General features: G+C 54.9%; 2 protein-coding genes across 2 annotated transcripts; one reads left to right on the forward strand and one right to left on the reverse strand.

Annotated features, from left to right (window-relative positions):
* The first annotated feature begins 6,173 nt into the window (after positions 1 to 6,173).
* Positions 6,174 to 18,163, forward strand: MYDGF (myeloid derived growth factor). Its single transcript, XM_036115966.2, has 6 exons — positions 6,174 to 6,400; positions 7,477 to 7,527; positions 13,403 to 13,464; positions 14,909 to 14,990; positions 16,298 to 16,370; positions 17,684 to 18,163. Exons 1-6 carry the CDS (start codon positions 6,227 to 6,229, stop codon positions 17,761 to 17,763), a joined length of 522 nt encoding a protein of 173 aa, XP_035971859.1. The 5' UTR covers positions 6,174 to 6,226; the 3' UTR covers positions 17,764 to 18,163.
* Positions 18,164 to 19,750: 1,587 nt separating this feature from the next.
* On the reverse strand, positions 19,751 to 34,270 carry TNFAIP8L1 (TNF alpha induced protein 8 like 1). Its single transcript, XM_036115968.2, has 2 exons — positions 34,154 to 34,270; positions 19,751 to 22,086 (listed from the first exon to the last, which is right to left on the reverse strand). The coding sequence occupies exon 2, from the start codon at positions 22,079 to 22,081 to the stop codon at positions 21,521 to 21,523; it is 561 nt and encodes a 186-aa protein (XP_035971861.1). The 5' UTR covers positions 22,082 to 22,086; positions 34,154 to 34,270; the 3' UTR covers positions 19,751 to 21,520.
* Between the last annotated feature and the right edge of the window lie 17,874 nt (positions 34,271 to 52,144).

A 52,144-nucleotide genomic window follows, 5' to 3' on the forward strand; every position in this document is an offset into this window, starting at 1 on the left:
CCTTCACCCTCCCCATACTTGGGGAAGTCCCACTTTTATTTTTAATGGCTTAACAAGTAAAACGGTAGTGCAAAAGGATACATAGAGAAAAGACGCCTTCCCTCCAGAGATGCGATCACTTCCCAGTCTCTCTTTTTTTTTTTAATTTTATTATGTTATGTTAGTCACCATACAATACATCATTAATTTTTTTTTTTTTAAGATCTTATTTATTTGACAGAGAGAGACACAGCGAGAGAGGGAACACAAGCAGGTGGAGCAGGAGAGGGAGAAGCAGGCTCCCCACCAAGCAGGGAGCCCATTGTGGGCCTCGATCCCAGGACCCCGGGATCATGACCTGAGCCGAAGGCAGACACTTAATGACTGAGCCACCCAGGCGCCCCCTACATCATTAGTTTTTGATGTGGTGATCCACGATCCGATCCATTGTTTTCGTATAACACCCAGTGCTCCATGCAGTACGTGCCCTCCTTAATACCCATCACCGGGCTAACCAATCCCTCCTCCCCTCTAAAACCCTCAGTTTGTTTCTCAGAGTCCATAGTCTCTCATGGTTCATCTCTCCCTCTGATTTTCCCCCCCTTCATTTTTCCCTTCCTTCTCCTAATGTCCTCCATGTTATTCCTTATGTTCCACAAATAAGTGAAACCATATAATTGACTTTCTCTGCTTGACTTATTTCACTTAGCCTAATCTCCTCCAGTCCAGTTGGGTATTCATCTTTTCTGATGGCTGAGTAATATTCCATTGTAAATATGAACCACATCTTCTTTATCCATTCATCTGTTGAAGGGCATCTCAGCTCTTTCCACAGTTTGGCTATTACGAACATTGCCGCTATGAACATTGGGGTGCATATGGCCCTTCTTTTCACTACATCTGTGTCTTTGGGGTAAATACCCAGGAGTACAATTGCTGGGTCATAGGGTAGCTCTATTTTTAATTTTTTGAGGAACCTCCACATTGTTTTCCAGAGTGGCTGTACCAACTTGCATTCCCAGCAACAGTGTAAGAGGGTTCCCCTTTCTCCACAACCTCTCCAACATTTGTTTCTTTCCCTGTCCATTTTTGCCATTCTAACTTGTGTAAGGTGGTATCTCAATGTGGTTTTGATTTGAATTTCCCTGACGGCTAATGATGATGAACATTTTTTCATGTGTCTGTCAGCCATTTATATGTCTTCTTCAGAGAAGTGTCTGTTCATGTCTTCTGCCCATTTTTTGACTTGATTATTTGTTTTTTGGGTGTTGAGTTTGAGAAGTTCTTTATAGATCTTGGATACCAGCCCTTTATCTGTAGTGTCATTTGCAAATATCTTCTCCCATTCTGTGGCCAGTCTCTATCTTTAACACCTGAATTCTATTCCTCCCTCTGAATGTGCCAGAATTTATTTTGCCAGGCACCTATCAAGGGATAACCAGTTTTTCTGGGCTTTTTTGTTTAAATCAGTATAAACCAGGGGTCAGTGGACTTACTCTGTAAAAGGCCAGAGAGTAAATATTTTAGGCATTGTGGGCCAGACAGCCTTGGGTGCAACTACTCCACTCTGCCCTCCTAGTTCAAAAGCAGCCACGGATGATATGTAAAAGAGTGTTTGGCTGGATGCCAATAAAACTTTATTTACAAAACCAAGCAGCCCGCCAGATTTAGCCCACGGGCTGTAATTGACCAACCGCCAGTGTAAGTGATAACTGCAACAAATAGTCTTGCACATATTTTGGGCATATGTTTGAGTTTATAGGGTAAGTTCCTAGAATTATCAAAAGGCATACTCGTTTTTAGTTTCACGGAGTATTGCCAGATTGCCTTCCAACGAGAACCACCTCCATGTAAACTGCTTCAAGAAAGGTGAAGTGTGCCTGTTTCCCCATTCCTCCACTAGTACTACCTGCTATCAAGTATTTTTATGTTTCCCAATCTTAGGGGTGAAACACGGCATCCCGCTGTAAGTTGAACTCACATTTCTTTTAGGTGTGGGAATGTTTTCATGTTTTAAGACACTTGTTGACTAGTAATCATTGGCCCACCTTTCTTTTGATCTATGGACCTCACTGATTTGTGGACTTTCTTTACATTTGAAGGAAATCAGTCCCTTGTCATCCATATTGCAAACTGAACGATGTTCTCAATCTCAAGGTGTTTTATGGGTACGAAGCTTAGTCAATGAATGTTTAAAATCCCAGTCTTGAGAATAAGATGTCTTTCACTTAAACCTCTGTGAAATAAAGTGGAGGAAGGGACTGGTCACAAGTCACAGAAGGACAGAAACTGATGGCAGAGGGCACTGGGCTTGCTCCAGGAGCCTTGGCAGCTGGAAACCTGCATTTGTCTCCAAGCAGGAACTCATCCTCAGAACCTTCTACCCCTGTCTCACTCAGTCAGTACTCAGATTATCATGAAACAGCATCCATTGGCCTAACTTCAGTCAGTCACATTCCTACCCGACAATGAGGCCCGGAAATAGAAGTGGGGTGCCAACAGAAAGGAGGGTGGATGATCGGCAGCTACAAAAGGACAAGTGTCTGTTGGCAGAAGGTCAAGGTCTCAGAGGTGGCAGGTAGAGGCATTTGTCTCTTCCAGGCTGTTATGTGGGCCACTTTTCTCCACCACTGGTGGGGAATCCGATCCGTCAGTGGGGGGTCCCCAGCACTGTTTGAGGCTGCCTGTGCATATGCCTGCTGGCTTTCCTGTTGGAAAAGCTCATCTCTTCCCTAATTGGCAAGAACCCATATCCGATGGACATAAAAGCCTGTGTCATATTGGATGCAGAGATTTCCTGGTTTGTCATTGGTCCATCAAACATGTTTATGATATTTCAACACAAACAAACAAAAACTATGAACACATAGGAAATTGCAAAACTAGTACAGATCCCATGGACCCTTCACCCAGCTTACACCTTACCTAACCATAGTACATTGTCAACATCAGGAAACTGACCTGAGTGCAATGCAATTAACAAGACTCTATACCTTATATGGATTTTATCAGCCTTTACATGTGCTCCTGGGTGAGTGTGTCTATTTCATTTTGTCGCCTGCACAGATTCCTGTAACCAACACTACAGTCATAATACAGAACTGTTTATTCTCAAGAAAGGAGTTCCTCCGTGCAATCCTGTTATATCCACACCCATCCCACGTATGGTGTCCTGAACAGAGAGAGTTGTCCATTGATATTTGTGTCACCAAATGGTTTCCTTAAGGACTGCTAGATTTCATGTCATGATTAAAAAGCAAGATCTTTGGAATGAGGGTTTTTTGTTGTTGTTGTTGTTGCTGTTGTTGTTGTTTTACTTTTAATCTCTCCAGTATGATTTTTTTTAAGCAAGAAGGAAAAACAAAAGAGGTTTGGGCTCAGTCTTTCTGAAAAGAAAACATGCACACACAAACCTCCCTGTCTTCAGTGGGAGACTCAAACAGCTCACAATTGAAATATCCCGTTAGCAACAGCGCTTGGCCACTAATTGAATCCTTCAGAGTGATGGACTGAAGGTCAAACGCAGCAGGTGAGATAATGGGAAAGACATCAACAGGACCATGCTGTGTGAAACACGGAATAAGACTGTGATCATCCAGTTTATGGAGCCAATTTCTAATGGGCCCAGAGCAGGCAGTTGCAAGGAGAAAGAAATTTCTTAATGTGAGCAGATATCCCAACTTAAGACAGGCTGCCCATACTAGAGGGGCATCAATTTTGGAGTTAGGGTTATCTGTGGAGCTGTCAGCCTGCTGGAGGATCCTCCTGACCTCCCTGAAATTGACCTTCATCCTCAGTATCTGAGGGGGTTAGAGTGATTTGAGGCCCTGACAGGTTTTTTGATAGAGCCCAGCTTAAGGGTTACCTATGCCATTTTCTTTCTGGATTCTATTCTTTCAAGTCAGGAGGGACTAGGAAAACAAGCTTAATTCTGGACACTCCAGACCTCGCCATTGGTGTTTTCTTGAAAATTTAAGCAATTTGTGACAAAAAAAAGGGGTGGGGGTGGGGGGAAAGCTTGTGTTAAGAATTCTTATTTGTAGAAATTTCACCTGCATTTCCTCAGTTAACTTTCCTGACTACGCCCTGAGGTAGGGATTATTTTCTTTTTAGTTTATTTTTAAATAATTTTAGGCTGACAGAAAAGCTGCAGAAATAGTACAGAGTTCCTGGAGACCCTTCACCCAGCTTCCCCTAATGTTCACATCACCATGTAACCATGGTTGAATCGGGATAATGAAGCCAGGAAATTAGCATCAACACAGTCCTATTATCTAATAGGTAGAGGTCATTTTTTCTCGTCCAGGATTGTTACTGACTGAACATGTCCTTCCAAAATTCGGATGTTGAAAGCTAACGCCCACGGTGATGGGAAGTATGGGGAGGCGGGGCCTTTGGGAGGGTATTAGGTCATGAGGGTGAACCTCCCATGAACCGGATGAATGCCCTTAGGAGAGAGGCCCCGGAGGGCTCCCTGCCCCTTCCGCCCTGCGAGGACAGTGGGAATATGAGCACAGGGCCGCCTGTGGCCCAGGAGGCGGGCCTCATCAGACACCAAGCGTGCCTCACCTTGCTCTTGAACTTCCAGCCTCCAGAACTGTGAGAAATAAACGTGTGTTTGTTTATAAGCGGCGGGGTCTGCGGTATTCTTGTTACAACACGCTGAACTAGGACAAGGAGCCCATCCGGGATCCCACATTGTGTTTTGTTGCCTTGGCCGCCTCCTCCTGTGACGGATGGTGCCTCAGCCTTTGTCTTTCACGATGTCTGTGAAGAGGACTGCCCTGTTACCTGGTGGGACGTCCCTCAGCTTGGGATTTTGTAGGATATTTGTTTATAATAATTAGATTGAAGTCATGGACTTGGGGCAGGAAGTCGACAGGCGCCACTGAAAATGTCCTTCCCGGTTGTTGACGTCTCATCGGTGACATTAACTTTGATCATTGGGCTAAAGAGGGTGTCTTCACTCTAAAAGCACTATTTTTCCCTTTATAACTAGTAAGTATCTTGGGGGGAAATACTTTGAGACTAGGGAAATATCCTGTTGTTCATCATACTCCCCCGTCTCCCGGCCAATTTTTAGATCTGTTAACCTTAAAAAATAAAACTGCCAGTTATTTTACCAGTAAAAATAGGTCTATTCAGGAGTAGCAGAGAACTGCAACCCAGGACAAGCAAGCTACCGCAACAACCAGAGGCAAATCTGCAGAACAAGGGAGAGAACTACTCTTACAGAAGAAAGAGCAAGTTGCAACGGACGGTTATAAACGAAAGTCCACTGTCTCAGTTCCAGGTGTGGCGGCTTCTCATTGGCTTGGCTGTGGAGGTCTCTCGTTGGCTGGGCTTTGACTTTCTCTCATTGGCTGGGTTGTGGCTGTCTCTCATTGGCTGGACTGTGGCTCTCTCATTCGCTGAGCTGCAGCTGTGTCCCATTGGCTGGGCTGTGGCTATCTCTCATTGGCTGGGTGGTGGCTGTCTCTCATTGGCTGTGCTGTGCCTATCTCTCATTGGCTGAGCTGTAGCTGTGTCTCATTGACTGGGCTGTGGCTACCTCTCATTGGCTGGGCTGTGGCTGTGCCTTAATGGCTGGGCTGTAGCGTTGTCTCACTGACTGGGCTGTGGCTGTCTTTCATTAGCTGGCTGTAATTATCGTTCATTGGCTGGGCTGTGGCTATCTCTCATTGGCTGGGCTGTGGCTGTCTCTCATTGGCTGGGCTGTTGCCAGGGCAGGGGAAAACTTCCTTCCTCCTGCTAGGGCCGTGAAGTAGTGGCTAACATACTATGGACTGCAAGGTGCTGGACTTCCTATTGGGTCTGCAATTACCAGAAGTCATAGGGCGCAGAGCTTTACCTGCCGGCCTCTCCACTCCATTCTAAAAACGAGGGTTCCCCTTATTAATTTTCAGATCCATCCAGGGATCTTAGCTGCAACAACTGAGGTATTTGCCCAATGGTTATCGTCCATTTCCCTCATTCCAGACGGAATTTACTACACTTACTAACTGGAAGAGCGGTAGGGTCAGTCACAGGGTTAGGAATTGCAGCACGGACGGACTCCAGGGCCACTCACCCCAGGGACTCACCCCGTAAGTCCAAGCCCCGCCCCAACATGGCGGCCCCAGGCGGGAGGAGGCGGGGCGCGTCGGGTCACGTGGCCGCGCCACGGCCGACGTGGCCTCTAGCGGACGCCCCACGTGTCCCTCGCCGCGTCCCGTCGCCGCCCCAGCCCTGCGGACCCGATCCCAAGATGGCGGCGCCCAGCGAAAGGCGGAACGGCGGAGGTGCGAGCCTGTGGGCTGTGTTGCTGCTGGCGGCCGTGGCGTTGAGGCCGGCGGAGGCGGTGTCCGAGCCCACGACTGTGGCGTTTGACGTGCGACCTGGCGGCGTCGTGCACTCCTTTTCCCAGAACGTGGGCCCGGGGGTACGTATCGCCGCCGCCCCGGGGGCTGGAGCGGTGGCGCCGTTGGGGGCGGGTCCTGAGAAGGGGGCGCGGACGGTCGGGGGCGGGGACTGAGTTAGGAAGGGACTCTGGGGGGTGCGGTCATCACTGAGGTGCGACTGAACTTACGGGAGCTCGGCGTCCTGGGGTCTGGGGACTTGGAGGGTTGGGTCGCCAGCCTCAGTCCCTGTTTCCTCTCACATGCCCAGCGTGCCCACGCAGCCCTCACTCCCAGACCAGGCGAGTCCCCGGCCATCGGAGGGCTGAGCCGCCCCAGAGGTGGGGAGAGAGGAGGCTGAGGGGTATTTCGCCTCCAGGCCCTGTAGAAGGTCAGCTCCGCTGCAGCTCTGACGAGGGAGGAGGTGGACAGACTTTGCTCTTTTTCTCCGTTGCACGAGGCCCTCCCTCTCTTTCATTGAGGTGTGAGGCAAGGTCCTCCTCACCTGGAGGTCAGCAAGCCGGGGTCCAGCCCAGCCCTGTCCCCAGCTTGTTGGAGAAGTCCTTCCCCTCCCATCTTTGATTTCCGTGTCTGTAACGGATGTCGATAGCTGCCATTTATTGAGTACTTCCTTATAGCCAGATGTTGTGCCAAATGCTTGATTTGCTAGGACCATTTCACAGATGAGGAAAACAGGCTCAGAAAAAGCTTTCACTTGTCTGAAGCCCACGGCAGAGCGGAGATGGGTCTTCTGGTGTTCATGTCCTGCTTCCAAAGTCCGTGTGCCTAGATGGGTGGGTGCTTGGAGGGTGTGGGACCTCCCCCTTCCCCCTTCCTGTTCTTCACCCCCAGAAGCCACCTGAGTTGTTTGTCCTGACTCAGGAGCTCATTAGCAGGGGGGCAGGTAGGGGAGTTCTAGGTCGGTAGACACTGGGAGACCTTGTGAGGCTGGCTTCCAGGGACATCAGTCAGGAATCTTGCTCTGCTTCCTTCCCCTTAGTGCAGATGCTCAAAAGCTGGATCTTCTTGATTTTGGATCTCAGAGGACATCCTGAGACCCTCCACCGTAAGCAATAAGGATCACCTCCTAACAAGCTTTTTTCCACCTTCCATTCTCCAGGACAAATACACTTGTGCATTCACCTACGCTTCTCAAGGAGGGACCAACGAGGTGAGTTGTTCAAAATTCCACATAGTTTTGTATGGCAGTATCCACTGTCATGGAGAGATGCTCTCCAGGGAGCAGTGGAGTTGGGTCATACCTTAATTAACTTAAACTTATTGAACTGTTCTTGTCTCACCAATAAAAGATAATGCTCAAGGTAACTAGTGATGGTAGATTCCCCCCCTATAATTCCACAGAGTGAGCAAACGTCTGGATGGAAAGAGGCACGTGAGATAAGGACGTGCCGCACCTGTGAGCCTCTCTTAGGAGTATTTTATTTGCCTTCTGTGCTGCATGACAAATCATGACAAACTTAGCAGCTTAAAACAACACCCATTTATTATCTCACAATTCTGGAGGTCAGAAGCGCAGCTCAGGTGGGTATTTCATAAAGCCCAAATCAAGTTGTCAACTGGCAGGGCTCTTATCTACAGGCTCATTCAAGTTGTCGGTAGAATTCAGTTCCTTGCCGTGTAGGACTGAGGTCCCCATTTCTCGGTGGCTGTTTTCTCCAGCAGCTGGTGCAGAGAGGAAATAAGAGATCTGAAGCATAAGAAGAACATGACTCACCATTGCTGGCTGTGAGGGGGGCACAGGGCAAGGAGCGCAGGTGGCTTCTCGGAGCTGAGGGCAGCCCCTGGCTTGTGGCAAGGTTTCTGTTTTACCACCACAAGAACTGAATGGAAGAGGACTCTGAACCTCAGATGGGTGCAGTCTGCTGACACCTTGAGTCCAGTCTGAGATTCTGAGCAGAGGGCCTGCCGTGGCCAGTTTCTGCCTCGGGGACTGAGAGCTTATCAGTGGGCAGTGCAGTTAAGCTGCTAAATTTGTGGTCATTTATCATGCAGGGTGGTGACTTGAATGCCCCCCCTCCAAAGATATGTTCACATCCTAATTCCTGGAACCTGTGAATGTAACCTTATTTAGAAGAAAATATTTGCAGATGTAAGTTCAGGATTTTGCAATGAAGAGATCATCCTGGGTTATCCAGGTGGGCCCTAAATCCAGTGACAGCTCCTCTTAGAAGAGACACTCAGGAGAGATTTGATGGAAGAGGAGAAGACACACAGAGGAAAAGGCCATGTGAAGATGGAGGCAAAGATGGAGGGGTGTGGCCACAAGCCAAGGGGCATCTGGAGCCACTGGAAACCAGAAGAGGCAGGAAGGTTGCTGCCCCGCAGCCTTCGGAGGGAGCCCAGCCCGGGGACACCTTGATTTCGACTTTTGGCCTCAAGAACCGGCAGAGAAGAAATGGTAGTGGTTGTAAGGTAGCAAGTTTGGGGTGGTTGGTTATGGCGGCCGCGGGCAGCAATGCCCACAGCAGCAGACTAGCAGTGACGCACCGTTACAAAGTGCTCCGAGGATAAAGGACTGGCGTGGAGTGCTTTCTGCATACCGCTGCTTGGTTTTATTGGGAGGGAGAGCTGCAAGTTTTCGGGAAGATGCACAGATTTTCTGCTCAACGTGGTTAGAAAGAATAAAAGAAAAATGAAAAGGAAGAATTTATCATCACTATAAAAATCAGTAAAAACCGTCTTTTTTTTTTTTTTTTTTTTTTTTAGATTTTATCCATTTATTAGAGAGAGAGCATGAGCAGGGGGAGGGGCAGAGGGAGAAGCAAACCCCCTCATCTTCATTGACCTGACTGAAGATCTTTTTATCCCTAATTGTGCTTTCCTCCCCGACAACCAGTCTTTAGGAAATACTGCTCTTGCTCCAGAATATGTGTGATACTGTGTCACCTAACAGTGTAGAGTCGTAGAGAGGGAGGCTGCTTGGGAGCCTCTCACGTGCCTGACCCTCCCGGCAGGCCGGTTCTCAGCCCCTCTCTCCTCCCACTTGGGACAGCGCGTTGAAATGGGCAAGAGCAGATCTCTCTCCACCCTTGGCACCTCTAACGTCCGGGATTCGGGGCCGGGTCGTTCTCTGAGGGAGCTGTCCCAGGCACTGGGGCCTCGAGCAGCCTTCCGGGCCCCACCCACTCAGTGCCAGGAGCACCCCAGTCCCCAGTCGTGACTTCCAAAAACACCTCCAGACACTGCCCAGTGTTCCCTGAAGGACGGAATTATCCCTCGTTAGAAACCACTGGGCAAGAGTGATTTTTGTTATTCTAGATATGTCTTCTTTGTAAGTAAATGATTCCCAGTGACAGTATTTTAACAAAATGTAGCAAACAAACGGTAACCCCCGCCACCAGGACAGCAGGCGTCCTGCCATTGTCCACCCCTTCTTGCCACAGCTCCAGGCCTCGCTGCTTCTCCAGCTAGTCCTTCCACTATGGGATGAAGCCAAGTGGTGGAACGTTCCTCGTAATGGTGAGCCAAAGCCCATGAGTCCAGCCTACCCCCAGGCACTCAGAGCCAGTCCCAACGCACCCTCTTCCACGTGGCAGCCTTTTGGATGTGTGTAGAAAATTGATTTACGGGACAATGAACCGAAGTAGCACCTCTACTGTGGTGGTTATCGGGTGCCCCACGCTGTGCTAAGCCACACACACATCTCATTTCTTCCTCTCCACAACCCCAGGACGCCAAACTGCTCTGGTGTTACCCCATTTCACACTCGAGGACACAGAGGCCCGGGCTTGCCCAGCTGGGAAGTGACCAAGGTGCGTGGGGCACAGACCCCTAACCACTGCTCTGTGCTCCTGACCCAGTGTCACCAGCAGCTTGGAAGAGAGCACATGCACCCTGTCCCCCCCGCCCCCCAACTAAACTTAAACTCTTAGAGGTGGACAGCCTGCTGCCGCGTCGGGTAAGGGAGAGCCAAGTTCATGCACACTGGCTGGGGCAACCGGAGGCTGGAGCCTTGTCTTGGAATAGGCTGAATTCGTTTGTTTTGGAAGAGAGGGTTCATCTTGAAGAAATCACTTTTAAGCAGAGCAGACGTGTGGTGGCACGGCCTTGTCCCAGCAGCAGCCGTCTAGCGCAGTGACGAGACCACAGGGAGCCGAGCGCTGGGGCGGGTGGTGCTGCGTGAGCCGGACGGGGCACCCCCAGCCCGTGGGCTCTTTGGCGGCTGTCCTGTGGCCACCTCACAAGCGAGTGGCAGGCCAGATTCTCAGCAAATGGGATGGTTTGATGTTCTGTGGCTTCCGCCTGGTGACGTGCAGGGAGACATCGCAGCGATGCCCCCCGGAGCAGCTGGAACGGAAGTCCGAGAGGCCCCAGGGGCATCCCTGCAGGGGTGTCGTCAGAGAGAAGAAACCCAGTTCCTGGTCGGCACCCAGGAGGGCCCGTGGCGGCGGGCGCACCCAGCTCGGAGCCAGGGCCTCTGACGCACTTGCTCCTTCGATAATGGTTTGTTTCTGCCGAGGGTCACCTAAGAGGCCCGTGCTGGCTGGGGACAGTAGGCAGAGGGTGATTCATAATCTCTCAGTGCTCACCAGGAGGCCATGCTCGGTGCGGATGCAAACCAGCCATTCCTCACAAAGTTAAATGTACGCTCACCATATAACCCTGCACTTCACTGCGAGGTGTCATCCCACTAGGAATGAAAAGTCACCCACACAGAAATGTGTACGTGACCCTTTACAGCAGTGGGATTCACAGTGGCCAACAAGTAGAAACAACTTTGGTGCCCATCAGTGGGTGAACGGATACACATAATGTGTCCCCCACTCGGGAGCGTCCCTCAGCCGCAAACAGGAGCCAGGTGCCCACACGCGCTGCCCCAGGGATGGACCCTGAGCCCACGACACTCGGAGGGAACCAGACACAGAAGGCCACACGGGCTGTGAGTCCACGTGGGTGACACGCACAGAACAGGCTCATCCGTGGACGGGAAGGGGGCTCGCAGAAATGGGGGCTGGGGAGAGGGGAAGGGATGGGGCTTCTTTATGGGGTGATGGAATGTTCTGGAACTAGATCATGGTGATGGTTGCAGACCTCTGCATATGCTAGAAAACACAGAATCGTACACCATGTGAGGGTGTAGTATGTAGATACTTCTCAGTCAAGCTGTTGGATAAATGAACCGTGGACACGGGCGGCAGCGTGGATGACTCTCCAGTGCCCCACGCTAAGTGAAACCACACAAGACTGCATTCTGCCTGATTCCACCCTGGTGACCGTTTTACAAAGGCCCAACTCGGAGATGGGGTCAGCAGTTACCAGGAATTTGCAGGAAGGGGTTAACTGCAGAGGGAAGGGGCCGGGGGATCCAGGGACATAGATCTGGTCTGTATCTTGATTGGATGGTGGACACGGAGCTAGAAGCATTTGTCAGAGCTCCGAGAACTGTCACCAAAATGGGCACATTTCCCCATCTGTGATTTATATCTTATCAAAAACTAATCGCGGCTACCAGTTACGTGTCATCTGTCACACCTGGCCAGTCCTGTGCTGAGTTCCCCAGGTGTTCAGGCTGTCCCCAGAACACACACACACACGAATGTCTACTGCCCAGACCTGAGGCTTACCATCTGCCTATTGCGCCCTGCAGCCACGAGACCGCAGTCAAGCTCACATAACCAGAAGGCCACTCAGAGGGATGTTGATCCTCTTACTAAGAAACTCTCGGTTTTAAGTTTGTTTGCATTCATAATTTTTTTAAAAAGATTTTATTCATTTGTGTGAGAGAGAGCACAAGCAGGGGGAGCGGCAGGCAGAGGGAGAAGCAGGCTCCCCGCTGAGCAAGGAGCCCGATGTGGGACTCGATCCCAGGACCCTGGGACCATGACCTGAGCCCAACCGACTGAGCCACCCAGGCGTCCCTGCATTCATAATGTTTTAAACAGTGTTTAAACATTTGCCTCATCTTCAAGAGCCTTGTCAGAGCCGTGGGAAACCTCTCAGATATATTTCATAGCATAAAACGTTTCCAGGTGCTCACAGGCCTTGGAGCCACGGACAGGTGTTTTTAGATAGGGAGGGAGAAGAGTCTGCCAAGTCCGCAGGTGTGGCCCGCAGCCGTCCCTTTGACGAGCTGGTCACTGGTCCCCACATTCCTGCTGCAGGCAGATGGCATCTGGGCGACCGCTTACTCCCGTCGTGATTAACCTAAAAATGGCCTTGTTTTTGTTCGTGAAGAAGCTCTGGTGTTCAACCAGGAGTACCAGTACTGGGAGGATATTATTACTCCGGGGGAGGGGACTGTAAACTCGCATCTTACTAGCAAAACATACAGACGCCTTAAGGCACCCAGAACCCGGTGGCTGTCCGTGTCCATCTGCCAGGTTTGCAGAGGCCATGAAAATGAGAAGAAGCTGCTAGCGGTGTGTCCGGGAGTCGTTTAAAAGTTTTAATCTTCAGGGGCGCCGGGGTCACTCAGTTGGCTGAGTGTCTGACTCTTAATTTTTTTCATTGATTTTTTACAAAGCTAACATGTTCACATCCTTGCAAAAGAAGAACGCATAAAAAGCGTGGGTCCCACCCACGTCCTCCGTGTAACCACGAGTATTACGGTCTCGCGTCTGCTCCGAGGCCTTGATGCCGAGCCAACAAGCAAGAATATATGGTCTCCTTTTATTTTAGTGTTTCTTTTTCTTGATAGGCTTTATTTTTTAGAGCCGTTTTAGGTTCACAGCAGAAGTGAGCACAAGGCACAGATTTTGATACACCCGCCCCCCCACGGCCTCCCCCCATCATTGACGGTCGCCACCGAGAGCGGGACGCTCGTGACTGTCGCCGAGCCCACATGGCTGCATCACGGCCTCTCCAAGCCCATAGCTGACCGTCTGGCTCAGTCTTAGTGCTGCGCTGAGGGTGGGGATGGACGTATGAGGACACGTGCCCACCACCGTGGTCTCGCCTGGTGGAGTGTCCCTGCCCCCGGGCCAGGCTCCAGCCCGGAGGCCCTGGGAAGGTTCGCTCCCTTTGCAGAACTGGAGGGCATCCAGTTGCAGTCCTGGGCTGACCTGTATCTTCCCCTCTCTCCCCAGAAGTGGCAGATGAGCCTGGGAACCAGCGAGGACCACCAGCACTTCACCTGCACCATCTGGAGGTGAGCCTGGGGTCCCGGTGGGGGGAATCTCCCTTGCAGGAATGCGCTGAGGCTGCTGGGGGGGGTGTGCCCGCGGGGCCTCCAGGCAGCAGGGACCAGCACCCCTGAGGAGCGTGGGCTGGGGGTGATGGTCACCCACGTGCAGGTGGGAGGGAGGGTGTGGCGCTGTGCTGGGGGCTGCTGGGGTTGGGAGGGCTCCCCAGGGAAGCGCATTGACACTGGGGCCCAGAGGGGGTGGGGGGCAGGGTCTGGGCTCCCCCGCATCGTTCCCCTCCATCTCCCCACCCTGCAGTGTGGCATGAGTGAGCGCTGGGCCTGAGAAGGGACAGAGGGAAGGGGGTGCTCAACTCAGTGGGGGAGGGCGCTGGAGAGTATCACATCCTAGCCCTGCTCCCCTGGGCTCTGCGGCCTGGATCTCATTCTTCCAGCGTTGGTCGTGGGTCTGGCATGGTGCAGGCACCTCGGGGGATGCACAGAAGTGCAAGCCGTGGTCCCACCCTCGCAGGGGATCGGCAGAGGGGGACGGAGCACTTGGAGGGCCATGGCAGCGACATTGAATCAAAGGATCCCCGTGTTCTCATCCTACTTGCAGGCAGCACCCCCCAGGCTTCTGCCTGATGCTCTGTAAACAGCAGGTGCTTACTAGGCAGTGTTGGGGGACATTCTGACCCGCTCTGTGGACCGGCCCCTGTCGGCAGCAGGCAGAGGAGCCCCAGGGGCCGCCCTGATGACTGGGCACGTGAGCATCAGCACCCTAGGTGGGCGCAGCGCCAGGCCACAGAGGCCTGCGGCCATGCTCAGCCCCAGAGCCGCCCTGACTGCGGGGCCACCCGTTTAGCAAGAGGTCCTGCCTGAACGGGCTGTTCTCCCAGTTTCACACATTGACTGACCAGGCCCTGCGCAGCCGCTGGGGCTTAGAGAGTCCAGGAGGCTCCCTGGACCTCCCCCGCCTCCCTCCTGACGTGCCCCCAGCAGGACTCTCCTGGCCCCCCTGCTGCCTCTCCACCCCCGCCCCCATCCCTGTCTGCTCTCTGCACGCGGCCACACAGGGCTCTTCACCCCGCACACACTGTCACCCCCTTGCTGCCACCAGCCCTCTCTCAGCTCCCCTCCGCTCTGGTCATGCTGACCTGGTGGTTCTTTAAATGCCCCCATTTGCACTCTCCACGGGACCTCTGCCCTCTGCTCTCTCCCTCCTCTGCCTAGTTAATTCCTGTACTTCTCAGCCCCTGGGATGTTGCCTTTCCCTGGTTCCTGGTACAATACCTGGAATGTCTTTGGCACTTCATGAAAAAGTGTTCAGTCCCTGTCCTAGAACAGCTTGCACCCAGAAGGAGAAACAGACTTGTCAATAAATGAGCCAAAAGAATGTTCTAGTACAGAGGAAAGAATAAACGATGTTGAGGAGGCCAGGGCTGACTCCCTTGCCTGCCCTCCTTTGCAGGCCCCAGGGCAAGTCCTACCTATACTTCACGCAGTTCAAGGCAGAGGTGCGGGGTGCCGAGATCGAGTACGGCATGGCCTACGTGAGTACGGCGTGGACTGCACCTCCCAGACGGGAGGGAGGGAGGGTGTGGCGCTGTGCTGGGGGCTGCTGGGGTTGGAAGGGCTCCCCAGGGAAGCGCAGTGACACTGGGGCCCAGAGGGAGTGGGGGGCAGGGTCCGGGCTCCCCCCGCATCGTCCCCTTCCGCCAGCAGGGGTGGGGAGGCGGTTGAAGTGAGGAGACAGACACAAGTCCTTAGAGGGTGATTTTGTAACATGGGAGGACATGGGGCGCCACGCAGACTCTGGACCAGGAGGTGCCAGGGAGGTGGCACTGGGCTCAGAGCCGGACCCTGCTGACCCCTAGAGACCCAGCGGGCGGAGGAGGAAATGGACACCCGGCCTCCCTCTCTTATCACCTGCCATCTCCCGCCGGTGCGCCCCGCTGGCAAGGCCCACAGGAAGCCAGAGGGGAGGGGCCCAGGACACTAGCGGGGACAGCGAGGGCAGGCGTGGGCCCAGAGGTGCAGGCAGCGTGCTCACTGGTGTGGGGCAGGCCCCGTGTCCGGTGGCTCCCGTGACCTGTGGTTCATGGCCCGGGCAGCGCCTTCTGCCACGCCGCTGACCCCCACGGCCCGCAGCAGGGGCTGGCCGCACTGCGGAGCCCTGCCCCCCACCCCCGCTTCTGCGTTTGGGTCACACACGGTTTGAAAACCACCGTATCAGTCCAAGCAGCAGAACCAGCAGGGACGGGCATTAAGAGATTTAGTGCCAGGAACTGGCTCTGCTCCCAGGGGCCTTCCCGCTGATGGAGTCAGGCCCACCCAGGGTCACTGAGGATGATCTCCTTAAAGTCAGCTCCTGGCCGACTTTTATCACATCTGCAAAGTACCTTCCCGCAGCGAGCTCCTGACTGCGGGCTTGCGGAGCGTGCCCACTCCCAGCCATCTCACCTCTGCCGCCACGCCGCTGGTCCCGCTGCTCTCTGCGCGCCTGTCTTACTAGAAAACTCATATTTAGCCGATTTGAAAGAGACACAATTCTGATTTTTAAAAATTGCATTCAAGAGACTGCCCTGCTTCTGGCATTTCCGTATGTTCACCGAAGGGGAAAATACCTTCCTTGGGGATTGGCAGCAAAGGCATGAAATTTTAAGCCAGTTCACAGTCTCCTAAGTGGATTAACCACTGCTTCTGCTGGATTCTCTTAGTGCTTAGAAGAGCAGCGCCCGCACGTGCCCCTCTGGTCAAAGTGTGTGGCTTTAGCCCGAGCTGGGCTCTTGGGAGCAGGAAGAGCAGGCTGAATCGCATACTTTCCCGATTAGGGATGTTTCCACTTGTTCTCTTTCAGTCGAAAGCTGCGTTTGAAAGAGAAAGCGACGTCCCCCTGAAAAGCGACGAATTTGAAGTGACCAAAACAGCAGGTATGTAAGGACGGCTTGTGGAGATGGACCCCAGGTTCTCAGGCACAGAAGGTGGGGGGAGAGGGGGACAGCACCCCCATCAGAGGGACAGGTTATGGCCCAGCGTCTGCAAGCTGTTTCTGTAAAGGGCCCCTGGCAAATACTTTCGGCTTTGTGGGGCAGACAGCCTCTGCCAAGACGACTCCACCTGGGAGAGCAAAGGCCGTGAGCCACAGGGCACTGAACGGGCATGGCCGTGTCCTAATAAAACTTGATTTTATGAACACAGAAATGTGAATTACATATCACAAAATGTCATCTTTTTGATTTTGGCTAAAGCTATCTAAAATGTAAAAACCACCCTTAGCTCATGGCACAGGCCAAGCAAGCCCTGCTAGGGACCTGAGGGCATGAAAATCTACTGAGGCTCTTGGGGACGTTCAGTGGGATTGCTCCCTAGAAGGGGGGGCCTGTGACTTCCACAGAGCTTGGCTGTCCTGGGTTCTGTGACTAGGAACAGCCTCAATGCTTGGGCAGCGGGGTTACTAACCCCTAAGGTCTGGGGGGGGCCCCTGGTGTCCTGAGCCATGTTCAGCCCTGCAGGGCAGATGTGAGCAGAAAGAGGGGTGGGAAGCTCCAGAGTTGGGGCTCTGTGCGTGAGAGCAAGGGGGGGGGCGAATGATGATGACGATGGACACAGGAGTGGAGCCGTGTTGCAGGGAGTCCTGAAGGTCCTGAGGGACACAAGAGGTGAGGTGAAGGATCCTTGCAGTTGTGGGCATCACCAGGCATGGGAGAGGGGTGGGGGTGCAGTGAGCGGGGCTTTCAGGAGGAGGGGCCTTGGGTCTGGAAGGAGCCCTGCCTCACCTGCAGGTCCTCAAGGGTGTGGGGGCTGTTGCGAGTAGAGGTCCAGGACGAGATGGGGCGGCCAGCAGAACCTTGACCTCAGGGCACACAGAGAGGGGCAGGGCTGAGCCTCTGGGGAATATCAGGTGAAGGCCGCGATCCCAGGTCCTGCCGGAAAGCCGCCATTGGGCCTCAGACAAGTTTGCCAGCGCAAGCAGGAGGTGACGCAGCCCGCCCCCTGCCTCCCATCCATCCTCACCATGGCAGAAATGACCACTGCTCTTCTCACCCTGAATGTTCCCTGAGGCCTCCTGCTGCCCTCAGGACTGGCCCACCAACCTCTCCTTTCTTTGGTCCCTTACCCATAAGACTTTCAGGGCTGGGGGTCTTTCCCTGTCGAGTCCACTTCGGGGACTGCCCCCCTGCCCCGCCCAGGACCCAGCGCTCTGGAGTGGCGAGGGCCCGACCATGTGCTTCTTCTCTCACAGTGTCCCACAGGCCCGGGGCGTTCAAGGCCGAGCTGTCCAAGCTGGTGATTGTGGCCAAGGCCTCCCACAGTGAGCTGTGACCAGGAGCCCCATCGGGGGGCGGCTTTTCCTCATCTCCGCTGAAGGAGCTGGGCCCTGGGACTGCTGGTGCATTACTGGTTTTCTAGGGGGGACTGTTGGCTGATGTCCTCTGAACATGGAGCAGGGGTCTGAGACCCGCTGCCCATCTTTCTTACCAAAAGAGGCACTGGGGCACACGAAGGGGGGCTCCCGGGGGAATCACGGCTTTTCTGAAGCCAGTGCGTGTCTCCCTGTGGATCAGGCTGGGCTTCGGATCACTCCCAGGGAGAGTGATCCTGCTGCCCTGAGCCCGAGCCAACTGTTTTCTTACAGTTTTCCCAGGGGACCTTCTTCCAGACTAACTGGGAAGAAATGAAATGTTCTTTTCATATTTAAATAAATAAGACGGTTGAAAAGCAACCACTTTGGCAACTGGCGCTGGTGCCAGCCTGTCCGGGCACTCAGGGCTGGGGGGCGGCAGCAGGGTCTGGCTGCCCGCACCCGCCCACCCTGCTGGAGTCCAGCCACCTGTCACCACAGGCACTGGGAATCTCCAGGCACGAGTCCTCTGCAGGCACAGAAGGGCCAGGTCCCAAGGGGGTCGGCCGTGAACCTGGATCCCTGAGCTCGTGGGGCAGGGCCGGCCACACCCTGCAGGTGACCCCCCGCGGTGGGGGAGTGCTCAGGGCGGACCTCTTCCGCACCTGGCTGCTTGGCTTCACTTCTCTTTTTGAAGCCGGATTGCATGTGGTGACTTAAAACAACAGCAACCACAAACACCCATAGGCAAACAAAACTCCCAAATGCCCCAGCCACTCAGAAGGTCTTGGTCTCCCAGCAGTGGGGCCTGGGAGTCTGACCCCAGCTTGCCCTTCAGCCTGCCCTCCGACCGGGCTCTCTTGTGAGCAAAGGAGGGGAAAAGAAACTGGGCTGTGCATCAGAATCCTTGCTTATCAGAATCACCGTGTGGGATTGATGGAGGACTCCTCCCCTTTCACTTGCCTGGCCTCCCTCGTGTCAGCCCGAGGATGTGGGCACGGTGGTGACCCCACTTGCCAGAGAAGAAGCAGGTGGGTTCCTGCCCCAGATGGCACACCTGTAGGAAGTGGAGTGGGACTCTCCCCCTGTCCACACCCGCGGTGTGTATAGACCAGCGTGGGAGCGTGAAGAACAGCTGTTCTCAGAGCACACAGCAGTTGCAGGGCCCCCCGTGGCCCCGGAGATACTCGCGGGGAAGGACCCCGCCATCCCTCACTGTCCAGCACACACATTCCACACTGCTCATGAGAGTTCTCAAGGCCACATGCATCCCCAGGGGGTTCACCCTACTCAAGAACAGATGCGCTTTGAGCTCTGGTGAGCACGGGGACCCCAGGGAAGGCCAGGAGGCTTTGCTGCTCCGGCTTTGGATTCAGTGGATGGAAAAACCAAGTGGGTCGTCACAGCAGCCCGGAGACGGATGGCCGCCCAGGGTCCCCTGCAGAAACAAGGCAGCTGGAAATGCAGGAGTGCCATGGCACCCGGGGCCACCGCGGGTCACGTGGGCCTGACCCCAGCAGGAGGGACGGATGCGTCCACGACCAGCCTGGAATCACAACTTCCAAATCTTGTGGGGTCATCAAGGATGCAGAGCCGGTGTCTGCTGTGTCCTGGGACAGGGCAGGACATCCGGATGCAAACTAGTCGCCCTTGTCCCCACCAGCCATTTGCAGGCGTCTTTCTAGATATTTTGGGTAAACTCGAAAAGGAACCCACCCTGGCCCTGGGGTCTTTGGTCATGATGAGGAGCTGAGCCGAACCCTTGTTTGGGTGCACACAGGCCGAGCTCTGCAGGCCTGCATGTCCATCCTCCCGGCGCCCGGGGGAGCGGAACTTGAACCTGTCAGCGAGGACCGGCCCGCGGGCGTGTGATGTTACACGCAAGCTCAGTTTGAAAGGCAGGAGCCCCGGGAGGGCAAGAGAAAACTGTCAGCCAGCGCCAGCGATTTAATCACTAGTCCCACATGATGCAAATGGAAGATGTGTGCTTTTATTGAAATAGTTCTGTGGTGCTCTTTGGTTTTTCTAATTAAATCTCAAATTATGAAGAGTCAAGACAGGCTGGACAGCCCAGCAGGGCACCAGTACAAAGCCTTATGCACATTGATGAATTCAGTGTGCAAAGCCGAGGACAAAGGCTTTCTTTCCTCTGGGGCTTCTCGGGTGCTCAGAATGCAGATTGTTCTTGAATGTGAAGATCTGTCTCCTGACGGAAGATGGGAGGGCAGGTTTGCCTTAGCGGGGTGGGGCAGAGGTGGGCAGAGGGGCTGGCTCTCGGGCAGGAGAACCTTGGCTTTCTCAGGGAAGCAGAAACCCAACCAGAGGAAGGCCGTCCTGCATCTGGGGCAGCAGTGCCCTGTCAGCCAGTGCAGCAGGCCAGGGGGAGGCGAAAGGGCGTGGTGGGGACTGCGGCGGGCCGGAGGGGCAACGTCGGTGCAGCGACAGCGGCGGCCAGCGCAGGCTCAGGCCAGTTTCCAAGGAAGCCTCCACGTCTAGGTGGGTACGTGCAGTTTCCTTGACTAACGCCAGGTGTCTCAGTGGCTGGGGCCGACCACACCCGTCTTCTCGCCTACAAAGGCCTGCAGGCCTCCGGTTTGAAAGCTTTGCCCCACAGACCTGGTCCTGCACAAGTAGTCGTGAGACCTCGTCCCCCCTCCCCCGCCCCGCAGGTGCCCCGAACAGCCTTCCCAGCCCTGCCTCGGCCCACCTGCCGCAGCGTTACGCATGCCCCTTCTGACAAACGAGCGCCGCAACTACACTCCCACGCCCCACCTGTCCATCTGCGCCCTGAGCTGAGAGTCCCTGCATCCTCTGGGTGTCGCCAAAGCCAGAATTTGTTGAGCGTTGCTTTCCGTGGTCTTGTCAAAACAGTTGGTCTACCGAACACGTGAGATGATCATCTTCAAATGGGCATGCCTCTCAGCTGGCTTTACCTTGGAGCCCCGGGTCGGGGACACCCTCCGACCCCTCCCACGTGGGAGTCGGCTGCGATTCCAGCCCCATCGAGACATCCTACCTAGAGCAGCCACCCTACCTAGAGCAGCCACCCGGCGCACCTGCCCTGGGGCTGCCGGAACTGAGTGCCCCCGGCCGGGCGGAGGCAGCAACAGGAATGTGTTCCCTCTTAGTTCTGGAGGCCAGAAGCCTGTGATCAGGGTGTCAGCTGGGCTGTTCCAGTGTCCGCCCCCATCTTCACACACGTCCGAATGTCCCCTTCCTACAAGGACCAGGGGCCCAGCCCTACTCCAGCCTGACCTCATCTTAACTAATTACATCTGCAACGACCCTCTTTCCCAAGAAGGTCACATTCAGAGGTCCTGGGGGCTAGGACTTCAAAGAATTTGGGGAGATGCAGCTCACCCTGTAACACTCCCTTTCTTCCAGTTCACCACGACCCTGTCGCAAGGAACAGGCAACATTGTTCACATCATTAAGTGGCGAGCTCCAGCTTCCAGAGGCATCCGGTGGCTGGAGGGGTGGTGCGGTCAGGTCAGGCCGGCCTGGGCAGAGAGCAGTCTCGGGGTGCTTGGGGAGGCCGCGGGCCGGCAGGCTGAGCTCTTGTCCTCTGGAGATGGGGCGGATGGAGAGGCAACAAGAGTCCTTAAAACCGCTGCTTCGCACGGATTAGCATCCTCTCCGAGGGGACGGGCCCCTGTCCTGGGGATTTGGCCAGAATTGGACGGGAGAAAAGAGGTTCTGGAGCCGCCCCCGCCCCCGCAGCAAACCCAGGCCCAGAGGTCATATGCTGTCGTCGTCCAGCATCCTGGTGAGGCCCTCGCAGATGTGGCGCAGGTGCGAGCGGTAGGGCTCGGCGGGGCCGTAGAGCGCCGCCAGGAAGTCGCAGTCGGCCAAGTGGCCGAAGACGTGGTTGATGCGGCCGTGGGATTTGGCGGTCAGGTGCGCGCCCACGGCCTGGTGCAGCAGGTCCCGGCACTCGTGCAGGGCGGCGGCCAGCACGCGCCGGTCGAAGGTGAAGTCCACCTGGTGGAAGCTGACCGCGGTCATGGCCAGGCGGCGCGCCCTCTGGCGGAAGCGCTGCAGCAGGGCCAGCTCCTCGCCGCCCAGCTGGCCGCCGCGGAGCAGGACGCCCAGCTTCACGGCCACCTTGACCAGGTTCTTGAGCACCTTCTGGGCCTCCTTGCGGCTGCGTGTGAACTCCTTGGTGGCGCGGTACAGCTCGTCCAGCACCTCGCTGCTCGTGTCGTCGATGAACACGGCCACGGTGGCCTTGGACGCCATCTTGCTCAGGAGCTTCTTCTGGGCCTGCAGGGCCAGGCTCTTGGTGCTGAAGGCGTCCATCGGCCCTGCCGGGTGGAAAGGCACAGGCGTCAGTCCCCACAGCCCCTTGTGTTTGCTGCCACGTCGTCCCAATCCGTGAAATGGGCGCGTGCCAGTGGCCCAGCCCCAGGGGAGCCTCACCGACAGGAGCCTGCTGTTCCACAAACTTGCCGGGAAGCACCTACTGGGTGCGGGGTGGAGGCGTGTCCAGGACACATGGCCCATGCTACGCTCAGAAGCTACAAGATGCCATCGCGTGGGCACCCCAGAGGGGCAGGGGTGTGGGCAGGCCTGGAGGGAGGGACAGGCGAGGAGGTGGGCAGAGGGCCAAGTCCCAGGCCGACAGATCTTCACACTCCGCGGCCTAGAGGAGGGACGCTCTGAGGAGCCAGAGCACAGACACAAAGGGCAGGACACCTACGTAGGAAGGCTTGTGAAAAAAAATCAGTCACACTGAAAAGATGGGGACCAAAGGGACCCTAAGGGATCTAAGGGAGTTCATTTCTAAAAAAAGAAAGAGGGGCGCCTGGGTGGCTCAGTTGGTTAGGCGTCTGCCTTCGGCTTGAGTCGTGATCCCAGGGTCCTGAGATCGAGTCCCGCGTTGGGCTCCCTGCTCAGCAGGGGGTCTGCTTCTCCCTGTGCCCCTCACCCTGCTTGTGCTCGCTCTCTCTCATTCTCTCTCAAATAAATAAAATCTTTTAAAATTTTTAAAAAAGAAAGGAAGGGAGGGAAGGAAGGGTAAAGTCAAAAGAGGGAATGCATAATGGTGAAATCTGGGCAGGATGTTCTCCAGTCCCCCAGACCCACCATATCCTCGCTGTGGGCTGAGGAGGGGCTCAAGGTGAGTTACCACAGGCAGATTCCACCCCCACTAAGTCCAGCTTGTCATTCCCCACCCCCATCCTGCAGTTCAGTAGGATGGGGGTCCCAGGCCCCAGGCCCTGGGCTGTTTAGGGTGGAGGAGCCCAGTTATTACCAATTCCCTGGCCTCACTGTCCCGGCGCCCTGGGGCGAGAAATGAGCCAGGTGGGCAGTAGCCTGGGCTGTGGGGCCCTTGGGGGGCGGGGGGACACGTGTGAGGTTTCTAGAAACACACTGCTCCAGCGACGCCTCTGATCTGGAAACACTGACTTGTGACAGCTCCCGCCCGGGAAAGGGCCGGGACAGTGGCCAAGGGGAGTGGCAGGCCAGCTCTCGGGGCACAGTGAGCAGGCCTCCGACAGCAGACTCTGTCTGTTCCTCACACCTGTCTCCGCGGCCAACTGCCAGGCCCCGAGCTCTGAAGCCACCCCCCCAACCACCTCCTTCCCGCGGTGCCAGAGTTCTTCCCAACCTGCACATCTGGGCATGACCCTTGCCTTCTGAGGACCGGCTGGCAGCTCCCACAGCTCCCAGGACCCGGCCCCACACCTCATTTGGGTGCCCGCATCCTCCCTGGTGAACTCCTATTCATCCCCCCAGAGCCCTGGCCCCTGAGTCCCTGCCTCTTCTCGAAGTTTCATCCCTGAGCTCAGCTTGGATACTACCTCTTCTAGGAAGCCATCCCCGAACCAGCAAACTGACAATGAGGCACCTCCTCTGGGCTACGCAGTACCCCAGGCACCCCCCAACACTGCTCTGCCCACCCCCACAGCCTTCACTCCCCAGCTGGTCGGCCTCACCCCAGCCCGCGGGGCAGGCAAGGGGCCCGCTTCCTTACCCGCTGTGTCTTTGGAGACTCCAGAAAAATGAATGAGGCAAGCCTGAGACCCACCCCCAGCCCTCATCCACTGGCCCAGGCCCTAGTAGAATCCACCCCCATCCTGGCCCCAGGCCGGCCAGACCAGGAATGCCATGTGGGTGCCCGCTCAGCCCCCAGAACCCCCACAAAGCCCGTCTTTGTGTGAACTCACACCCTGAGAGAAGTCCCACCCCCTGGGCTGCCCCCTCGCCTGCCCTCAGAGGTCAGGGTGGGCATGGGGATTGCAGGACTGCCTCCCCTGCCCCCACACCGTCACCGGCCTTCGGGGCTACGCGGGCCTGGGCCAGAGCAGGGGTGCTGCTGAATTGGCAGCACATGGCGGGCCCTGGGCCGGCAGCGTGCGCCCATTTCATCATTTCCGCCAGGTAGTAGGCTGGTTTCCAATTTGCTGAAGAAATTACACAGGCTCAGAGAGGCTGAGCCACTTCCCCTAGGCCACACAGCAACACAGCAACTGACCGCCTCGGCAGGCCTACCTCTCTCCACCTTCCCCAGTTGGTGCCTGCAAATCACCTCGAGCTTTCAGGGGCCAGGAGCTGTTTCAGTGACAAATCCAGCCCCAGGACTTAGGACCTGCTCCTGGATCTGACCGCTTAGTCAAGCAACATAACCGCCCCGTGCCTCAGTTTCCCCATCTGTAAAATGGGGAAGATGGAACTAAGTCTGTCCTAGGGCAGAAGCTTGTGGCCGAGCCCAGTGCCCCCCAGGCTGTGAGCTTTCCCTGGGCGGGGGCTGGATGCTGCTGCCTGGAATTCTGCCGTTCAAGCTCCACGCCGTTCAGGTCCCTGAAGGCATAGCCCTACTTGTCTGTGAGAGTCTCTGGGGAAAGGGCAGCAGCAGCTTTGGGCTGCTGAAGGGAGTACCTGTGCCTCCCAGATGCCTCCCCACCAGTTTCTCTAGAACGTTCTATTCCATTCCCTGTACCAGGACTCCTCCTCTCCCTATTACTCATCCTGTAAACTGCTCGTCCAAGTCTCAGCATCGCGGTCACCTCCTCCTGGAAGCCTTCCTGGGTGTCCCAGGCTGGCCTTGCACACCTTGATCTCATTGTTCGTCTCCCTGGCCTGACAGTGCAGGCAGGGGCTGGGGCTCCCTTGTTCACACGGTGCCTCCGGTGGTCAGCCCAGGGCCTGGTACACAGCAGGCGCCCCTTAAGTGTTTACTGAAGGCATGAGGGAAAGGATGTCCACAAACATCAGGAATGAGAAGGAACCCCCAAGGCCTTGCATTCAGTCTCCCCAGCTTACAGATGGACAAACAGGCTCAGAGAGGGAAAGGACTTTCCCTGAGTCCAGGGAGGAGCCCCAGGCGCCTGGACCCCAAGGGCCCTGGAGCCCAGGTCTTGCTGCCTATCTTGGTTGCTGTGTGACTTCCGGGGGCGAGGTGGGGGGTGCTCTGTCCCTCTCTGGGCCTTGGCCTTCCAATCTGCAAGTGCTGGCTGAGTGTGTTGGTTCCGGAGGGGAGCTGGGCCCCCAGCAGGACCTCCCTCCTAAGCCCAGAAGGAAAAGGGGGTGGGCAGAGGCAGCTGCAGCCTCCCTCCGGGCCTCCACACTCCTAACCCCTCCTAACTCCCAGCCCCCAGACCTGCTAACACCTGGGCCAGCCCAGCTGCATGACCCCCTCCTCCCCGACCCATTGTTCTGCCAGAAACCCCCCGTCCAAGCAGGCGGACAAGGAGATGACTGCCATCCCAGGGGAGCAGGCCACAGACGAAAATAAACCCCGGCCTTCCTTCCTTCCTACACACTCACCCAGGTCTGAGGGCGGGCAAGCCAGGAGGTGACCACGCTGTGCCACGTCAGCCTTTCTGGGGCAGGGCCTTCCCAGGAACTGCCCAGGGGCTCAGGGGCCAGATGGTCAGCGTCCCTAGTCCCTGCCCACCGAGTGCCCGAGCGTCCCATTATCGTCAAAGCTAAAAGAGCCTGCTAAAGGATCGAGGGCTTGGCTAGAACACTCATTCAGTCGCTAATGAGCATTTATGGAGCACCACGTGTGTCCCAAGCACGGGGGATACTGGAATGACCCAAAGAGATCCCGTCCCTGCCTTCTGGGGGATTCCAGCCTTCTAGACCCAGGCCACCTTATTACAAAATAATTTGGGTCCCCCCATTTCCCTGAAATGCAATCTGCAGACACCACTGTCTACCTGCACCCACCAGTTTAAAAACAAAATAGGGGGTGCCTGGCTGGCTCAGTAGTTAGAGTGTGTGACGCTTGATATCGGGGTTGTGAGTTTAAGCCCCATGTTGGGTGTAGAAATTACTTTAAAACCTTTAGGGGCTCCTGGATGGCTCAGTAGGTTAGGCGTCTACCTTCTGCTCCGGTCATGATCCTGGGGTCCTGGGATCGAGCCCCACATCGGGCTCCCTGCTCAGTGGGGAGTCTGCTTCTCCCTCTAGCTCTGCCCCTCCCCCCAACACATGCGTGCCCTCTCTTGTCTCTCAAAAATAAATAAAATCTTTAAAAAAATTAAATCTTTAAAAACATAAATAAATAGATGGTATAAAGGTGGTAGTCTGAGGCAGACTGATCGGGGAAGGGATCTGGAACATCCCTTGTTTTGTGTCTCAATTTGGGTCTATACAAATGTAAAAAGCCATCGAGCTAGATGGTCGTACAACTGTGATTATGCTAAAACCCAGCAAATTGTACACTTTCCAAGGATGAATTTTATGGTATGTGAATTTATAATCTCGATAAAAAAAAATTCTAATCTTTCTCCAAAGAAGAAACATAAATGGCCAACAAGCAGCAGGAAAGACGCTCAGGGAGGGAACCAGACAGAGAAAGCCACACAGGGTGTGAGTTCACGTGGGTGACACGGCCAGAACAGACTCATCCACGGAGAGGAAAGGGGGGTCGTGGGGGCGGGGGGCCGGAGGCAGACTGTGTGGGGCGGGGCGGGGCGTGACTATTGATTGGGATGGGGTTTCTTTTTGGGGAGAGGGAATGTTCTGGAAGTTGAACACTTTATTATTTTTTTTAAAGATTTTATTTATTTATTTGAGAGAATGAGGGAGAGAGAGCACATGACGGGGGGGAGGGTCAGAGGGAGAAGCAGACTCCCCGCTGAGCAGGGAGCCTGATGCGGGACTCGATCCAGGGACTCCAGGATCATGACCCGAACCAAAGGCAGTTGCTTAACCAACTGAGCCACCCAGGCACCCCTGGAAGTTGAACACTTTAAAGCGGTGAATTTTATGGTATTCGGGTTATATTTTATCAAGCTGAACACTTACTATATATATTAAGTGTATATATTTTATACCTCTCTGCCCCTTACTATATATGTTTTGTGCCTCATTTTTTTATGCCTCGTATTTAAAATGTTAAATAAATTTAACATTTAAAAAGTCAGGATTTGGCCCATGCTGTAGTACAAACAGAAATAAAAGGATCACACAAGCTGAGATTTGTAAATCACTTCCACCTTGCCAGGTACATAGTAGGTGCCTAATAATACATGGTTGATCAAAAAGAATTTCCCGCCTTAGCAGCACAGGCCTACCGCACTGGAGGATAGAGCGCATCTCCTAGAGATCTGCATATGGGGCATATGGCAGTGAACATGTGGCTACAGATTCCTGTCGAAAAGAGCTCCACCTCTCCCTCAATTTACCCAGGAGTTGCATTTTGGGAACAGTCACTGGATATTAAAACCGTGCAAAACCCCACTCAACGGTTTGTTTCTGGCAGGATGTTAGGAAGTTGTGGGTGCCAGGGGGCTACTCAAGGCACGTGGCTGGATGCCTAGTGTCCCTGCTCCCTGCCCCCCAATGCCAGAACATCCTGTTATCATCACAAGCAAAAAGAAAGCCCTCCAAATTTCCAAAATAGTCCCCTAAGAGGCATCTTCCTTGCTGGAAGGAGGAGACACCAGAAATCAGTGAACACAAAAACAGGATAATTTCAGGGAGAGATAAGAGCCAAGGAGGAGGGGGGAGTGACAGCCAGGGACAGCAGGTGACCTTGGCCAGGATGGTCAGGAAGGCCTCTCTGAGGTGGAGCTGCCGAAGCTGGGGCTGGAAAGACAAGGTCTGGGGGAAAGGTGAGCCAGGCAGAGGAAACAGCTGGTGCAAAGGCCCTGGGGCAGGACTGTGCCTGTGTTAGAAGAGCAGTGAGGAGAGTGAAGGCCACTGTCCAGGTCCTCCCACAGCCCTGCTATCTCCCCACAGGGACCCCAGACAGGCCCCATGCCCTTGGGGACAGCTTTCCCATCTGTGAAATGGGTGTCCAGGTACAGAGTCCTTGGCTCTGTTGACGCTTGCCCTGCCCCCCACATTCTTCCCCAGAACTGTGGAGCCCAGTCCACACTTCCTCTGTCAACCCCACTTTGTCTTTTGGACTCGGAACTTTGTCCTCATCCCAGTTTGGACACTCCAGCTCCAAACGCCCTGAAAACTGGCCATGGACCCTGACCTCAAACCTCTGGGCTGCTCTAACATCCTTTACCTGCAGAGGCAAAGACAGGAGGCAGGACTGTCCCTGAGCCTCCCCTGAGAGGTGAAGGGCACACATCAGTGAACGGCACCCTCCCAGTGGACCCTGTTCTTTCCAGTCCCTTCAGTTCCCAAACTCAGGAGCCGAGCCAGTTTCTCCCCCATTACAGCCACAACCCCCTCCATCAGTCTCTCTGTTGCTCAGTGGGCTCCAGCCTCACCCATCCCCTCGCTGCATGCCCTGTGCCTCTGCCAGGGGTCGGGAGCAGGGGGCGTTCTCAGCATAAGGGTCCCCCTGCTCAGAGAGGCTTTCCCTGACAACCCAAATCATTCACCCCGGTCTCCTCCACCTCACCCCGTTTATTTGTGACAATTCATTGTGTTGGTTCATGACTTAGGCTTCCTATGCCAGGCTCGAGGCCGTGAAGGCGGGCAATGGGTCTGTCTTAGTCCTGGCGGGGTCCCCAGTACCCAGTCCTGGGCCCGCAGTGGATCCTAACTAGAGGATTGTTGAATGACTAATTGATCACTGCATGCAAATGGAGGCACAGGTTAATGCGGGCGGGAAATGATGTCGCAAAGCTGCCCAGGCCCTTTTTGTTGGGAGGCCCTGGAGGTGGGGGTGGGGAGACCCCTCCTGGCCCTCCCCCATCCCACCGGGGCTGAGCACACCGCAACCCCGTGTCGAGTCCCCACAGCCAAATCGCTTTCCGCAAAATGCTCCCGGTAAGTTTCGCCAAACCAGGATGGGTCACGGGCCTACACATGTGGTTGACAAACACGTGCAGTTCTGGGCACGGATGTCATCTGACATTCTCCTTTACGGGAACAAGCCAGACTAATGAGAAACAAGGAGAACGAGAACTGTGTTCATCAGCAACGAGAGCGACGTCGGTGCCGAGCCCGATGGCAGGTGTCCGGGGGCGGGAGAACGCCTCCTCCACGCTCTTGTGCTTTTCACAAGGAAACCGCTGTGGACCCGACACACTGTTGAGTTTAATTCTCATCATTGGCATTCTCTTCATCACTTTCTTGAGTTCTACCAGGAGTTGGCGAACCCTGGCCCACTGCCCGTGTTTGTAAATAAAGTTTTATTGGCACAACGCCACAGCCATTCACTTGCATACCATCTATGACCACTTCTGCGCTATAACGGCAGGCTTGGGTACACGGGACAGAGACCTGCATGGCTTACAGAGCTGAACATGTTTATTCTCAGGCCCTTCATAGAAAAAGTTTGCCAACCCCTGGTCTAGACAATCAACAGAACAATAAATTAAACCCCGATGTGTAGTAGTTGCCAATTTCCACGGTGTACGTGCTCCCACCACGGCCAATTTCAAGCTTCCAACTTGATGTCAGCGAAGGTGGAGCTGGGAAGAGCTGCTCACCATTTCCACCAACCACATCCAATAGATAAAAATGACCTCAAGAGTACAGATTTTAGTCAAATACGGTAGAATAATTAGGAAGTCACAATTTTTGACTATTAATGACCTTTGCTTTTTTATGAGATTTATCAACATATGATTCACACACCAAAAAATTTGTCCTTTTAAAGTGTACAACTCAGTGGTTTTTATATATTCACAGAGTTGTGCAACTAGCGCCCTTATCTAGTTCTGGAACATTCCGTCACCCCAAAAAGCAACCCCGTCCCCATCAGCAGTCCCCTCCTGCAGACCCTGGCCCCCACGAGCCCCCTTCCTGTCCGTGGAAGAGCCTATTCTGTGCGTGTCACACACGTGGACTCACACCCCGTGTGGCCTTCTGTGTCTGGTTCCCTCCCTGAGCGTCATGGGCTCGGGGTCCGTCCGCGGGGCAGCACGTGTCAACGCTTCACTCCTTTTTATGGCCAAATAATATTCTATACCCTAGTTTTAAATATATGTAAGCTCATAGTCTGTCATTTTTAATAATGGCTGTGTTTAACAACCCAGCCGTGAAGATTCCTGATGAGACAGCCCGGGGCTCTCATGAGCCGGGCTGAGCCGGTGACAGCAGGCCCCGGGTCCATGGGCAGCCCGTCCCCACCGCATGAATTCTTCATGTCCTACACAAAAGCTGTCAATAATTGATGGACCAGCGCAGCAGGGCCGGGCCAGCCACTCCATCTCACCTCTCTGAGCCCTGGCTGCAGTGGCCCAGGGTGGCCTCAGGGGCCCCAGGCCTCCACCCACAGCAGCAAATGCCCCCTCTGTCCTTGTTCCCGCACGAGACCCTCTGCCAACAGCAGGGCCCCCACGGCGTCGGGTTTTTAATCAGCCACCGCTCGGACCTCACAACCGGTGCCCAATTTGGATATGGCAAAAGGAAGAGAGGAATCTGCTTGTCGGAGGGGCTTGGGGGCCTCAGTGGTTCTCAAACGGGGTTCTCCAGAGCCGGAGCCGGGTCTGGCCACCTGCCGGGCATCAGGGGGACCTGGACCCTGCCAACTATGGTCAGACTCCCACTGAAGCAGAGCTTGGGCGCCAAGCAGGAATGTTGGGAGAGCACAGGCCACCCCCTACAGAAAAGATCAGGCCAGGCTGAGGCCAAGCAAAAGATGTTCGAGGCTTCGGGGTCATGTGGCAGCAATGTGGATGCAGCCCCTAGGTGAGTCCCAGCTCCGCCCACCTCTCCCCTCTCCACTGCCTGAGTCCTAGTCCCCTGAGCCCTGAGCCCTTCTCCCGGGCTCGGGCTCTCACACTTCCTCATCGTCCTCCCCAAAGAGGCCACCAGAGGGCGCCGGTAAGCACCTGAGTCAGGAATCTGCCCACAGCCCTCCACTGCTCCCCTTTCTGGGGTAAAAGCCCAAATTCTTCCCATTGCCCACAGGACCATGTATGACCTGCCCCCACTCCCATCCCCTCACTCTCTTCCCCTCACTCACTCTGTCCAGTCACATGGGTCTCCTCACCGTTCCTCCGAAACTCCAGGCCCGGGCCTGCCCCAGGGCCTTTGCATGGGCTGTGTCCTCTGACCGGAATGCCCTTCCCCTCAGGTCTCCACACTGCTGTTTTTTTCTTGTCATTCAGGCCTCAGCTCAAATGTCACCTCCTCAGGAGTCCCTCCCAGGTCCCCCATCTAAACTAACTTCCACATCCATCTGTCTCTCCATCATCTTCATGCAGTTACAATTAAGCATAATGAGATTTCTGGATGATCACCTGTGTTTCCCAAGTCCAATCTGTGAGCCAAGTGAGGGAGGGCACCAGCTCAGCCTTGGTCAGTGCTGTGTCGGAGGTGCCCAGCACCAGGCTTTTGGTTCACAGTAGGGCCTCAGAACCTGTTGAGTGAATAAATGACCTCCCAGCACCAGAGGAGCATGGAGTCTGAGAGCTCATCCAAAGGCCCCACTGTCCAGCCAGGGAAACTGAGGCCCAGAGAGAGATAGAGATAGCCCAAAGCCATGTAGTAGTGCCGCGCGAGCTCCTCTGGAGTGGGGGCTCCCCCAGGTAAATGCTCCCCAACTTCCACTACCCCATTGGACAGAAGTGGATGTTGAGGCCTGGAGAACAAAGTCTTAGAGGATCCCAAGGACTCAGCCAGGGGAGCTTCCAGGAAAGCTCAGGTGGGGGAGCCCAGGGAGCTGTGTCGTGGTGGGGGGGTGGGGGTGAGGGGTGCCCAGGGGAGGGGCACATGCTGTGTAACTGGCCCAGGCCTGCCCATCTCCAGGAACCCCTCCCCTGCCTCTACATTTCGAACACCTGGGGCTGTGGACCCCCTCCTCCTCTATATGTCTAACACCTGGAGCTGTGGACCCCCACCTCTAGGTCTCTAACATTGGGGGTTGTGGACCCCCCTCTACGTCTCTAACACCTGGGGTTGTGGACACCTCCCCTCCCCATGTCTCTAACACCTGGGGCTGTGGACCCCCCTCCTCCTCTATGTCTCTAACACCTGGGGCTGTGGACACCTCCCCTCCCCATGTCTCTAACACCTGGGGCTATGGACAACCCCCCTCTACGTCTCTAACACCTGGGGCTGTGGACACCCCCCCTCCCCATGTCTCTAACACCTGGGGCTGTGGACCCCCCACTTCTAGGTCTCTAACATTGGGGGTTGTGGACCCCCTCTATGTCTCTAACACCTGGGGCTGTGGACACCCCCCCCCATGTCTCTAACACCTGGGGCTGTGGACATGCCTCCTCCCCATGTCTCTAACACCTGGGGCTGTGGACACGCCTCCTCCCCATGTCTCTAACACCTGGGGCTGTGGACACCCCCCCTCCCCATGTCTCTAACACCTGGGGCTGTGGACACCCCCCCATGTCTCTAACACCTGGGGCTGTGGACACCCCCCCCTCCCCATGTCTCTAACACCTGGGGCTGTACCAGGACAAGCCTCAGCCATTATTCAGCATCTGCCTCTGGGCGGGGACATTTCCGCCACAACAACTGGAGCTTTGTCCTCAGGCACCCTCTCCTGGCCCCATTTGACAGACAGGGACACTGAAGCCTCTTAAACCCACCACATCAGATCACCAAGCAACTGAAAGTCCTCTGTCCTACCCAGGCCTCAGATGGGAAACAGGTTCAGAGAGCATCTGACCTGCCCAAGGCCACACAGCAGGAGGGGACACCATAGGCCTCCCAAACTGCACCTGTCTGACTCATCTATTTGCTTAGGGACCTCCCACCCTCATCAGGGAGGGGCTCAAGCCCCCCTACTGGCAGCCCCCCTGTAGTCTGGGCACTCACCTACTACCAGCTTCCCAGGCCACCAGGCCTGCAAGTGGGAGAAGCACAGCCCAGGTGTTTGTGTGGCTGGGGTGACAACTCTTTGTTCTGGTTTCCATAGGTACCGCGTCCCTGGGCCGGCCTCTCTCTGCTCCTCCCAGCTGCCCAGCCCTTGCCTGGCAGTCCCTTGGCCCAGCCCATCTAGGCAACTTGTTATGTTTCAAAGTCGTTGCCCATGGACCTGGCATGGCAGCTGAAGGAACAGCCCATGCAGAGGCCCTGGGGCAGGACCATGTCTGGCGTGTTGGAGGGCTGGTATGGCTGGAGCAGAGTGAATGAAGGGGAGAGAGGGAGGGCCAGGAGGAGACAGGCAAGGCCCACATTCCTGCGTTTAACCTGGAAGCAGCCCTCTTCCCCAGGGAGTTCTGTCCCTTCCCATTCTACAGACAGGAAACTGAGGCTCAGAGAATCCAATCACTTGTTTTGGGTAGCATGGTGAGTGGCAGAACAGGAGCCTAACGGTCTGATTCCAGGGTCTGAACTCCACAACCACTAGCCTGAACTGCCCTCACTCAGCTGTGGCCCCCCCAGGGCATTCAACTCCCCCGGCGGGGCTCAGATATGCTAAGGAAGCAACCTTGGAGGTCTGTTTACAGCCGGGGCTGCCCCTCCTCAGGGAGCCCCCCAGGATAGAGGAGGTGGTGATGCACGCAGATCTAGGTCAGGTCACCTGCCAATTACCTAGGCAGCTACAGTCCCAATTCATAGCTGACAAAACTGAGGCCAAGGCTTCCGGCCACTGGCGAGCTCCCAGGTGGCCAGTCTGGGTGGGCCTGGCCATGGCTCTTCCTGCCGCCTGGACTAGCCAGAAGCCACACACATTCCCATCACCACACCTTTGGCCAGGCTGCCCACCACCCCGAATGCCCTCCCGACTTTGGAATCTGGGAATCCGGCCCTAGCACCTGGCACCCTGCTCGGTGAAAGGGGCAGAGTCCATCCGAGTCCCCATGGGGGTGGGGGGACGCTGGTCTCAGAGCACAACCCCACGCTTGGGAGGGCAGTTCAGACCCCATCTGTCTTCCCCTAACCCATACAGCAGGAGAGTGACGGGGACACAGAGGGAAAGGGAGAAACAGAGGGAAACTCAGGCAGGAATACGGACAGGCACGGGGGGCGAGAGAGACAGGGCGTCCAGGTGGCCCCCGAGGTGCGCCGAGAAGCGAAGGCGCCCGGGCATCACTCCCTCACCTGCTCTCCGGGGCCTGTCCGTCGGTCCGACCGTCAGGAATCCGTACAGCCGCCTCCGAGGAGCAGTCGCGGCTTCCGCGGGACTCGCGCGGGAGGACTGAGACGGGACTGGACGGGGCTGGGGGGGGTTGGGGGGCGGGAAGTTCGGCCACGCCCTCTAATCGCCACGCCCCCCGACGCGGCCCCGCCCCGCTCCGCCCCCGCCCGCGCGGAAAGGACCCAGGAGGGGCTGAAGGGGGGGGCGGGCCGAAGGCGTGGGATTAGCCAATGGCAGTGCGGGCGGCGTACGAAGAGGCCAATGAAAGCAAGTCATCTGGAGGGGGCGGGGTGTGGGGCGGGGCCAAACGGCTCCGGGAGATTCCTCCGGAATCGTGAAACGGGCCGGATGCGGTGTTGGGGGGCGGGGGGAGGGGGGGCGTGAGCCAAAGAAAGGAGAGGAAGGAGATCCAGAGTTAAAAACTGAGACCCGGTGAGGAGGGGGCAGGGAGAGAGAGATTGAGAGAGCCCAAAAGAAAAACAGATCAACTCTGGCCCTGGGCAAGCCCCTTCCTCCCTCGGGGACTCACTTTACCCACCTGGGTGACAGGAATTGGTGCCGAAGCATGTTTCTTAAAGTACAGCCTCTAGGAACCCTTTATATCAGAATCACCTGAGAGTCCCTTAAAAGATGCAGAGTCCTGTAGCCCCAAATGGGCTGAATCTGACGCAAGGTTGAAGATGAATCTCCCTGGGCTCAGGTAAATTCTCAGGTGAGGTTTGAGGCAGTCGCTGGGTGGACGGACCCTGGAAACCCCACCGGGGACTCCCAGATCCAGCCTCGATTTCCGTGGGAAGGAGGCGACAGAACACGCAGGAGCCTCCTGGCCGCCAGCGGGTGAGCTGGCTGGGCCAGCTGGGGCCCCCCCAGGAGGATGCAGCTGTGAGTCCTGGGAACTGGGCCCAGGAGCGGCTCCCAGCTCCCCTGCTGCTCGGTTTCCTCCCTGCAGCCCAGCTCTGGGTCCCAGTTTTAGCTAGGGCCAGGGGAGGCCAGAGCAGACCAGACAAGCGTTTGTGGAGTTCCTGCTGTGCGCACACGGGACGCACACAGCCCCAGCACAGGGTTCTGCTCCCGAGGCAAAAATAAATGAAATGTCTCTTTATCCCATTTCGGAGAGGGAAACTGAGGCCCAAAGAGGGGCAGTGACTTGGCTGAGGACACACAGACATAGGTGGCAGGGCCAGGATTCAAACCAAGGAGTGCTGGTCCCACATCCTCCTGCCCTCAGCCAGGTCCTGTCCTCCCCTAGTCCAGGGCTGCTCATCCTCTGCACGATTGGCAACCAGGTGCTGCATTCCTGCTGTGGGGGGCAGCCTGGGCCCTGGGGGGTGTTGAGCAGCATCCCTGGCCCCCACCCACTGGATGCCAGCAGCCCCCCACCTCCAGGTCCCAACAATTAAAATTGTCTCTAATCATTGCCAAGTGTCCCCTAGGGGGCAGAATCACCCCGTTGAGACCCACTGCTAGAGATCCATCTCTTCATGGCTCCGCCCCAAACTGTGAGGACCCCTTCTTTGGGTCAGGGTAGCTAATGGAGCAAATTGTTTTTAGCATCTCATCAAACCACAGCAAACTCTTTCCTTGAGCACAGGGTGGGCGTGGGTAGAGTGAGACCCAGGTGGGTTCAAACCCAGCTTTTTCCTGATCTCCACGCATGTGTTCACCTCTCTCAGCCTCAGTGTCTGAATCTGTGACATGGGAATAGGAAGGCCTACTGGTCCCCAAAGAGGACAAATAAAAAGTGCCCACAGGGATCCGAAGAAGTTAGACCACTTGTACACTGTCGGTGGGATCTTAAAAAGCTGCAGCCACTGTGGAAAAGTTTGGTGGGTCCTCAAAAAGAGAAATTACCATGTGACCCAGCAATCCCCCTCCTAGGTATCAACCCGAAGAGGTTGAAAGCAGGGACTTGGACAGATAATTGCACAATGTCCATATCACCGTTACCCACAGCAGCCAAAAGGGGGGAAGAACCAGAATGTCCATCAACAGATGAACAGATAAACAAAACGTGGTCCATCCAGACATTGGGATATTATTCAGCCATAAAAGGGAGGAAGTTCTGATTCATGCCACCTGGGTGAACCTTGAAAACATAAGCTTAAGATGCCAGTCATAAGAGGACAAGTATTGTCTGATTCCACTTTCTTGAGGGGAATCCATAGAGACAGAAAGTGAAAGAGAGGTGACCAGGGGCCCGGGGAGAGAGGAATGGTTAGTTAGTGCTTAATGCAGACAGAGTTGTGTTGATGATGGAGAATTTCTGGAGATGGATGGTGAGGGTGGTTGCAACAATGTTAGTGTGCTTAATGCCCCCTGAATTGTACACTTAAAAATGGTTATGATGGTAAACATTGTTGTATATTTACCACAATTTCAGAAAATGGATAATGTAATATACCAAAATGGCTGAATTGTATGTTTTAAATGGGTGGATTGTGTGGTGTATGAATTATGCATGTTTTTTATAAAGCTGGGTTTATTTTATTTTAATTTTCTTTTTTTAAAGTAGGCTCCATGCCCAGCGCAGAACCCAATGCGGGCGAATTCACAACCCTGAGATCAAGACCTGAGCTGAGACCAAGAGTCTGATGCTTAACCGACTGAACCCCCCACGTGCCCCTTTAAATTTTTAAAAGAGATTTTATTTTTAAGTAATCTCTACACCCAAAGTGCGACTCAAACTCACAACCCCAAGATCAAGAGTTGCACACTCTACCCACTGAGCCAGCCAGGCACCCCAAAGCTATTTTTTTTCAAGTGCCCAGCAGCACACCTGGTAATAACGTTATTGGAACTGGTTTTTATTGATTAGTTTTTTTAAAAAGATTTTATTTATTCATTTGAGAGAGAGGAAGAGAGACAGAGAAGATGAGCAGGGGGAGGGGCAGAGAGAGGGACAGAGGGAGAGGGGAAGCGGACTGACTCCCCATTCAGCAGGGAGCCCCACTTGGGACTCCACCCCAGGACCCCAAGATCATGACCTGAACGGAAGTCAGACGCTTAACTAATTGAGCCACCCAGATGCCCCCATTGAGGACTTCTTATGTGCCAGTCACCATTGGCACTTTACATAGATTAACTCACCAAAACCTCAAAGCAACCCTTCTATACAAGAGTCCCATTTCACAGATGATGAAATTGAGGCTCAGAGGAAGCAAGTGACCTGTCCCAGGTCGTGGCAGAAGTGGGATCAGAACTTAGGGCAGTCTGAATTGTCTGTAATGTGTACAGCTCCTCTGGGTGACCCCAACATCCCTGAGGTCTCCCCAGCCGGGCAGGGTGCTGAACAGTAAAGAATAGAACAGGGTCTCTATCTGGGGTCAGGGACTCAACTCGGAATTGGGGCTCAGCCCGGGATAAAGGGCTACATCCAGGGCTGGGGGCTCAGCCGGGACCGGGGGCGCTCAGCGGGTGTCGGAGCTCGGCCTGGAGCTCGGGGCTCCAGCGGGAGTGGGGGCTCAGCGGGGACGAGGACTCCGTCCCGAGCGGGGTCTTGGTGGCGCGGATTCCGGCCGTGCCCGGCAGGGGGCGTGTTCTGCGCGCAGCCCGGGCCGCCGAGCCTTTTCTTTCCCGGGAATGGGTGGCCGGGGCGCGAGACATCTGCGTGCAAGGCAGGGTCCCCAGGTCCAAGTCACCCTAGACGCATCCAGCATCACCTGCACCCCGAGATCAGGCCTCACACCCCGCTGGGCTGTGTGACCCAGAACAAGCGACCCACTTCTCTGCGTCTCTGTCTTGCGTCTGCGCAATGGGACCACGGTGGTGGGGCTCGGGGGATGAGTGAGGGAAGCCTGTGCTCCTAGAGCCTCGGGGAGGCCCTCCTCGCCCCCCTGGCGGCTTCCCCACCGACTCCGGGCGCCTTGGGAAACCAGACACCGGGGGCCAGAACCCCCACCCCCACCCCCCAAGCTCAGGCTAACTCCCACGTGCCGCGATCCATCCGCGCCCCCAGCCCGTAGGCCTAGCGCCTCGCCCGGCCCGACCCCTCCCACGGGGGTGCGCAGGCCCAGGAGGGCACGGGGGGGGGCGAACCTTGCGGGTGCCCGCAGCGCGGCCCTGGCCTGGAGGTCTCAGGGACCCTTCCCGACGGCACTGAGCGTGGGGGGCAGCCTTCATCCCGGGTCACGGGCTCAGCCTAGGGTCAGAGTCACGGGGCCCGCTAACCCGGCGGCAGAAGGAAGGTGGGGCGGGAAGGTGCTACGGCAATTTCAGTCCGCTGCCCGCGTCGCCCCCGCGGCCCGCGCCACCCCCGCGGCAGCCGCGGAGCGGAGGAGCGCCTGGGCCGCAGCCGAGGCCCGATTTACAAGTGGCAGCCGCGCAGCCGCCGCGGGTGGGAGGCGCGCGGGTGCGGAGACCAACGCGGGCGCAGGCAGGTGCGCGCGGTCCCGAGCGGGGTGGCCTGAGCCCCTGCTGCCTCTGCGGGTCGTGCGCCCCGGTCATTCCTGGCGGGAGGAAACTTCAGCTCTCGGAGCCTCGGGGGCTTCATCTGGAAGATGGGTGCGGTGGCAGCATCAGATTCAGAGTTTTGTAAAACTCGGAGGACACGGCGTGGCTGCTCAGCAGAGCCCCGGCACACGTGCGTATCCTGACCGCCTCCGCCAGAGGCCAGGCAGCAGCGACACGACACGGCTGTGATGGGGAGCCCACGCTGGTCACCTGACCCCGCTGGGGATCCGGGGGGGCTTCCAGGGGGAGGTGACAACTGAGCTGAGAAAGAGCAGGAGTTCGTCATGGGAAGAGGCGGGAAGGAGGGCCCTTTTTATTCTTGGCTTGCCGACAGTGGGCAAATCATAGGTCCTCTCTGAGCCTCTGTTTCCTCGTCTGTGAGTCATATCCATGATATCCATCTTTTGGGGCAGTTGCAGAGATTGGCAGAGAGGATGCAGGAAAGTGCTTAACCCGTTGTGAGTGCCCAGCATGAGGACAGCTATTATTGTTTGGGGGAGGTGTTTAGCTCAGGCCCAGAGCTCCCAGGCTGTAAGAAGGAGGCATAAGGACGTTGTGGAAAGGACGGATGTGTGGATGGAGGGAAGGCACTCCAGAAAGGGAGGTCTCCTGAGCAAGGGTACCGAGGTTGGGAAGCTCTGGAGGCTGACAGGAAACTGTGTGTCCTGATCAGACCACAGGGACTCTCAGGACCATCAAAGTCTAGGTATAAAATTCTGGACTTCATCCTGAGGGCAGTGGGGAGCCATGGAGGGTATTAGAGCCCGAGAGAGATTAGGGTATTGGGAATTCCTCTAGGAGCCAGCATGGGGTAGACAGCACATGCTTGGTCCCACCAGGGAGCAAAACGGACAAAATTCGCCACTTTCATGGAGCTGACTCTCCAGGGGGGCACGAAAGAGGACCGATGCAATCATTTACAAATTATAATGATGCAGTGACGGCTCGGGCCGTGCAGGGTCCCGTGCTGGACCCTGAAATGGAAAAAGGGGCATTAGTGGACAAACGGGAGAAATCTCGATGAGGTTTGGAGTTTTAGTTCAAGATCGTGCCTGGGATTGGTTTCTTAATTTGGACAGACCTACTGTGGTTGTGTAAGGTTCTAACATTAGGGGAAGCTGGGTGAAGAGCAGAGAGCTCTTTGTGCTGTCTTTGCGACTTTTCTGTAAATCTAAAATTATGTCAAAAGAGAGAGAAAAAAGATGAAGAACGAGGAATTGCGAGGGCTTTTGGCAGGGAGAGCCGACGTGGGTGGAGATGAGGAGATAGGTGTTGAGGGAAGGTAACATTAAAGCTGAGATTCATCAGATGTGTGAGCTTTGGCGAGGGGAGGTGAAGCAGGAGGAGAGTTCTGGGGGCGGGGGGAATGTGCAAAGGTCCTGTGGTGAGGCAGACCATGGTGTGTGCAAGGATCCAGTGGAAGGAAAGATGATGTGGCCAGAGCCCTTGGCATGGCAGGTGGGGGGTCTGCAGCCTCCTCACGCCTGGCATTCCTCTGGGGCCGAGAGACAGTGGCCTGGGTGAAGGGGGCCAGAGAGGTGGGGGTGGGAGGCACCAGAGTGGGATAGAAAACTCCTCTTGATGCTCAGGGAAAGGATGCTATTCTATCCCTACTGCTGTCCCTGGCAGTTTCCCTTTACCTAATCTTCCCAATCAATGCCAGGTGCTCCTGAACATCTCTGCTACGGTGCGTGTACGAGGCTGGAGGGGCCGGTGTCCACGTGAGCTGATCAGGTGGCTGGCGGCGTGTACCCATCCATGTCTGCGCTGTGCTTCCAAGCTGGCTCCCACGCCTGGCTGTTGGGGGTGGGGGTGGGGGCTCAGCCCTCTGCCACGTGGGCATCCCCAGGGGCTGCTTGAGTGTCCTTCCAACATGGTGGCTGGCCTTCCCCAGAATGGGCGTTGAGCTTGGGAGAGAGCGCGAGAGAGCAAGGAGGAAGCCATGGGCCTGTACGTTTCCATCTCAGAAGTCACACGCTGTCACTTCTGCCATATCCTGTTTGCTAAAAGTGAGTCACTCTGTCCAGCCCACATGCCAGAGGAGGGGAATTAGACTTCACTTTTTGAAAGGAGGAGTGTCGCAGGATTTGTGGGCATATTTTAAAACCACCGCAACCTCCCAGATGAACTATTTGCAACCAAAGCCTTGCCTGGAGGTCTGCTTCGCACCGGGAGGAGGGCGGAGAGCTAGCCAGGAAGGGAAGGCGGCCAGGATGTGGTGTGTCGTGGGCAGGGCAGCTGCCGCCTAAGGCACCTGAGGCTCAGGCTTGCTGAGGACCTCGGGGAGACAGTGTAGACTACGCCCCTGCATTGTTCCAGCCCAAGAGCAAGGGAGCTGGGGTGTTCCTCCAACTCTCGAGCAGATTGGCTGAGGGCTGCTCCCAGGAACGTGGGCTCCGGGCAGAGAGAACGCGCCCATGCAGAGCAGTGTAAGTGTTTGTGAGAGCTACGAGATAGGGGCCCCCGAGAATACCTGCTACCGTACGTGACTCAGTGTGAGCCTAGGGGAGCCAGCCCTGCGACTTGATTTGGAATTACAGGAGAGGAGTCTGGAGATGGGAAACACCAGCTCGGATCTGCCAAGGGCCAGTTTGACAGGCGGGTCCTCTCGACCCAGAAGGCAATGGGGGGACAGCAGCAGAGCTGAGTCATAGACGGAGAGTGAGTTCCGAGGCTCTTTGATCAGGCTGTGCCCGAAGTCCCCAGACTTTCCAGCTTCTGGTACCTGTGGATCCAGCAAGGACATCTCCTCCATAGCCCTTCACAGCAGGTATGCAGGGGTTATGTGTGAGGAGGGCAGGGGCTATGAGTCAGGAAGGAAGTTCCATAGCTTCACAGACCTCCAGAATAAAAACTTAAAAACCGCTCCCCATCCCTTTGAGTGCCCAGCTTTGTGCTGGGAGATCAGGGACCCAGTACAGCCTCATCCTCCAGAGCCGGGCCTCAAGTCTTGGGGAAACAGAGCTCTACACAGATGCTCCCAGCAAAGGGAGGTCCCAGAGCTCAGGGAGCAGAAGGGAGAAGGAGTTTACCTGTGAGGGTCCCAGTAAGCTACATGGAGGAGGGACATGGGGTTTTGATGGTTGAATAGGAGTTTGCCAGGAGAAAGTAGTTTGGCAACAAGAAGGAGAGTGTTTCAGAAACAGGGAATACCACAGGCAAAGGCTCAGAGGTATGAAAACAGCAATTAGCTCATAACGACTGGGTTGGTTGGAGCTGCTGGGCAGGGGAGGGATGGAATTTGAGTCAGAGGATCCACAGGGACTATGACAATCAGACCCGAGTCCCAGTCCCAACCCAAAAGGCAGCCACAAAGGAGTTCCAGGGGATGTAGAGCCCTACTATGAATCCATAATCACTTATTCAGTCAATAAGACTTTGCTAGATGGGTTCAAATCCCTGCTCTGCCAGTTGCCTGTTGCGTTCCTCTAGACAAATGACTTGCACTCTCTGAGCCGCAACTTTGTCATCTGGAAAATGAGCACCCACCGTGTGCTAGGCGCTGTGCTGGCGGGGGGTGCAGCTGAGGACAGTCCCTGTCCTTGGCCCGCTCACAGCCTAGAAAGTGGGACTGCTGCTGTGAGCCAGGCTCTTCGGGAGGGCTTTCTTGTGTAATCTGCCCAATGACCCTGGACAATCGCATCGGGCGCTCTCCTCCAGGGAGTGGTGCGTTCCAGAACCCCGTCACCCAGAGCTCCTCTCACATCTTCCCGCTCCCCTCCAGACCTTTGTCCGGGCTGAGCCTGCCGCCAGCCCCTCTTCCTTACCTCTTTGCCTTCCCTTCCCTTCCCTTCCTGGAGAACCATTCACTCCCCAGGGGTCATCTGAGAAGGCAGTTGCTCCCTGATCCACCGCCCCCTCCCCAAGCTGAATCAGGGCCTCCTCTGGGGTTCTCAGAGCCCCGGGCGCCCTTCACCAAATCCACGATCAGCCTGTATTCTAGCAACACCATGACACGTCCATCTCCCCCACGGGCCTGGGAGGCCCCGGGATTGGTTCTACCTTGCTCACTGCTGTGTCCCTGGTGCTTACTAAATACTTGTTAAGCACCTTAAGGAGACTTGTTTCTCCACTTTGTGGCCGAGAAAATGGAGCCCAGAGAAGACTTCTCCAGAGTCACAAAGCAAGCAAGAGTCTGAGCCAGAATTCAGACCCACGCCTGCCTGACTTCCTCTCCAGCTTAGCACTTTCCTTCACCCTTGGGGCACTCCGGCTGTCCTCTCTGACCATCTTTCCCTCTCATAGCTTAGTCTGGCCAGCCTCTCTGGGATCCTCACTATTTCGCTGAGATCCTCCCCCCAACAGCTGTCTGCAAAACCCCAAAGGGTCAAGGCAATCTGGGAGGGCTTCCTGCAGGAGGGAGCTCCTGGGCAGCGAGGTGTGCTCGGATTCGCGCCTGACAGCCTGGGATGTGTGATGTTCCCATTGTTTGCTCATCCTCACCTCTCCTGGAGGCGCAGGGCACAGGTGGGAAATCTATTTTTATCGCCGTCGTCACACCCACCCCTCTGACTAAGTGACTTCATCGGGGCCTGAGCTGGGGGTGCAGCTGACCTCATCCTCCCACCTTGGGGAGGTGTGTGAGCAGAACCCTGACACCATAAAATAATAACTCAGCAGCCCCACGCCCAGCCAGAATCTGGGGCAACAAGCACCTTCTGCACATTATCTGAGTCCCGGCCATGGCCCCTGGAGGAAGGTGTTGTTAAGGTCCTTCTTTATCAGATAAGAAAACTGAGCCCACAGAGAGGGAATTCCCTTGCCTGGGGACGCACAGCTAGTGAGAGACAGAGCTGGACTGTCTCCCTTCAATCGTTGCCCTCCCCTGCAGTGCATTCTCCCAGCGGCCACCAGAGGATGCCAAGAGCACCCAAGTCAGGTCCCGCCCTCCTCTGCCCAAGGCCCTCCAGAGCTCCCACCTCCCTAGGGGTAAAAGCCTAAGTCCTTCCCCATAGTTCCCAAGGCCCTGCACGATGTGCTGCATCCCCTCCTTGTCCTCCCCTCTTCCCTCTCTCCCTCTCGCTCACTCTGCTCCAGCCACACGGGTCTCCTCACTGTTCCTCCATCATGGCCGGCAGGTTCTGCCCCAGGGCCTTTGCATGAGCTGTGCCCTCTGCCTGGAATGCTGTTTCCTGGAAATCATCATAGAGCATCATCTTCTCATTAGCTGAGGGTTAGGAGGCTGGGGGAGACTCCTGTTCACAGATTAGGAAGGGGGTGGACAGGATGGAATATTTTCTGCCCCCCACCTCTCCTCCCCTCCTGGAGAAAGAGCTTCAGTCCACCAGTGGGGGGTGGTCATGGGAAGTCCTTCCCTTTCCTGGGAGTCTGTTTTCCCATCTGTAAAATGGATAGGTCCCATTTCCCAAACCTGTGCCAATGGTTTCTTCCATCTCACATTTCCCTATATCCATGATGGTTTAATTAATATTTTCCCTGAAACCCACTCACATTTGGAATATCAATACATGCATTGGTTTCTAAAAGTCTTTTCTTTTTTTCTGAATCACAGAGGTGAAAAAAAAATCAGCCTCCACGTCATAGATGGGAGGTGACTGAAAACAGAATTTATTCCAAATCTCACTGGTTATGGCGGGCTGCAGAAACACCGGTCCCGGGGCACACGGCGGGGCTAGCGGGTGGAAGACCCCCCCCAGACACAAATGAGACTTGAGAAAGATGGAAATGACATTTAAGTGGAGTCTTTGCTGATGGACTTTGAGGTTATTTCATACCCTGCCGAGCACCCCCGAAGTCATGCTATGTGTGGCGAGGGGCATGCAGCACTTTGGGCAAGGCTGGACGCAAGAGTCTAGGGCCAGGAGCCGAGACATCACCCTCTCAGGCTGACCCTCCCTGCCAGCCAACACCAGATACTCTGCCTCACTGCTCGTGTTTGCTGTCTGTCTCTGTCACTAGAATTTGGGCTCCGCGAAGGCCAGAATGATGGTCTGCCTTGTTCCCTCCTGTGTCTCTGGCACCCCGAACAGCTTGGCATACAGGAGGTGCTCAATACGTGTTTGCAGCATGAATGAATGTATCCACATCCGCGTCTTCTTGTAGTTGGCAGAATAATGATCCCCCCACCCAGCCCCAACTGATGTCCCAATCCTAATCCCCAGAACCTGTGCATATGTCACCTTGTGATGGCAAAAAGGACTCTGCAGATGGGATTGAATTAAGAATCCTGAGATGGGGAGGTGATCCTGGGCTAGCCGGGGGAGCTCGCTGCCATCACCAGGGTTGGAACAAGAGGGAGGTGGGAGCGCCAGGGTCTGAGAAGTGACAACGGAAGCAAAGGACCCCACTGACGCAGTTTGAGAAAGACTTGACCAGCCCTTGCTGGCTTTGAAGATGGAGAAGAAGGCCATGGGCCAAGGAGTGCAGGAAACTTCTAGAAGCTGGAAAGATCAAGGAACGGGGTTCTCGTCTGGAGCCTCCAGAAGGAATGCCATCCTGCCGATGCCTTGATGTTAGCTTAGGGGAGCGCAGGATGGAACCCGCGGGAAAGAGACATCTCAGGACTGCAGAGAGCCACATCCAAGGCTGATGCCCACTATGTACCAGCACTGTTCTGGGCGTCAGGGATGCAGCAGGGCGGAAAACAGACAAAATTGCCTGCCCTTATGGAGCCGACATTCCAGTGGGAGAAGACACACAATAAACAGTTTAATAAAGTGCATAATACAATGGCAGGTGATAAGTTCCCTGACCAAACAGGAAACAGGTTACCAGAGGGACGGAGTGTTAATGGAAGGCATCTCTGAGCAGGCGACATTCAAGCAGGGGCCTGAAGGGGGTGTATAGGGAGCCACGTGAATATCTGCAGGAAGAGCAACAGGAAGTGCAAAGGCCCTGAGGCGCTAACTCTGGTCAGCAGTTGTTTGCGGGATGGATGGAGATGGTGGAGGGTGGGGTGGGGATAGGGGCTTACTGAGTGCACACAGGCAATGTCCCAGAGAATCCACCCTTAGTCATCATCCTTAGAGAAATATTTTGCCAAGCACATAGAGGGATATGTAAAAGCTGTTCTCAGTAGCACTGTTTGGAATATTAAAACCAGGAGTTAACCTAGAAGTCCGTCAAGAGGAGAACGGATAAATAAAAAGGCGCATTCATATGATGGAACAGGGTAGAGTAGTCAACAATGAATTAATTTAGATCTATATAAATAATAGCTTCTGACATTCATTGAGCACCTACCATGTGCCAGGGGCCATGCTAAGCATTTTCGATGTGATAACATAGAACATCTCTTAGAAAGCCCCTCGAAAACGTAGGGAGTATTAATGTCTTTGTTTTCTGCATGCGACAGCTTGAAAACAGGTCCCTGAATTCTTCACAGTTTCTTCGAGAGACAGAACCTAATTCCCCTCTCCTTGAGGGCAGGCTGGGCTCGGCGGCTCGCTTTAATTCACAGAATAAGGCAGAATTGACAGTGTGTGCCTACGAAGGCTAGGGCATGAAGGCACTGGGCTCTCTTGCTCCTGGACCCTTCAACGGGGGGGAGGGGAAGCCAGCCACCAGGTCGTGAAAAGACCCCTCCCACCCACAGCCATCTGGGCGGACCACTCTGGAAGCAGCTCCCCCCGAGGCTGCAAGGGATTTGCTGTTCTATTCTTTTTTTTTAAGATTTTATTTTTAAGTCATCTTGACACCCAACGTGGGGCTCGAACTCACAACCTAGAGATCAAGAGTCACCACGCTCTCCCAGCAAAGCCAACCAGGCGCCCCCAGGTTTGTCTTTTTAAATTGTTGAGTTTTGGAGTATTTTGTTATTCAACAATAGATAACCCCTATATTAGACGAGGGAAATGAGGCACAGAGAGGTTAAGTCACTTTCCCAAGGTCACAAAGCTGCATGTGGCAGAGTTTCAGTTGGAACCCAGCCAGTCAAAAATAAAATGCTGAGCCTGGGTGGCGCAGTCGGTTAAGCGTCTGACTCTTGATTTTTGGCTCGGGTCCTGATCTCAGGGTCAAGAGATCAAGCCCTGCAGTGGGCTCCATGCTCAGCGTGGAGTCCACTTTGAGATCCTCTGCCCCTCCCCCTGCTCATGCGCTCTCTCTAAATAAATAAATAAATTCTTAAAAAAAATTTTTTTGAGGAGAAAAAAATGAAGTTGCAGAATTTTATACACCATATAAGTACATTAATGCATAGTTTTAATGCACAAAATAAGCCTATTCACTGTTCACGGCTGTACGTGTGAGAATGGGCACACATGAGCATATGGGACTGTGTGAAGGGAAGTGGGGCTCAAAGGAGACCTCCTCCTTAGTTCTAATGTTTCGTTAGCTTCTTACAAGATGAAAAGGACCTGCAGCAAATAGGACAGGTGTTAACCCTTCATTGTCAGTCCTGGCTAGAAGATACACAGGTGTTTGCTAATTCATCTTTGCACCTTTTTTACTTTTTTCAAAAATTAAAAATAAATGATTATAATGAAGAGAGGAAGTCTTGGAGGATTTAAATAGGTGGGGCAGAAGTGGGAGGGTGTTTCAGGCAGAGGCCCGGCTTCGGCGAAGACCTTGGTGGCAGCAGTGAGCACAGCCCTGTGGGGCATGAAGAAGCCTGGAACCTTCTACCCTGTGGTGGCACATTCGATCATGTACCCAGCCCCCCTCCAGATGCAGTAATTCAGAATCTCCCATGTTGTAGGGGGTGGGCAGGGTGGAAGGTGGTGGTCGGAGTTGAAAGCTCCCCAGCTGATTCTAATATGCATACAGGGTTGGGAATCATCTGATACACGGTCTAGTGCAGTAGCCACTTAAAACATGTTTGCTGAGTGGTAAATGAATTATTTGGGGAGGGCGACCGAGAAGTTGAAAGGGATGGGCAGGCAAAGTCCAGTTCCCGTAATTGTACTTAATGACTTGATGTCATGCGCCTAAGAGAATTCCAGGAGATGGCAAATGTATAAAGAAAATGTATGATGATGGCATAGAAAGTGAGTGGGCAGCTTTGTGAGCTGAGGTGGTCAGGGAGGGCTTCCCAGAGAAGGTGACACTGGAGCTGAGACCAAAGGGTGAGCCAGCCCTAACAATGCGTGGGGAGGTTGTGCCGGGCAGAGGGGACAGCGAAAGCAAACTCCCACAGAGGTGACAAACATACAAACAGGCGGTTCCAGAACAGGGTGACCAGGGCTGTGACTGGGGACCCCAGAGATGGCCCCTGGCTCAGAAGGAGGGGGTCAGGGTCAGGCTTCAGGGAGGATGGATCCAGGTGTGAATTTTCCAGACTCAGCCCTGGCGCTCCTCAGCCAGAAAGCACCCCTCGCCCAGCATCCTGAGAGATGCAGCACCTGAATGGAGGCATTTACTTTGTTCCAAGGGGAGCGAGAGTGAACATGATCACTCTACATCCATCCAATTTTAAATTTAGCCCAGTGCACATGGAACTCAGTTCGGGAAAAACAAGAAGTTATAAAAATACAATTCCATTCTCTTTCTCGGGCAGTAGAGGGAGCGGGGCTGGGCGATCTGGGGGTAGTTGGAGGGTGAGGCAGATGTTAAATTTGGAATGCAATCACAGAGTCAGGGCTGCTGGGACAGGGGACTTCTGGGGTCCCAGACCCGGGCTCCCACCTGCTCCAGTCCTGCTCTCACCCTGACAGCTCAGTCCCCACACAGCCCTGACCAGAGTGGCCAATCCAAAACCCAGACTCATCCCATCCCACACTGCCCCAGACCACCTGTGGCTCCCACCACCCTGTGACCCAAGCCCAGACTCCCCCTCTCTGAGCCCCAGACAACCGCTTCCCAGCCTGTCCCACCTGTAAACCTCTGCCTTTCCCTTCGCCTCTCTCCCACCCCTTCTAGAAACAGACCCCAAGGAAGAAATCCTGCCTGTTGTCTTAGTCATCTCTGGCTGCGGAAGAAATGACCCCACACTGAGAGGCTTTAAGCAACACACCTTACTACTCATGGTTTCTGTGGGTCCACAACCCAGGCGTGGCTTAGCTGAGTGTCCTGCTTCAGGGTCTCACAAGACCATGTTCCAGGAGCAACTGGGTTGAGGTCTCATCGGAAGGCGTGACCAGGGCAGGCTCGGCTTCAAGTCTGCCCGGTGTATGTTGGCAGCATTCATTCCTTCTTTAAAAAAAAAAAAAAAAAAAATATTATTTATTTATTTGACAGAGAGAGACACAGTGAGAGAGGGAACACAAGCAGGGGGAGTGGGAGAGGGAGAAGCAGGCTTCCTGTGGAGCAGGGAGCCCGATGCGGGGCTTGATCCCAGGACCTCAGGATCATGACCTGAGCCAAAGGCAGACGCTTAACGACTGAGCCACCCAGGCACCCCATCCACTTGACCTTGTTAACCTTCCCTCTCCCCCACTGGAATATCAATTCCGTGAGGGCAGAGGCTTTTGTCTGTTTTGTTCACTCTGGTGTTTTCATCACCTAGCACACAGTAGGGGCTCAATAATGATGATGGAACAAATGAATTCACACACACACACACACTCTTTGATTAATGTCAGCCCCTCCCAGCAGAATCCTGAATGCCCAACCCCACCCCACCCCAGATCCTGGGACATCAGTGGTCTTGACCCCGTCTATCAGCTTCATCCTCGTTGCTAGGCAACCCAATGCTCTTGACTTCCCCAGCCCCCACAGTCCACACTCCCTTCTGGGGTAGAACAGACCAGCTCGTCCCACCTGCCTGCACCCAGCCCAGGCAACCCCAACCGCACTCCCTGGGAATATCCCCATCTATGATGGTCCCCATGATTCCATCTTTCACATGTTCCAGCCACTTTCCCTGCGCTGGCTTGTTTAATTGTGCCACCTCATACCCATGAGAAAGCTGTCCTCATACCCATGAGAAAGCTGAACTGGCGGGGGGCACACGGCAAGCAGGGGCACTGGGACTAGCACCTGAGGCTGCAGGGAGTTTCAGGCTAGTTGCTGTGTGACCTTGGGGAGGCTCCCTTCCCTCTCTGGTCCCTCCACCCCCACTCCCCCAAAAAAGGAGAAGGTGAGGCCACAGGATACATTTCAATTCCGCCTCCCAGCTCTAAGTTGAGTACCTGGGGAGGTGGGGAGCAGATGGAGGGCCCTGGAAAGAGAAGGGGGATCCCACCTCAGTAGAGAAGGGGAATGTGGAGCTCAGAGATGGGCAGTGCTGTGGGAAGGCGCCCAGCACATCTGAGATCCCTGTTAACAAAGACCAAAATAGAATGCCAGGGGAGAGAGGAGAGAGGAGAGGCAAAGAGAGAGAAGGGGGGTGCTGATGGAGGAAGGGCAGACAATCCCCACCCCACGACCAGTGATAGAAGGGTATGGGGGCCCACAGTGGTGTGGGGGAGGGCACAGGGGGGAAGGAGGGGTCAGGGAGTGGGACAAGGAGGAAGAAGAGGAGGGAGGGTGGTGGGGAGGCAGTGAATGAAGCAGGTGCTGTCCCATGGGAGGGACAGAGACAGAGGGGAGAGAGATGCAGACACAGAGAGACACACACAGGTTCAGAGATATGCACAGATAAGGGGTGCTGGAGAGAAACTTGCAGAGATCCGGGAGAGCCCTGGTCTGCCTTAGAGACTCAGTGACATGCACATTATATATGTTTGATTTGCTGTTCTGTGTTCTTTCAGCAGTTTTTTTGGGGGGTGCCTGGGCAGGTGCTTGAGCCCAGGAGGTTCCCCCATAAACCACTCTCTGACCCTGGAGGCCAGGCTGGGGCGGAAGGAAGCTGGAGCTGCTTGGGGAGGGTGGTGTAGAGGGAAATGGGTGAGGAGGCTCTGGTTTGGGTGGGAGGGTTAAAGCTGCACCAGAAGAGGGACTCGGAGCAGAGGCACTAAAGGATGGATAGGTGACTAATCACTAGGAAGAAAAGATTGGGAGAAGGGCATTCCAGACAGAGGGAACGGCCAGTGCAAAGGTCCTAGGGCAGCACCAGGCCTGGCATGTTGGAGGAACAGCAAGGAGGCCCATGTGGCTGGAGGAGAGTGAGTGAGGGGGAGAGAAGGAGGAGGGGAGGACAGGGAGGGGACAAGGGCAGGTCCTGCAGGGCCCTAGGGGTCACGGGGGAGGGGGGGACTTGGGCTTTTACCCCCAGGAAAGTGGGAGCTCTGGAGGGCTATGGTCAGAGGAGGAGTGGATCTGACTTAGATTTTAAATCGATCATCTGAATTCTTTCACATGAGAAGAGAAACACACATTTCAGGCAAAAATGGCAAAACATCAACTATATTCATTAACTGAGGTGGTCTTTATGTGATATTATTCTCTGGACTTGGTTAAAAAAAATTCTCCAAATATAAATCAAGTAATAAGTGAGCAATGACACATTGAACCTGATTGGTCTCCAACTCCAGCTCTGGCTGGACCCACTGACTTTGGGACATCCAGGCCTCCTGCTGGCCTGTGCACCCAACACTTTCCTGGGCCTGGGGGACCCCACTGCTACGCCCTCACCTTGAGCCTCTCTGGCGGGGAGACTGGCTTCTTCCCTGAACTCGAGTATGAATGCCTCAGCTCTGAAGGCCTAATTGTGCATGAAATCCAATCGAATTATCAGGCCCCGATGAGCAATTCCCGAGATTATTTAGCTCAGTGAAGTAAATAATGACATTAGCATTCTCCTTCAGCTCCTGAAGCCCCTCATTTCAGTCCTACACGCTAGTTGCCATCACAGTCTCTTGCCTGGGTGGTGGGAACAAATAAGGTGGTGGGAGGCTCAAAGTCCAGATGTCAGCACAGGAGGGACTCGTAATGCTTTCCCACAGATGGAGAAACTGAGACCCAAAGCAAGACCTACCTGAATTCACACAGAGAGTTAGGGCCTCTGGAATCCGTCTCCACTTATTCTACCATTCCTGCAGGTAGTGATGACCCACGTAGGTACCCCACTCTCCTCTCCATCCCTGGGGGTGCCCTGGCTGAACTCAAGAGTGCCATGCAGAATCGAGGCAGGTGTGTGTTTGTGTGTGTGTGTGGTGTGCACAAATCTTAAGACCTTGTCTTGTTGGTAGATACAAAGAGATATTGATCAACTTTCTGTTATGATAAGCTAAGTATGCAGGTTGAAAGGTATAAGGGTGACTGTCCAGAGGACAGGAAGAGCATGAATAATTTCCAAAATGCTGGAGGGAATACAAAAGGAAATAAAGAAAATCCAGCGAATTCAACAGAAGTTTGGAGAGGAGATAAAAAGGAAGCAACAGAAAAAATCACATTGAACAGAAAACACAGGAGAAGAAGGTGATGAAAATATATCCAAATATGTCCGTGAATGCAATAAACGTAAGTGGACTAAACTCACCACTTGAAAGACACAGACTCTCAGATTGGACACATAGAAACAACAACAAAACAAACAAAATCCATCTCTTACGTTTTTTTGAAGACACGCACCTAAAACAGAATGCTACATCATTGACAAGAAAACTGTAGAGAAAAAAGAAAAAGATGGATGGGAATCTATAGAATAATAGGGACTTAAAGACAAATCAACCAATTGTGTGTGTGGATCTTATTTGGATCCTGCTTTAAACTGTAGGGGAAAA

Source organism: Halichoerus grypus, chromosome 1 (genome assembly GCF_964656455.1).
Source record: "Halichoerus grypus chromosome 1, mHalGry1.hap1.1, whole genome shotgun sequence".
Classification (NCBI taxonomy): domain Eukaryota; kingdom Metazoa; phylum Chordata; class Mammalia; order Carnivora; family Phocidae; genus Halichoerus; species Halichoerus grypus.

What these genes read in the sequence shown, in the direction of transcription:
- MYDGF (XM_036115966.2), top strand. Translation starts at nt 6,227, where the DNA reads ATGGCGGCGCCCAGCGAAAGGCGGAACGGCGGAGGTGCGAGCCTGTGG. An exon ending in CCCAGAACGTGGGCCCGGGG is followed by an intron (nt 6,401 to 7,476) that starts GTACGTATCGCC and finishes TCCATTCTCCAG; the next exon opens with GACAAATACACTTGTGCATT. An exon ending in TTCACCTGCACCATCTGGAG is followed by an intron (nt 13,465 to 14,908) that starts GTGAGCCTGGGG and finishes CCTCCTTTGCAG; the next exon opens with GCCCCAGGGCAAGTCCTACC.
- TNFAIP8L1 (XM_036115968.2), bottom strand. Translation starts at nt 22,081, where the DNA reads ATGGACGCCTTCAGCACCAAGAGCCTGGCCCTGCAGGCCCAGAAGAAG.